Here is a 72,089-nt window from a genome sequence, read left to right as displayed (position 1 = left end):
ACGGTATTACGGGATATTTGATGAAAAAAAAGACGGGAAAACGACGGTATTTTAAAATCAGACGGTGACGGTATATTTTGGCCTTATTTTTTGTCATTATGCCGGTATTTGAACCTTACGGTGTGACGGTGTTATTATTTTTTTCAATTTTCGGGATTCCGGGATTTAGCAAAAATTTTGACGGGAAAACGGTAATTTCAAACCCTTCCCGCCCAAAGAAGTTAGGCGTCAGTTGAATAATGGGCGTAGTTAAGGCGGCCACCCTCATTAACCTCATGCCGAAGACATACGATCAAAATGGCGGATAGCAAGCGGAAGGAATTTGAAAATGGAAAAAGAGAAATCTGCAGAAAAATTGAAATAATTTTCTTTCAATTCAGGGCAATGTTTTGATTGATGATCCTATAGGTATTTTACTTTGATATATAACTTATAATATGTAACTTTTTAAAAATCCATCCATTTCTCCTATTTGGTCATAATTAATGACACTAACGACTAACGTAAAAGTTGGTCTAATAAAAATAAATGTCAACATCCCTCTCTACTAATTCCGATACCCTTCTTTAGAGATAGGAATAATAGGAAGGTTGGAATCGCTGATTGAAACTAATTTTCTTCGCTTAGTGATCAGAGAGGAAAAAATTTTTTTTTTTATCAGGGGCTTCGACAAAAGTTGGACCCCCCAAATGAATGGACCATCAAATGGATCCCCAAATGAACCTAAAATGGAACCCTTTGAAAAACGAAATTACGGCTGTTTCAGGCTGTAAAGATATAGATTATCTTGACAAAAAATTTTCTTTGTCAGAAATTTTTGCATGGTATAAGCATGGAGGTAATAAAGATATAGATGTGGAGAAAACGTCTCGGTAATGATCTAAATGGTCGTTGAAATCTTTTATAAATCTATTCAAAGCGGCTTTTCTTTGATGTACCATCATTGGAAGCAAAAAACATCAATTTATAACTTTATAAGAACAGAAAGAGACTGTTTGGTTGATTTTGAAAAACTTAATTTTGCCGAAAATCCTTGTTAAAATGCGATTCAAAATAGTTTCAACTGACAGTCAGGAACAGTCGCCTTATTAGGAGACGCCTCCTGATTAGGAGACGTCTCCTGATTAGGAGACATGTAGGTCTCTTGGGGTCTCTTGATTAGGAGACCCGTCTCCTAATTAGGAGACATAAAACTTTTATCTCAATTTTAAGGGCTTTAGGCTTTTCCGCGCATTTTGAAACTAGTTTTAATGGAAAGAGCAGCCTCGAATTGGTAAAGTTTTTAAAAAATTATCAAAATTTCTCGGTGCAATCGATCACAATCCTAATATAAAGCACTACAAGGAAGCCCTTCTTGATTTTTTTCATGTCTGCCATTTTTCTTTTTGCGACGCTTTTGTTCAGAAGACAGATTCTTACTTCTGATTGGTTCTTATGGATTATTAGAATTGTGATTGATTCCACCGGTGGATTTTTCTGAAAATCACCATATGGAATCAATTTTTTGTGCTCTTTCCATTGGGAGCAATCAAATCATGCGCAGTTTGCTCGTTCACGAGATAATTACACCCGTCTCCTGATTAGGAGACGTGAACCTCCTGATTAGGAGACAGGTCTCCTAATCAGGAGGCGTCTCCTAATAAGGCGACTGTTCCTGACTGACTGATGTAAGACTAAAAGGGTATATTAATTTGATAAGGACACATTTTTGGGCTGGCATTTTGTTAACATTGAGAGTTGCATCACATCATCATTGAAAGTTTCTTATCTTAAAATCTTCACGTATAAGTGGGCAGCTGCTTTCATACTCTGACAAAATGATCGATACAAGGTTCCTAATCGTAACACGTAATTCTTTTTAAATCTATCGATGGCTTTATGGGCAGACTTCTCCTAGAAGTTTGGAGTATTGTGCTTATTATGTGAAGTTTTTTTCAATTTTTCATGACAAGGCTATTATATTTCAATGTACTTGTTAAAAATGTAATGTCTTCATTCATCTTAAATATTCCCACGAGTATACCCAAAATTAATCATCTTATTCCCAAAGCAACCAAACAGCTGTTTGCTTCCGATGATAAATCAGAATAGAACAAAAGGCATTGACTCTCCATCTATATTTTTATTACCTCCATGGTATAAGTAGCTAAACTACCGTGAGAAAGGGTAACTTGCATCAGTGGAGGCTAACATGCATAGCCCTCAAATGAATGACCTGTCTGGTCATTAAAATACAACTATGCAGCTCCGCTGGAAGCTCTACTCTACCATTTTTGTTTTGATTTAACTTTGTATTTTAATGACCAGACAAGTCTTTCATTTGAGTGCTATGCATGTTAGCCTCCAATGATGCAAGTTACCCTATTTTAATGGTATATAAGTGAAAATTTGAGTAATTGATTTTTACAATTATATACAATTGTCATTCTTTTTAAGAAAACTGATTGGATAATTGGTGTCATGTAGCCGGTCAATATTTTTGTGAGACCCACCCAGTCCAGCGCCAGGGGAGGGGGTCATTTACGGTCCCATAGCGCCCTTCCGTCAACTTTTCAGGACTACAGACTTTTTTTCGGAATCTACACCCAAAAAACATGAAAAACAGTGAGGTTGGAACTTTGATTTTTGAGGATTACAATTTTACCAGTTCTTTAGCGATTTTTGCCTCGCTAACCCAAATCTCGCAACCTCTTTACCTTAAGGAAGATGGAAATTAGAGTTTTTCAGCGTTCCAAAAAAAATGCATAGCAGAAATTTTTTCATCTTCACAGGATTGATTCTCAACAACAAAATACATCTTTTGGTCTTTGGGTTTGTTTCTTACGTTTTCCTTCAAAGAATATCAATCACTTTCCTTTTCCCCTTGAGCGCGCGAGAAAACCCCCGGAAAAAAGTTTTTTTGACGACTTAGCTATTTTACAAATCTCGGAAAAGAACTCCCATAGGAATTCTGATACACAACCTGATTGGTTAATTTTGGAACGGCTTCAAGAAAGTCATAATGGCAGATAATTTCGAAAGTTCTGAGGAAATGCGTGTAATTTATCGATCTTGATGGCTTTACTCTAGGGGCTGAGTTAGGTCCTGTATGCGCATCGGCGTATAGTCATTTTTCATGAACCATGAAGAACCATGATCTGAAAATTTTGTTATCAAGGAGATACGAAGTATACTTTACGTTTTCTAAGTTTTGAAAAAGAAAGTACTTCATAGCTCGAGATAGCAACATTTTCAGACCATGGTTCTGACCTTTTTCTTAATCAGCATAAAATTTGTGATCGATTGGTATATAATATGTCATTGTTTAAAGTTTAAAAAATTTTTTTTTCAAGCAAGAGGACTAAAAAGGGTTGAAAATCTAAAATCCGCCATTATGGAAATTTGTGCCTGATCCAAATAACGCCACACACGTTTTCTGACTCTTCAAGGACTATACTTTCATGATCAAAAGCAAAAATGACTATACGCCCATGTGATACGAGACCTAACTCAGCCCCTAGAGTACCGTGAGTGGTCCTAAATCCGACAGCCCTGCCTAAATCCAACCCCCAAATAACTGCTATGAAAAAAATTCTATGTTTACAAACTCCAAGTTGAACAATAAACTATATTGCAAGAACTCCCGAAACAAAACATATAACAAGATGACTTAAATGTCAAGATGTCAATTAATGTGATAAAAAAGCCTAAGTTGTAAAAATAATTACCTCTCTATTATTCTGAATCCGTTGCTTGTGTTTAAAACAGGGGGGGTTCAGTGTACTAGAAGTGAAAATTGAAGTAAGTTACCTTGTTGTTGGTAACCATAAAACAATATCTCCAACAAAACAATAAACAATATTTCTCCAATAAAACAATTAACGATTATTAACTCCACAACACGAGTAACGTTTAACCATAAAACAATATAACACGACTTCAATATAAATAACTCCAACAATGAAACCATAAAACAAACAATGTACAATTTCACTTGTATAATTCCAAGCTCCTCCACAGCTATTATTTAGTTAGTTTATTGATAGTCTAAAGGTAAAAGTATCAATCTGCTTTCTTTTCTTCTTTTCTTTAATTGTCCTTGAACCGATAGTAATTCTTGAACCATGTCAATTACATTCACAACATATCAGGCCACAGTCTCACGGTTTGCTGTTTCCTGAAAGTGAATGTCTCTTCAATCTTGGATGGCTCTTCAATCTCGGATGGCTCTTCAATCTCAAATGTCTATCGTATCAAATGTCTAACACTTATAGCGTGATAACTTCTACCCGTTGTTTTTTTGTTGTTGTTGTTTTTTGTTTTTGTTTTAACACGAACAATGGTGATGTGGTTATTGTTCACCATTAATTACGACCGATGTCGAATCCCCTGATTCAAGCACTTCCATTAGGGAAAAGGGGGATGCGCCTTTCTTTGTCAGAACGTTGGCCAGTTGATGACTTCCGCCAATCCATTGCAGGATGATTTCGTCAGTATTGATCATTTGCCGTAGAGCATTTATCTCTACACGGAGTCGTCTGTCAGTCACAGCCTTTGTTGAACCGGCACATTCAAAGAGTGATCTGCTATCAGTTAGGCAGACAACTTCTGGTGTCTTGGACAAGAATTCTTTAATCATTTTTGCCAAGAAAAACGCTGCGTCTGCACCATCTACAGAAGCTAGTGTCTCGGCTGCAAGAGTTGATCGGACTACTCGACGAACCTTGTTTGAGCTCCAGGAAATCGGTGATGACTTTCCTAAGCCATCAGTTAAGAAGACAATGTAGCCACCTTGACTTTGACCACCTTCAATGTTGTTAAAGCTGGCGTCAGTGAATACCTTGATGCTCAAGCTATTCAAATTCAGTTTTGGCACTGTCATGTGACAGGTGTGAGATTTACGAACTTTATCGTCTTGTTAACAAGTTTGATATCAGATATTGTGGCTGTTCTTGTTCTTGATGACAAATCGCTTGACGTAAATCTGTGACGTAATCATTTTGACTGATGGTAATAGTTCCATCTTCGTGTTGGTTGAGATTAATGCCAATGTATTTGAAGTGTTGCACGTGTTCGCTGCTGGTCCTGAAGATGCCCTTTAGCTTTGATATAGTATTTGTGAAGGTAGTGCTTCCTGCCCAAATCACATCATCAACAAAGCACACTGATATTCCAATTAATGATGCATTAGATGACCAGATGAAAATCCCTTGATCTAAATCGATGGGCTTTCCACCAAGTTTGATAAGCTCACTTCTTAATTTTAAATACCAGCTACGGCTTGCGTCAGCAAGGCCGTATACGGTTTTGGAAAGTCTCCAAAGGTACTTGGTGTTGGCTTCCTTTGGTGGTTGAACAAACACTTCTCGATCAATTTCTTTCCCTTGAAGGAAGGCAGTTTTGACATCTAGGGAGTTGAGTGTCCAATTGTTTGATGCAATAATCGTCAATGCTAATCGTAATCCTTCCTTTGAACAGGTAGGACTATCTGTCTTGAAGTTCTGTATTTCTTCGAATCCACGGGCCACAAGCCTTGCCTTGACTGAAGGTTGTCCATCAATTAATTTTGGTGTTACCACCCATCTCAGGCTGATGGATTTCTGACCTTGATCGGGTGCTTCAGTGTATACTGAGTTGTCAATCCATGATTGCAGCTCCTTTGATTTTGCTCTGATTATTTCATCATTGTTGGCAATCAGAGTAACTTCTTCGGGACTTTCATTAATTTCAATGTCTTTGATCTTTGCAAAGTTTATTGATCTCTTCATCCCAGTTTCTGTCTCTACATTAAACCAGCCTTCATGCTTTCCCCCAACTTTTCCTACCCTTGAAAGGATTCGGGCCTTTTGCCACTCTCCATCGTTGTCTTTATACTTGAGACAAAGATTAGGTTTCAGTTTAAGTTGTTCCTTTTGAGGAGGATTGTGTGTCTCAACTGAAGTGGATTGAGTTTGTAATTGCTGGGTAGGTGTAGTTGGTGGATCATTATTGATGGGTGTTAGAGAATCTTCTACGTCTGATTCTGATTCTTCTGATGATTGATGGCTCACGTTTGGAATGTTTAATCTTGGGAGTCTTTCTTCAGTGGTACTGGTCGTCTCTCGTTTCCGTTTTCTCCTCTGAATGAATAGGTTTGTCGTTTTCATGTACCAATTTAGCGCGACAAGGATGAACACAAACATAGTAACTCCCATGTTTGACTAGAATTTGCTGACCGTCCTGACCAAGCACAGTTCCAGGACCCTTCCATTTGTTGCTATCATTTCTCTTGTAGTATACACGATCTCCTGTAAGGTACTTGATTTCTCCTGAAGTCCTAATGTTGTGGGCTAAGGCGCGACGTATTCTCTCTGAGTGTTCGCTTGCAATAAAGGCTTCTCTTGCTTTGTGAAGTACTTCAAGGTTTTCTTTCATCATTTGTGTGGCTGGTTTCCCTGATAAAGCTGGTGGTTTATCATCTATTAGTGAAGGCAACTGTGGATTCGTTCCAATGGATAATTGGTATGGGGTAAATCCATGTGCGTTATGCAGTGAATTCTTTGCATTTACACACCAATAAAGGGCAGTGTTAATGCTGCACTTTGTATCGTTTAGTACTTTATCAAGCATGTTGGAAAGTGTTTGATTATGTCTTTCTACAATGCCATTTGACCAGGGAGATTCAGCCGCAGTAGTCTTTATCGTGATTCCAAACTGTTCTGCTAGATTGATTAATTCCTCATTTGCAAACTCACCTCCATTATCCACGAGGAACTTCTCACATGAGCCATAGACGGATATCCACGTTTTTAGTATTGCCTCAATGACTGTGGTCGGATTTTTATCCTTTATAGTCGTTGCAGCTGACAAGCGAGTACACATATCGATAAGATGGAGAATTATTTTCTTATCGTAGAATTTCAAGTCCATGGCAACTGTTTCAAGAAATTTTGATGCCATGGGTAATCCAACAACAGGACGAGGTGGTGATCTTCTGTAGATTTGGCATGTTGTACATTCCTTGTCTACTCTTTTGATTTCTGATATCAACTCCTTGCTGTTACTCCATGGTGCCCCTGCTTTATTGATAAGAGACAAGATTTGGTTGAGAGATGGGTGAGCAAACTGCCGGTGAAGTTTTTCAGCAATCGAGGACATGTTTTTGTCCTCTTTCGAAATGAAAACAAAATTGCATTCAAAAGGCTTGTCTATTGAAGCAATTATTTGACGTGGTTTGGTCAGAGGAATGGTATAATGTCCACTTGAAGTTGTTGCTAGGTGAACAGTTTCCCCCAATGCATTTGCACTGTCATTCTGAAAATCCAGGATCATGTCAGCTCTTTTCATGAATGATTTTGATAGTAACAAGGGTAAGTCCTTTGGTATGACGTCTGTGTTTATCTTGACCTTTGTGTTGCCGATAATAGCAGGGATTGAGACTCTTCCACAAGCCTGGACTTGTTCTCCGTCTCCGAAGCGATATAGGCTTTTACTGTGATGATGCTTTACCTCTCTCTTTTCTTCATCAGATAAAGAGTTGACATATTGTTCAAGCCAAACATCTCCACAAACCGTCTTACTGGCACCACAATCGAGCAAGCCACAATTCCAAGTTTCTGATACTAGATGTTTAAGTTGACCTGGTTTGTTGCTTTCATTATGAAGGACGATTTCATGTACCATGTACGTATCATTTTGTTTCTCTGGGCAGTCTTGTTGCCAATGGTATACGCTTTCACATATCACACATCTAGAAACACGGCCATTCTTGTCAAGTGGATTTTTGCCAGGTTTTCTCGAATAATCTGCCTTAGTTCGAACAGCAGGTTTCTCCTGGCGCCAATTATTTCCTTTTTTATTGAATTTTGATGAGGAAAATCTTTGGTTGTAATTACGTTTAACATAATACACACCTTCTTCATCTGATGATGTTGGTTGGTAATCGTCTGGGTGGGCCTCATTTGTATAAAACGCAGGCTCTGACTTGATTTTTACAGAAGACATACTGCTTTCTAAATCTCCTTCGATAGACTCTTCTGCAAAAACTTTTATTAGCTTTTGTCTCACATCTTCGTAAACTAAATCCGTTATTGTTGCTTTTATGAGTCTTTCATGAGAATTGTCGAGATTGGCAGCTTTTAGAAGCCGATATGCTAGCAGATCATCTGGGTAGTTAATATAGTTCTTTATCTTATAATATCTTTTGTCAAATTCTGTTAGAAAATCTCGTATCTTCTTCTCTTTTGTTCGTCTATAAGTCTCAAATTTCTCAATGGCATCAAACTTTTCTGTCAACTTATCCTTTGCATAGATCTTATCAAGCCTATTGATGATGTTTTGAACTCCATTTTCAGAAGATATCTGCTCTCTCGAAAGTTCCAATGCAGCTTCTTGTGATTTCCCGTCAAGAGTGAGTACAAGGGACGGTCCTTGCTTCTTTTTGTCTAATGTTGTAAGCTCCGTCCAAATTCCAATTAATTTCTTCCAATCCTCATAGTTCTTACTTTGTGATAGCAGAGGAGGAGCTTTATTATATGATACTGATGTTGCCATTTTTCTCTGCTACCATGAAAATTGAAGTAAGTTACCTTGTTGTTGGTAACCATAAAACAATATCTCCAACAAAACAATAAACAATATTTCTCCAATAAAACAATTAACGATTATTAACTCAACACGAGTAACGTTTAACCATAAAACAATATAACACGACTTCAATATAAATAACTCCAACAATGAAACCATAAAACAAACAATGTACAATTTCACTTGTATAATTCCAAGCTCCTCCACAGCTATTATTTAGTTAGTTTATTGATAGTCTAAAGGTAAAAGTATCAAGAAGGAGGCATGTATGTGTACTACAAGGTATTTTTCAAAACTTGACACCCACCCACCCCTGAAGTACACCATACTACATTGAAAAATCCCAAAACCACCCCATACCCCCTATTTACTACCGGGTAGTACCTGGAAAAAAAAAAACACCCCATACCCCCCCCCATTTACTACCGGGCACTATATACCTAGAAAAATCCGGAAAATAAAGAAACTTTTTTCCGAAAATTGGAAAATTGGGTAAACATTTTTCCAAAAATTGGGAAATCAGGAAAACTTTTTCCAAAAATCGGAAAAACAGGAAAATTTTTCTCAAAAATCCAAAATGCATGAGAAATAAAACTTTTCAAAAATCACGCGAGACCATGTGGAAATGTATGAGTCTCACACCCAATGCGTGAGAGTTGGCACCAATGTTGAATGTTTGAATTCAAATGTTCGAATGTTTACATTGACTTGATAAACCTTCATTTCAGTGGGATCTAGTAGGATTTCAATTCATTTCAAAAAGTTTGGAATAAAGATCTTGGACAACTTAGCTTGATCAATTTATAATAGAACAACTTTACATTTCTATTTTAGCAGATAATTTCTGAACCTTTTTGTTTCCACACTTTTAACATCGATTTTGACCCAAACACCGCTATTTTAGTACACAGGTAGTAAAAATCAAATTCGATTTTGGACCCAACACCCCAATTATAGTACACAGGTAGTACATGACAAATTTTTTTCTCAAACACCCACCCACCCCAGGATACATGCCACCTTCTGGTACACTGACTCCCCCCCTGTTTAAAACGTTAACAATTTTGTAATAAAAAATTATGTTTTGTATATATAAGAAGCAATTAATGTTTTGGTTCAATTGGTTCAGTGTATCAAATCTCTCAGTTTAGATGACACTTTGGTATCTTCATTGCGTCACAGCAAAAGGTTGGTCTTTGAAAGACCCCATCGGATTTAGGCAGGGCTGTCGGATTTAGGACCACTCATGGTACTTGTTGATTCTTTAAAGAAAAAAGATAACAGGTATAGCTTTTTCTAATCCTGGAATATCGAGGTTCCAGCTACACTGAAAATGGACCCCCAAAATGGACCATCAAATGGACCCCAAAATGGAACCCTTCAAAAACGATTTTCAAAGTGTAGAACGTTGTGATTTAGTGTTCTAATTGTATAATAAATACAATATTGAAAATGTAAAAGAAAGAAGGCAAAAAGGGTATACTTTCGAAGCTTTACTCTCGAGCCCAGTAGTCCGTTGTGCTCTGCACGTGCGTGTTGATTTTTTGTTGCTGACATCTTTTTTTTTGAAAAATGATGCGATTTCATTGGTTTGGCCTGACGGGTTTGGCCCAGTGCAGTATACTGTAAGGCGTTGGATTCACGCACTAGGGATCCCAAGTTCAAATCGGATTAAGGTCACTTTTAAAATTTTCATCCAGGTTTTCATATTTCAGTGTAGTGTTCCTTGATATTCCAGGATTAGAAAAAGCTATACCTGTTATCTCTTTTCTTTAAAGAATCAACAAGCCATCAACATCGATAAATTACACACATTTCCTCAGAAACTTTTAAAATTATCTGCCATTATGACTTTCTTGAAGCTGTCCAAAATTAACCAATTGGGTTAGGTATCGGAATTCCTATGGGAGTTCTTTTCCGAGATTTGTAAAATAGCTAAGTCGACAAAAAAACTTTTCCCGGGGGTTTGAGGAATAAACAGAACTGTTATCATTTGTTTCTTTTTTAACCATATATTTAAATTTGCGCTCAAAAATACTTAAATAAATAAGTTAATAATATTCAATATACTATATGTATCTCTCAGAAAATGAACACTTTACTCATTTGGAATATGTTTGGACCATTCCATCGTGGGCGCAAAATAGGGCGGAAACTAAGTAGCACCCTTCATTGCAAGATTGCCGCCTCATCTTTATTAGGCGAGAACGCGAGCTAATCATTTTTTTCTCACGCGCTCAAGGGAAAAAGGAAAGTGATCGATATTCTTTGAAGGAAAAACGCAGAAACAAACCCAAAGACCAAAATATGTATTTTGTTGTTGAGAATCAATCCTGTGAAGATGAAAAAATTTCTGCTATGTGTTTTTTTCGGAATGCTGAAAAACTCTAATTTCGATCTTCCGTAAAGTAAAGAGGTTGTGAGATTTGGGTTAGCAAGGCAAAAATCGCTAAAAAGCTGGTAAAATCTTAATCCTCAAAAATCGAGGTCGGTACTAATCAACGTTTGATTGTGTTTGAAGTAATCAATACCGTAACTTGGTCTAATGTCGACACCCCTCCTCTAATTCTGACACCCTTTTTATGAGCTGAAATTTATAGAAAGGTTGAAACTGTTTTTTGGACCTACCTGGAGGTCCTATAAGTTAACCTGTGTTTGTTCGTTCGTCCGTTCGTCTGTTACCAACTTTTCTCAGGATTGAATCATAGGAATCTTTTGATTTTTGGTACAAAGGTGCAAAATGGTGGTGGCCAAAATGTGACGGAGCTCGATTTTCAAAAAAAAAAATTGGGGGGCAAATTTGGGTCAAAAAACAGCTAAAATACGGGTTTTTTGGACTTGATGAAAAATTGGATCATTAATTTTTTCTGATTTTTTGCATGAAAGTAGGGTACCATCATAGGTAAAAGATGGTTCAAGCTGATTTTTGCAAAAAAATTTTGTTGGCTCAAAAAATGCATGTTTGTCTATAAGAATCACTATTTTAATAAGCATACATCAATGTTCTTAGTCAAATTACTCAATTTTTTTTATGAGATAGATGTTATTTTTTGCTCATGAGGGCTTACGTTTGAAGAATATGTGTGTTTAGACAGGAAATTTGGTTGTTTGGCGTGTTTTTATAAAAAAACTGACCAAATTCAATATTTTTTATAAGCACATTATCAATTACTTAGGTATTAGCTTTTCTCGAGATTGGCTCTTTCATTCTTTATGATTTTTTGCACAAAGATGCATAACTATAAACCCTGGAATGTGACGGAGCCTGATTTTCGAAAGAAAATGTTTTTGGGCAAATTTGGGCCAAAAAACAGCTAAAAAAACGGGTTTTTTGGACTTTGTGAAAAATTGGATTATTAATTTTTTCTTATTTTTTGCATGAAAGTATGCTAACATCATCGGTAAAAGATGGCTCAAGCAGATTTTTGCAAAAAAATTTTGTTGGCTTAAAAAACGCATGTTTATCTATAAGAATCACTATTAATAAACATACATCAATGTTCTTAGTCAAATTACTCAAATTTTTTATGAGATAGATGTTTTTTTTTGCTCATGAGGGTTTACTTTTGAAGAATATGTGTGTTTAGACATGAAATTTTGGATGCTTGGCGTGTTTTGATAGAAAAACTGGCCAAATTTGATATTTTTCTATAAGCACATTAGCAATTACTTAGGTATTAGCTTTTCTCGAGTTCTTTATGATTTTTTGCACAAAGATGCACATAACTATAAACCCTTGAATGTGACGGAGCTCGATTTTTGGATAAAAAAGTTTTGGGTAAATTTCAGCTAAAAAACGGCTAAAAAAAGGGTTTTTTGGACTATGTGAAATATTGGATCATTGTATTTTTCTGATTTTTTGCATGAAAGTCGGTAAAAGATGGCTCAGGCAGATTTTTGTAAAAAAAAGAATTTTTCAACTGAAAGAATATTTCAACAGCATGAAATTTTGGTTTCTAAATGTTTTTTTATAAGAAACAAACGACTAATTTTAATAGATCATCACTATTTGTGTTCTGAATGATTGTTTACAGTCATGCTGACGTAGATATCAATTATATGTGTTAAATGCATAACCAGGTAGGTCCATAAAAGTATCACTTGTCTTTGCCTAAAAATAGTGGTCAAATAGGAATAATCCTCTTTCAATCAGTGATTTAAGCTTTCATATTATTCCTTTCTCTAAAGAAGGGTGTCAGAATTAGATGAGGGATGTCGATATTAGACCAACTTACAGTAATGATTGGTGATTGAAGACTCACTCGCGACTCCAAATCATGGCATTTTCTTTGACCATTTTTGATCATTTTGATTAGCTGTTCATTCAATTACTTTCGATCATATTGAATACCTTCGATTGTGTCAAATATGTTTTTCTGTAGCAACGCGTCAGAATTTGAAACCGAGTTTATCTCGTCCAACAAAAATATGCAATTCACGTGAAAAAACCACTTTCGTTTTCTCCAACCAATCAAAATGCGCAATATGAGTTACTTTTGGAGGAAACCCAGAGGGAACACACTCAAATTGGCAGGGTAATTACTGAAGGTGATTCTTATGGCTGGCACTTCTTTTTGTGCTTTGGTTTTAGGTCAATGTTTTTGGTTTTTCTTAAAGATATCTATATGTAATCAATCGGTCATCAAAGAAATCAATGGTTATCAAATTAATCAATACACCTTTCCCGTAATTCGCAAAACAGTTGCATGCGCATTATTTCGATGCTCTCCAATGTTTGGTCTCTGTAGGTAGACAAACCCCGTTTTTGCCTGTATTTCCTTAGGGGAAGTTGGTTTTTTGGGCTTTTCTTAAACCTTAAGTTCCGTCAATCAAAATCTCCTCAAATTTTAGTATGTTCTTTCTATACATGATATTATATACCACCCTGAAAATTTTTTGCCAAAAAAAGATCACTATCAACAGTTAGAAGCTGAAAACCCACTTTCCCTAACCCCTCGCAGGCAAAAACGCATTGGTTTACCTCCCAAACAATTTTATACACAACGGTGGAGCGCACATTTTTTCAGGGAAGTTTTAATTACGGGAAGGGTGTATTGGTTATCGAAGTTATCGAAAGTAATCAATAGCAATCAAAGTACTTAAAACGGTTATTGAGTCTTCGATAGGTTGTTAAGAAAGTAATTGAATACGAGATTTTGGTACTCAAAATTCAATTGTTTAATTGATAAGTGGCCGTTCGATTGCTTGGAGCATTATCAATTACTTTGATAATCGAATTTATTGATTACCGTCTGGTATAGCACTGTACCGTCAACTGCTCTAACTTGGGACGATTGGTCAAAACATGGGATTGTTGATATCTGGCCTGTATTTTCACTTACTATTAAATCCCTTTGACAAATTTGTTTCGATAACTCCACCAAGTATATCAATCATACTTTCCGTCATAACATGTCACGATCACTTTCACTGATAGCGCGCCCTTTTTAACTTTTTTGTTTTCATTCAAAATGCCGATTAGATAATTAGAAAACGCCCGCCGCCTAACCGCCTATTGCCTGATGGGATTAACAAATAATGAGTGTGTAACTTGGAACACGAGTGACGTCAAATGCTCCATCGTTTTGCCACTAATTTGGTCTTCTTCGTTCCAGCCATTCACGTGTGTTCCACTACAGATTTTTTTCATATTTCGATTAAAAAACCTACTTGGTGCGAAAGAAAAATCGTGTATTTTTTAAATATGCCGTTCATTAACTCAAATCAAATGACTTTGGAGGTTCAGTGAGGCCAAATTGCCATCCCATGTTTTGTCAGATAGTCCCAAGTTAGAGCAGTTGACGGTATTATACCGTAATATAAGAAACAGCAAAGTCCGAATATAAACATCTTTCTGATTTTTTAGTAAAAATTCAAGAAAGAAAATGGAATTATACCGTAAGTTGGTCTAATGTCAACATCCCTCTTCTAATTCGGACACCCTTCTATAGAGATAGGAATAATACCGTAAGTTGGTCTAATATCGACATCCCTCTTCTAATTCTGACACCCTTCTTTAGAGTTAGGATTAATGTGAAGGTCAGAATCGCTGATGGAAACTTTTTTCTTTGCTTAGCGATCAGAGAGGAAAAAATCTTTTGTCTACCAGTGATCCTGACCTTCCTATTATTCCCATCTCTAATAAGGGTGTCGAAATTAGAGGAGGGATGTCGGCATTAGACCAAGTTGGGATAGGAAGGTCAGGATCACTTGTTTATAGACAAAAGATGTTTTCCTCTCTAAGCGCTAAGCAAACAAAAATAGTTTCCATCAGCAATTCTGACTTTCCAGTTATTCCTGAGATGGCGTAACATCTTGGATCAACTCACAACTGTTTTTGTGTCTAAAAATATTGCGCACTTTGTATGATCTATCTAGGAGAGTTCACAGTGGTCTAGGAATGATTCTTTAAAATCTATTACTATTATAAAGATTTTAATTTATATAAATTTTGTTCGGCTTTGAGCTTTTCAAAAATTTCAAGTGGGATATTTGTACAAAATAAAATGAAATTCTTCAAACAAAATAATGATCATTAGATTTTATTAGCTCTGTAGCTAGCATTTCTTGCTATACTTTAACATAATAACAAGCTTTATTGCACAAAGTTAATGTGTCCACAGAAAAATTACAGTTCAGTGTGCATAACAACGTTTCTTAATTTAAGTTTTAGTTTTAAAATTAAAAATGAGTAAAAGAGAAGATATTGCTGCATTACAGTTTGAGTTGACAAAAATCAATGATGAACTTAACTCTATCAACGATCAAATGAAAAATCTATTAGTACGTCAAGAAGAATTGCGTCACAGAAAAAAGAAATTATCAAAGGAGTTACTTGATTCGGAGAAAACTCAGCAAAATGACATTCTCAAATTCCAATGGGATTCTGACAATTTTGAATGGAGCGAATCTATGAAAACTACAATGAAAGAGAAATTTAAGATAGAGAATTTTCGACCACTACAAAAACAGACAATGAATGTAACAATGTCAAATTATGACTGTATGTTGATTATGCCCACTGGTGGAGGAAAAAGTCTGTGTTTTCAACTACCTGCTGTAGTATCCAATGGCTTCACTTTGGTAAGTTGAAAACATTCTTTTTCCAGTGTTGCAACCTTTCCAACTGTAGATGGAGATCTGTCCAGTTGAGATACAAATATATAATTTCTGTCTTGCTTTTAAAAGTTTTTTTGATTGTCCATAGTCATAAAACCTAGTTGCAATCTATCTTTCCTTCTGTTTTTTTTTAAGGAAATAACCATTATTTTATGTTATGATGTATGATATTGTTTAACAGTGCCTGATTTTTAAAAACAGATTACATAAAAAAAAAAACACAAAAAGAAAGTATGCTCTATCTTTGATTTAGCTTTTGTTTTCTTACTAGTAATTTTGGAAAGTTAATCAAAAAATTTAGTTAATTTTATGTAGAAATTCTTCCTTTATCCTTTAAAGATTCTTAACCCTTAATAAAAAGCCTATATGCAGCTTTGCTCAATCTTTCTGAAATATTTTTTTCCAGGTCATCTCACCTCTCATTTCTTTGATGGAAGATCAATTGATGGCTTTGGATAGACTTGGCATCAATGCAGCTCTTCTCTCCTCCTCCATCCCTACTAAAGATGTTACCATCATCCAGAACTTGCTGGTTGACAAAGAATGCCCATACAAACTGGTGTATGTCACTCCTGAGAGAATAGCAAAAAGCAAAAGGTTCATGGCTAAATTGGAAAAAGCATATGCAGGTATGAAAAGAAATTTCAGTGGTTTGCTAATACTTTTTTCAAGCTTCTTCCTCTATCAAATACATAGTTAATAGTATTTGATAGTATAATAATAGTTTTGTGAAACTTTTGAAAAAAAATTGATTTAAAATGTGTGGTACTGTATGTGTGGTACACAATTCTCTTTAATTTGATGAAACTTTACTTCCCTTCTTTTGGTCTTTCTTCTGTGTTACCGGGTGACTCAGAAATAAGTTATATACCGGGTGGCCCAGAAAAAGTAATATACCGGGTTACCCAGAATGCAGAAAAAAGTATAAGGGTTTGATGAATAACACTTTGTCCGATATAATGTGAACCTTAAATGGATTCTTTCAACATTGTAAAGAGGAAAGGCAAACTTAAAATCTGGTATATGACTTTTAAAATTCGGTTCAGTGGTTCTACGCTTTTGAAGTCAAAATTTACTTTTAAAAAGTCCAAAAACACGTCAAAAAAGGGTCATTAGGGAGGTTAAGCAAGAAGCTATCTATTACGTACGGAATCTATTACGTGAGTTTTTAGACTGGATCCAAGGCGTTTTAGCCTGATTCCTAAAGCTTCACGGCATAGGAGGAGGTTAAGCAAAAAAGGCGATCTATTACGTATGACGTAATGTTTATTTTTCCGTATCTCACATTCGGCCCCAACTTCTAAAATTTTCTTCTTTTTTTCTTTTCCAGTTTTCTTGTTAGTGGCTTGGTCTATAAAATCCCCTTACTTTCAATTTTAATCTACTTAGTTTTTTCCCAAGACAAATGTTTTTCACAAAAATTAAATCCAGACAATTATATAGTCAGAGTATTCTATTACTTTTACTATTATTATCATTTCAATGATAATATAATATCATGACTTAACATTTCAAAAAAATATATTTCATAACTTAATTCCTAGTTTACATAGGTCCCAATCAAAAATCACTGCTTTATTTATAAACAAAAAAAATAATCTGTAAGAGCATAGTGTACAGCTATGTCTTCCTTGGGGGGGGGACCAATTCCTTATTTAGCTGAATTTCTATGAATGCTTCACCATTACCAATAAAAACACCCTTATAAAAAAGTGTTGTGTTTCATATCTGACAGGTGTTACTTCTTCTGCTTCTTTGCATTCCAAGGTACCGATATCACCTTTTTAGGAAGGAAGATGTCTCTTAGAATCAAACCAAACTTTCTTGAACGCTATAATGTAGAAAAAAAGTTGAAGAATGACCAGTTAGTTAAAATTTTTCAGCGAAGGATTGAGAACTCAAAGCAGTAGCAATAGTCCAGAAGCTTTATATAACTTTGGGGAACGGTTTGAAGTCCAGCGGTTGTGTGTGACATCAAGTTTTTAGCAGGCTGATTTGTATACGTACAATTTATAGTTGATGATGAAGAGCAGAAATTGGATCTCGTTGCTTACCAGCATTTGAAATTGGAAAAAAATAAACATTTCTTCTGTTATGCTTTGGCAGGTGGAGGGGTAAAATTTTTTGAGCTTGGCAGAGCAGTCTTTTTCTCGTGTTTGTTGCTTTGCTTTGACATATTATAACTTTGGCTTCTTCGCACTTGATGGTGGCACCACAGAAACACTGAAAAACATGAAAAGGAAATATGGTTACATGATGTTCATTGTAATGCTTACTCTGGATGTATTTGGACTTTCAGAGCATATAAAAAGCAAGATAAAAAAGAGAAGAAAAACAAAAGAACCAGAAAGACACTTCTGTTTGTTTTGGTTTGATAAAAAAGTTAGCAAAGATTATTTTGTTACACTTACATCTTGACCTTCTTTTGTGCAATAAATCTTTTCACTTTGTTTGTATGCATCATAGTTCCATAGATGAGATTCAAAAAATTTCTTCTGTTTTTAGTTTTCTCAGCTCAAACTTGTCAGAAATAAAAAAAAAATTACCAAAGTTTCTTTTCTGTTTACATTTTTTCGGGTGATTTTTGATCCTAAACGATTCAGCCCAATCTCCGTAAGGTAAATTTCCCGCGGATCACGTAATAGATTCCGTACGTAATAGATAGCTTCTTGCTTAACCTCGCTATTATCCTTTTTCTTTCCAATGAAAAAGATTCGATTCTTTGAAAAGTCATGAAACTTAAGAGATTTACTTATAAAGAGGGCAACTTCTTTCTGACATAACCTTTTTCTCAACTTCAGTTGAGCTAGAATCTGAAAATGTGTCTGTCTGTCTGTCTGTCCGAAAACTTTGGGGCAGGCTGGAGACTTCAAAAATGATCGGATTTGGCTGAAATTTGGCACACTTGTTCCTTGGGTGAATATCTGGGGGTGTTTTTTTCATTTTTTGAAAATTTTCATTTTTAAGGGCGTGGTCACGAGTTTTCGCCAAAACGAGGCTAAAACTTTGGGGCAGGCTGGAGACGTCAAAAATGGTCGGATTTGGCTGAAAATTAGCACACTTGTTCCTTGGGTGAATATCTGGGGGTGTTTTTTTTATTTTTTGAAAATTTTCATTTTTAAGGGCGTGGTCACGAGTTTTCGCCAAAACGAGGTTAAAACTTTTAGGCAGGCTAGAGACTTCAAGGGCGAATCCCTGTGGGTGGTTTTCATTATTTTAAAATTTCCATTTTAAGGGGGTGGTCATGAGTTTTTAGTTGAAATTGGTTACAATTTTACAATTGAGCCTACGAATGATTTAAAAACACTGAAGTTGAGCCCAGTGCGGTTAGCACTTTCGACAGTTTATTAAGTGACTCCCTTTCTTATCTACCCTCTTTATTACTACATGTAGCTTTAAACATGCTTCCTTTCAGTTGGTAACGTTAGTCGTATAGTTATTGATGAGGTGCACTGTGCAAGTCATTGGGGCCATGATTTTCGACCTGATTACAAAGTACTGGGTATATTAAAACGACAATTCCCGAAACTCCCCATCCTCGGGTTGACTGCCACCGCAACGAAGAAAGTTCTTGATGATGTTAAGGAGATGTTGAATTTAGATCGCACTTGTATGGTCTTTCGTGCTTCCTTCAATCGACCTAATCTTTTCTATGAGGTGAGTTACTGAATTGAAAATATAAACCACAAGGTTTTATACTGTTCAGATATCAGTTACTCAATTGGCAAAGACTTTTCTGCAGAATCTTAGTTTTGTCGACCTCTTTCTTAGGCAAATTTTCTTTTTATAAGAAATAACGCCGAAACGTGTTGTCTTATTTTATCGCCCATGAGAAGTCAGCTAAAAGCAGGGTAATAAAGTTTATTGTGTAAGCAGGAAGGCTGTGAGAGGTTCATCTGTAACCAGTAATTTCCCCGTCTTATTGATCCAGGTACACCAAACTTGTTTGGATTCAAAGGATCTTATCAAGGAAGTTTCAAATGTCATCAAAAGAAGGTTCAAAGCAATGTCAGGTATATTTGGCAGAATCACCATATTTATTGATTCGTAAATTGTATAGGAATCTTCAGTTTTCACTCTTAAGTCAATTCTCGGGACTAAAAAAATAATTGTAAACTGATAAAGATCAGATTATTATTTTCAATTATTTTTAAAAAAATGAAAATTAAATAAAGGATATTTTTCTTCAGTTTGATATCTACATTCCATTGTGTCAAATTTTTGAACTGTTCTTTGGTATATAAAAGGGGTGAATTATTTAGCTTTACTTTACTTGAATTGAAAATAATTTTCAACTTTGATATACGAGAAACATTTGCATGACTGATGTTTATGATACATACTATACGAAGTTTCCTGTGCTCAGAATATCTTAGCTTGATGAATGTTTTTGGTCTTGCTTCAATTCTTTATTGGATTAAATTGTTATTTGGTTATGGATTTTTCTAAACTTATTATGTTTCTCTTTGATCAGGAATCATTTACTGTTTCTCACGCAAAGACAGTGAAGAAGTAGCACATGGACTGAAAGAGCGTGGTATAACAGCTCATTGTTATCATGCAGATCTGGACCCTAAACTAAAGTCGTACATCCATCAACAGTGGACCAATGGGGAAATACAGGTAAAGTGCTCGAATTCCATCATCCCCATGGTTTTGTTGAATCTTATTTAAATATCAGAGATTGAGTTTCTCACTTTCACTCCTTGAATTCTTTGCCTTTTTCTAAACTTCAGTAAAGTCTGTTTGAGGGCATATATCAAATCTTTTGGCAGCCTTCAAAAGTGGTTGATTTAGGCTAGAATTCCGCACAATCGTTCTTTTGGGTATTTTTTTCGAGCCTGAAAAGGTGTTTTCACTGCTACTACAATTGGTCCCCGAAAAAGTTTTAAAAGATACTGCAGTTTCGCCCAGTGCGGTGGGTACGCTTAAAAGTAAAGTTTTAGCGCTAATTTAATCTAAGCTGGTAGGTGTATGGAACTAATTGAATCTCTGCTTCTCCCATCACTGACAGCCTGGTATGTCACAAAAATAATGTTGGAATAATAGAAATAAAGGTTCTCTAATGTACTTTAATTCCCTAGATTTAGGATTTAATTGTATTGATATTTTCCTCTTTTTACAGGTAGTTGTAGCCACCATTGCGTTCGGTATGGGCATCGATAAACCGAACGTTCGATTTGTCATTCATTTCTCCATCAGTAAATCAATTGAAAATTATTACCAAGAAAGTGGCCGCGCGGGCCGCGATGACCAGAAAGCTTGGTGTATACTATACTTTCGATTTCAAGACATCTTTCGACAGAGCTCTATGGTTTTCACTGGTAAGCTTTTATACCCCCCCCCCCCCCTCGCCTTTGTCCGTATATTCTTTTCATGATGCAAAGCTGTGTGATATTTGGCTATATTTTTGTGTTGCGAACAAATGGAGATTTGATCAGAAAAATGCAAAACCAGTTTATTTCGGGACGAACAAAGGAGAGTTTAGTTTTGAGAACCTCCAAATTTACATAGTTTCGTAGGATTTGAGATTCCTTACTGGTGATTCACGTTAAATGTTTTGCCCCTCATCATTTTACAGAGAAAATGGGACTTCATAACTTGTACTTGATGATCAACTACTGTCTGAACAAGACCACCTGTCGTCGCAAACAAATTGGTCTTTTTTTCTCTGAAAACTGGGAAGCGAATCAGTGCAAAGAAACTTGTGATGTTTGTTTTGAAAAAGCTGGTAAGTCTCTTGAATCACCAACTCAAGAATAAAATGTAGATTAATTGATCTTCTTCTTTTGCAACTCAGATCTTTTATAAATGATAAACGCAATTTTCAGATTCAAAAGGTCTAATCAATACAATATGCACAGGAATTACATTTTATAGTACCTAGTAGATATTTGTGTACAGTCAAAATTTGAATAATTTGTACTTTAATCTTTCTTCTCGTTTCAGAAACGAAAGACTTGATACTGAACAAGGATGCGCTCAATTTATTGGATATCTTAGAAAATGCGAAATACAAACAAGAAAGGCTAACTCCACTAAAGGTAACACTTTATTAAATTACCAGCAACTGAATATCCCTTCAAATACGCTACTTGTATTCTATACTTTACCTTGGAATATGGGCTATTCTAGAAATAGTCTGTAACCTCTATATTGAGGCGGTCTGACGTCCTAGATAAAAAAACAGGGGGTCCCACTTTTCGGATGTGATAATCCAGGGTGGTCACTAAAATAAGGTCGAAAATCTAGGGTGGTTGAAAAATGAGGACAAAAATCCTAGGGGTCCTGAAAAATTGAAAAAAGAGTCCCGAAAAAGACCTCCCCAACATAGGTGGTACAAGTTTTTTTCTGGGTTACCCAAATAGTCGTAAGTTTTAGAAAAAAATTTTGTGGTCATTTCATTGTTAATCATTGCATTATTTTCAGTTAGTAGAACTTTGGCTTGGAAAAGGTAAAGTTTCACTACGCAAAAAGCAGGCGAGCTACCCAAAAGAAATTTGCGAGTTGATCGTGGCGAAGTTGATAGCGGAACAGATCCTGACGGAAGATTTCCATTTCACACCGTACAATACCATCACTTACATTTTGCCGGGTCCGAGAAAACATTTGGTCACCACGTTGAAAAAGCGGGGAGGAGATATTATCTTTCCGATACCGTGTAACAGTCAAATGGTGAGTATAAAAAGTACTTCGGTTCTCCCTTTGTTGTTGGAAATTATCAGGGTTATTATTATTTTTTTTAATTATCAATTTTCGCTTAATAGCAGATTCGAATTTGAAGCACAGTAAAAAATCAGCCAAATTTAGGAAATAACTTTTAAGAGTGAAATTATCGAATTTTTCAAATTTTGTTAACTCACTTTCTTTACTCACTTACAACGCATTTTTGGAAGGCTGAAAAACTTATCCTTGAGGGCGCGGTCCGTACGGCTGGTTTTCTTCGGGCATGGGATGGAATAAAATCACCGTTGTTACTTTAGTTTTCATGTTAACACTGGCGGATTTAAGACAATAGAGCAATTACGTCAGAAACATGTGAAGGAAATTACAATTACAAATCTATTCATCTAATATGTTCGTCTGGGTCTATGGTTTTAAGTTTTTCTTTATTGCGCTACGTACAACGACAAAATACCGTAAATTTGTTTTAATATCTCACAGGGAAAAGACGGATGCAAGAAAGAAGATGATGAATCAACCAATCAGAGCACTAGAAAGCGTGTTTTAAGTGAAAGTGATGACGAAAACGTGAAAGTTAAAATGGAAGAGGAATTTAAGGACTTAACATCACCAGTCACTTCTTCACTGAAGAAACAGAAAACGAACGCCATTATTATCGATTCGGACGATAATGATGAGGATGATTTTGTTTTATAAACTTATAAACTGTATTTATCCTTATAATGGAGTCAACGTAAGCATTAGTCTATTCATGCGAAGGGATCTTGTACCAATAGGTTGGAACAGAATGGTTTTGTTTTTTTGTATTCACAGATTATTTAAAGGTACTATTTTTTAATCTTTTGTACATTTTGTAAATAGAGATATTATATTGAGGCTCGGAAAACACGAGTTAAAAAACACGAGTTAAAAAACACGAGTTACGTTAAATGTGACGTCATCAATGGGAAATTATGACGTCACAAGTAGATCATTTAACTCGTCAATTTATGGTGCGCCTTAAACTGACGAGTTAATTAACTCGTCAATTTATGGTGCACCATAATCTTACGAGTTAATTAACTCGTCAATTTATGGTGCACCTTAAACTGACGAGTTAATTAACTCGTCAATTAATGGTGCACCTTAAATCATAGAGGTATAAAGAAAACAGGAGTTGAATGTGTCGGTAATTGGTCGTTAAAGTCTTTTGATTTCTTTTATAAAATGTATCAAAAGAAATTCTAAGCTCGCCCGATGAAATAAGACTTTTTAGTAGAACTCAAGTTTGCTCTGAACATTCTAATAATCAGTATTGAAGATTCTAGCCTTTTAATATACGAAAATTAGATAAAACTTCGTCCACGAAACAAATTTATGTTCCATTTCGCTATCCGTTCAATTTTGTTTTGAAAAGATATTTTCTCAAGCCAGAAAATGAAAAGTTCTTTATAAGCACACACGATTTCAGACTCAATTTGTAGACATAAAGTCGCTGGAGAATTTTGGAGGAAAGTATCAAGCAATAGAGTTCACCTGAAAGAAAACATTGATCGAAAAATCTTATCATTTGATGAAGGATTGCCAAGTTTACAGGCCTTTTTTTAGTCCAAATATTTTCTTACACTGATGTCAGAAACAATGAATCTCGTCTCATCTAATTTCTAAAGCTTAAATGAGCCAATAAGATTTAACCTATGGATAAAAGAGCTCATTAAAAATGCACGATATATGAGATTATGAGCATGCATACATCGTAACTTTTTTAATCGTAGGGCGAGCTTGGTTACAATAGCATACTTCTCCTGTCTTTCTTTATACCTCCATGCTTAAATTCACGAGTTAAATTTTCATGAAACCAAGTTGGTCAAAAATTCTAAAATTCAAATGATGATGCTTTTCTCTTCCATGCTTTTTCATTTCCAAAATAGTACCCAGGACCCTAATTTTACATTTTAAAGATTTTTCTTCGAAGCCTGGAATCTAAAGCCATGTGTCCACTCCGGATAATTTTCAACGGATCGGTACGGTTCGGAACGGTTTCTATTGTTCTGGGGATTATCTTCAACCCATTTGCTTCATATTTGTTTCACGTGAACGGTTCGAATGTTCACGTGTTTTTGGTCCAAACGGATCGAAAAAAAGTTGGATTTTTTCAACTTTTTTTGCGATCCGTGCCGGATCGAAACGGTTCTATTGATTTCAAACAATAGAACATCTGTAGAAGATTAAACTAATTAGATTTTCATTGTATAAATATTGTAAACAGAAAGAATCTGGTTCAGAAAATTTGAAGTGGATATTGCAAAACTGTCCGGATCGGTTTTCCAAAATATTCCGATCCAAACCGATCCGTTGAAAATTATCCGGAGTGGACACAAGGCTTAAGTCCTAGAATATCTTTCAATCAGGTAAAAATATATCTCTTTTATCACCAAGAAAATCAAATGGTATATTATTCATATTGTTTCCATTTGGTAGTTGATAAATAACACTTTCGTTTCAAATCCCGGAAACATATTTTGCAAACTGTTTTTTGTTTGATGAAAAATGTTGAAAATTCTCGATTGCGTAATGGAAATCGAAAAATAGAACTTTAACAAAGAGGTTACGATTCCTGAAAATAATTCTATTCATTGTCACTTTTAATAAATCTTTTTTTTTCATTTACTAACCGTTTTATGTCGTCATTTAAAAATATTCTTTTTTAGCAAAACATTTTAAAACTTTTTCGAACAATTATTTTCAAATTGTACTCGTAATGAACTTATTTTGCCTACTAATAATTTTCAATTCAATAATATATTGAATGTATGCCTATTTTAATCTGAATTTTAGAATTTTTGACCAACTTGGTTTCATGAAAATTTAACTCGTCAATTTAAGGTGCACCATAAATTGACGAGTTAATTAACTCGTAAGATTATGGTGCACCATAAATTAACGAGTTAAATGATCTACTTGTGATGTCATAATTTCCCATTGATGACGTCACATTTAACGTAACTCGTGTTTTTTGTAACTCGTGTTTTCCGAGCCTCTATTATATTGACCAAAAGTTGTGTTTTTTTATTCAGCGAAGAGAAAAACGAAAATTTTCCAACACAAATTTAAAAACGCTAGAAACTACATGTTTATACCGGAAAGTTGGAGCTTATTTGAGGTAATTAAGGAGCACCATAACTTGGTTTCTGCCCCCACCCCCTTAAAAAAAGGGGTGAGTGAAAAAATTGCCTTTTGAAAAAGGGGTGATTTTTGTAATTTTTTTAAAATAAGGGGGAGTTTTTATCAAGGGAACTAAAATTTGAAAATTGTTGATTGACTTGCAAATGTTGTCTTTGGTTTTATTGATAATTTTCTTTATCTAATATCTTCGCTTTTTTATTTTAAAGGGGGGGGGGGCGTTCTAACAAGGGGTACTGGTAATTTGTGTTCGATTTAAGGGGGGAGTTTTCTTTAATTGCAAAATTGCATTTTAAGGGGGGACTGAAAAAGTAGGCAGAAACCATGCATAAATTAAATATCCAATAGTTTTAGCTCCTTCTATCAGCGTGAATCAAAGATTTGATCCCTTCTTTACTTTCAAAGAATTTTTTGTTCATTTTGTTTATGTTTTTGTATCTATGTTTTTTAGCTCTAAAAAATAACGAAAAATCAAGAAAGTTGAATATTGGCGTTATTGGGTTATCAAGTGCTGTTTTCCCTTGGCGTTGGACAATACATCTCACTATTGTAAGTCTCTTGTTATTTTAACTACGTAAACTTACTAGAAGTATTCGGTTGAAGCTAAGTTATATTATTTTAGCCTTAAAATATGGTTAGGTCTACGCGCTTAGAATTCAACTATTGTTTTGCCTTGATTTTGATGAGAATTTATACTGAATCAAAACACACAGGCTACAAATAGAATTTTTGTGTACTTGTTCAGAAAAACGTCTTTGGAGCTGGTTTTTTGGGTCTGGATTCGCTTTCAATAAAAAACTATAGAAATTTAGTCTCTTTCTTCAATTTCATAATACATTTGCATAATTATATACAATCTTTCGTAATATACTCCTAATATAAGTTCGATTACGAATAAACAATTTTATGTACATAAAGAGTGAGGATGGTAGAGAATATTTTGGACCGTAGATGAAATCTCAAATAGAAAGTGGTCGAAACAAGTCGAAGCAAAGTTTCAAAAATATGAGCAAAACTTTAAATTGACGGGGTTGATACAAGAATCAATGAAAAGTCAATGAAACCCTAAAAACAAAAATAGAAACATTATTTCCCTTTTTTCATTTTTGAAACTTTTTTGACTGTTCTCCTAACGCAACTAGAACTTGATTTAAAATTTAAACGTGTCTGAATCGTGTCTCAATGGTGTATTTTAGATAGTACTTTCACATTGAGTCACTACCAAGTGTGTTTCTTTATTCTCCTCGGATTTACTTTCATCAAACTCGAATTGATATTTGGATGATTTGGACATGATACGTTCATAGAATCGTGTGAAATTATTGACGATGATGGGTATAGGAAGTGCTACGATGACCACTCCAGTGATTGCCAAAATTGAGGTGATAAATTGACCCTCTGAAAAATAAACAAATTGTAATGTTATGAGTAGCTTCTCAAACAGCTATATTTACAGTGTGTTCCAAAAAAAGCGGACAATTTTAAATAGTAAAATCATTAAAACTCATATCTAAACTTGGCTTAGAATAATTGAAATAAGATTATTCTGTTCAATCAATAGATATTCAATTCCCAAGATGATTGAAAAGGTTTTTGACATTGAAATATTGAGTATACGAGTCATAAAATTTGGCATAAATTACGAGGATTTTACTTTACATAAAAATTTGTCCGCTTTTTTTGGGACACACTGTATATCAATGTAATGTGTTCTGAATGTTGCTTTGTTATTTTGGTGAAACGTTTTGATTATTTTCTTTATTAATGTTTTTAAAACCTGTTTCTATTCTTAAAGATTCTATTTGTTTGATAGTGGAAGTACGTTCATACTATAGATTTATAAAGCTCGAAGGGCTAGATGTGCTTTAAGCCATCGCAGGCAAAAAAAAGTGAATATCGGAAAAAATATTGTTGCTATTTGTTTTCGAAAACCCGCGAAGCTTCAAATTGGTCAAGCGCTGAAACTCTATTGTAACGTCACGTGACTTAGGTAGGATTTCTTACCTAACCTCGGCACACTTTTCAGCAAAAGTACGCTATCTAGCCCTTCGGGCTTTATAAATCTATGGTTCATAACCTAGTCGAAGATCATCATTAGGTTTGTCTTACCTGGTGTGTACGGTACCATATCTCCATACCCGACCGTTGTTATGGTAACAATAACAATCCAAAAAGTGTGAGGTATGCTTTTAAATTTATTTTTCTCATCCAGATCATCATGTTCAAATTGATAAATAGCTGCTGCGAATAAAACCATTAAAATGATGATAAACATTAGAAGCAGCATTAGTTCACGTACACTGGTGCTTATCGTTAAAATGATAAGATAAATTGCTTTGGAGTAGCGTGACAGTTTAAAGACACGAAACACCCGTGCAACACGTAACACACGCAACATGGCCAACCCTACAACGTTCGAATCCTTATTCTCAGGCATCAGTATAGTTATATAGAACGGTACAATGGATACTAAATCAACCCAGTTCATTAGACTTTTCACGAATTTGAGTTTTTCAGGGCAAAGTATAAATCTGGCTGAAAGTTCTATTGTAAACCAAACTACACAGAATGCTTCGACATAGGAAAGATTATCAACAGCGTTTGGATGCATTGACGGTAAACTTTCGATACAGTATACTATAATTGAGATGAAGATAATAAAACTGGTTAACCCGGCAAAAATTTGTGCGGTCAAGTTGATATCTGGATACTCCAGCATGTTATAAAGAAAAAGGCGAAATCCGATTTCTTCACGTGTTCCTTGATTTGCGCATGATGTATCCGGTATGATAGCTTCACGCCGGTAAATATGATACGCTTTGTCTCCGAACCCGAAAAACTGTAGATCTTCAATGAACGCTTTGAAATCTACTTTTTCCGGTTGCTGTAAGAGTCCACATTGTAAATAAACTAAGATCGCTTCGAATGTGTGGGGATCTTTGTCGAAAAAGAATTCTTTATTTTCCTCATCATAATATTTCATAATACTGCTATATCCGAAAATCGAACCTTCTTTAGAGACTAATGTTCTTTGGTAACTTTCGAAAATCCGACCGGAGACGTTAATCCGAATCCGTTTACCACGTTCCCGAAACGGTTTTTGTTGATCTGCTGCTTTTAGTTCGTCTAGATCGTAACCGTCTGATTCAGACATTTCATCCTGAGGCTTAGGCGCCATGTTTTGGAGCTCTGTATCACCATAATGGTTTATAGATAGAGTGCTTCTTGTATATTGGAATTCGTTCACTAAGTACGCAACGTTTGACGTGGTCGCGTGCAGAGACGTTGACGTTAACATTATGCAGGTTATCACAACACCTTGCAAGTACTTTTAATTTTTGTTTTTACTTCATTCTCTATAAATAAAATACGTATAAGGAAAAATCCGTCAAATTTTACTATTAGAAAGTAGTCATGCTTTATCCAGTTCAGTAGGTAGGAGTAATTGAAGATGAAACTCTTGGGCAGGCAATGAAGTCGTCCTGAAACAAGTGACTTTACACAAACGCTGGATTGAAAGTAAAATCTAATGAAATATAATGCTGCGTGAAAACAAAGAAATTGCTAGATGCAATTCATCATTCCAAAAACACTAATTTTTCTTGCTATAGAAAGATTCAAGGGCTTAAAACTCAATGGGTACACTATGGTCATTCCAGTAGCGTAGTCAAGAGGGACGCAAAATTGGTGTACTCATGGTATTAAAAGATCATTATAATGGCATAAAAATCTGCTCTCCTTCATAAATTTTGCGTCCCTCTTGGCTACGCTACTGCATTCTACATTGCTTAGGTATCCAGATTCAAAGTGTCATATTTACAAACGAACAAGCTATATTCAACTGGTCATGTTTACGTCTCAAACCAAACAAGCTTAGCAAATACTTCCTACCTTTAAACTATTTTAAACGTTTTTAAAACACTTGATATATAACACAATCGATCCTTTACATTTTTATAGTCTGTTAAAAAGTTATAACAGATAAACGCTACAAATCTTCAAAAAATTGGATTAGTTAAAAAAATTCTCCACTCCTACTATCTCGCTCCCTTTTTTACTACTAAATGTTTATATACTTTCATTATGGAGTCATTCCTATAAATCCGAACTCACTCCATGTGAGGATAATTGTAAATTATATTTACCAAAACATGTAACATCTATGTTATATCCTCCAGTCTTGCTACCACTGTTCTTTCCCAAACCTATACTGTATTTCTAAGCATTTAACGAACTAAAGCCCAGCGATGTCTTTATGCATAACTTCCTTCACCCCGCCTTTCTTACTTAAAAATGCTTGTAAAAAAGGTAAAAAGTTTGAAATCCTTTATAAGGCTTCGCTGTGATTCTACATATTGCACAGTTCTTGCATTGCCTTCAAAGATTCAAATGTCAGTGTCAGATTATTCGTCTGTGTGTAAAAATCACCTGCTATGATAAGGGTCAGCCCCCTTCTTTTAGATCAAGTTCTAAAGCATGTTGTTAAGGCAATGATAGTTGATGCTATTTTCTAAAAAGCAATCCAATACCTACTATTGTATCCAGCTCATAACTGACGCAAAGTAAGGGCCTGGGTGCGAGTTTGTTCGTCTTCTTCCCTAGTTAAACAGTAAATCATTAATCGCATTTTGTCATATCAAATTTTGAAAGCGTTATGCTCACAAATGCTACAAATACAATCTACGTTTTATACATTATGGTCATTGTTCCATGTTTGAACCATGATCGGGCAGGGTGTTTGATCCCCAAGTGTTAAAAGTTATCTTACCAATTACGTTGATTTAAAGTTTCAAAGCCAGAGGCTAAGGATAGCAACTATACAGTAATATCACTATAATGAATACTAGCTGTTGATGTGTATTTTGAAAACTTTCACCTTAACTTTCAAAATCGATAAATTTAATACAGTACTACATCTCTATACAGTGTCTCACTATGAAAATTCAAACCAGAACTTGATTATTGCAAATTTCACTTACACAAATAATTCTATCGCATTTAAACTTTAGAATAAGGTATAAACTTGTGAATATCACCTCAAATGAAAGTGAGAAATAAAAGGTATCATCAAAATATGTGTTTTCAAAAATAGAAATCCTGCTATCTATCTAATGATGTCTTTGATTATATCTCAAAATTAAATTTTCAAACTCATGATTACTTCTTCGATTAATATGATCTTTCGTCTACACGTTTTTTATAAGAACATCCAAAGTTTTTGAAGTCTTCGGATGCTCTTAAATTTTTGAGCTTTAAGCCTAAAAATGTTCTGAACATGTTCTTATTTTGACCATTTTGTGAGTATTTTTGACCATTTTCCTAAGAAAAAGGATGTTTTAGAGTCCGCAAAGCCTTAAAATGTTCGTTACTTGTTCTTAATATTTTGGCCATCGAAGCCTTATGTTCTTATATAGTTTGTTCTTATAAAAAAACGTGTGGTTCCCTTTCCAGATAAAACGGAGTTTGAGGACATAAACGATTCTAATTTTTTGCAATCCGAATTTTAGTCCATAGGGTGTTTTCAAAGTATTATTTATTTCAATGTTGTTTTTTTAGTCATCAAGATATGGTTGCTAAAGTAAACAAATAGAGGTATTGCACGTCTGATAAAGCTCGAGGTATTTTCGATAACATAATTGCGTAGAGTTTATAGTTTACTGACGTCAACATATTGTTGATTTAAAAACTCATTTAATGATAATATATATATTCCATATATGTAACTTTAATTATCTTTAATCTGCTGCAATATCTTTTCAGCTGTGAATTAGATTCTTCTTACTCACCCCTATTGCCATACATAAGACTCAACAGAAATAGTATTTGAGGAATTTTTGGGAACGCCACTAGATTTTTTCTTTTTTAATAATAAGCTAGATAATTCAAAACGCCAATCCATTGCAAGATGGAGGGTTTTCCACAAAGATTTCTAAAGCCCAAATCAGAAGCTTTGCGGATTTTCGAAACAATAGCAGCGATATTTTTTAAGATATTCACTTTTTGTTACTTGGAAAAGCTTAAAGCTCTCCACCTAGCCCTTTGGGCTTTGCAGAGATCTGTGGTTTTCCATCACCACTGATATCTTGTTGTTACCCTCCAATAGACGATATCGCGTTTAGATAAATGCAATGCATTCTGGTTTCTCGGGGACCCTCAAGGGAATTATAATCTATTCCAGATCATTATATAATCGACATTATAATTCCTTTGAGAGTCCCCGAGAAACCAGAATGCATTGCATTTATCTAAACGCGATATCGTCTATTACCAAAGGAAATTTCCACGAAGCCCCTAAGACTGGAGTGCTGTAAACAAAGGAATTCGAACCCAACTTTTTGCGTTCTGTTTGGTTCATTCATTATTTTCCTCGATTACTATAAAAATGTTCATCAGTTTATTGAAACTGGAGATGCAACCTCGTCCCCGTTTATTCCAGGCTTTATTTACGTTACTGATAGACGCCAGAGAATACCCTGGTGTTGGCTGATGCGAGTTCCCCCTCTCAGAGGGGGAACTTCTCAAAACAATACGTCATAAAAAATTCTGACTTTACAAAGTTACACTACAATGCAATGGTTTCAAATCCAGGAACAAATGAAATCTGACGTTTTGCTTTTGAATTACGTAATCTTAAGGCCGGTATCCGCTTTTGCGCGAAATGGGCGACACCTTTTTTGACTATAGAAAAGATTACGTCATAAAAAAGTTTTGCGTGAACAAAACAAGTTGAAGGAAGGTGTGATTTCCGATATATTTTGAAAAAATAATCCGGAAATCGAATATCTTATACGGTTCCGGACGAAAGTACCGGCATGCGAATTCTTGAGCATGCGCTATAAAAGGGAGAGATTAGTAGACGTGTCATCTCATTGCAACGCAAAGGTCGTGTACTAGAAGACGTTTACAGGAGTAGGCAGCAAAACTCAGAAAAACTGAGAAAGCACTGGATAATGTCAAGATACAAAAAGAGACTTCAAAGGAAATCAAAAATAGTTTGTTAGATCATATGAGAAACTTTGATTTATGAACGAGACTGAAAAGGGTACAAAAAGAAAAAGGATGAAAGGAACAAAGAAAGCTTTGCAATATGGTAAGAAATCCTTCTTTTTAAGAACGTATCAAACATTTGTATCTAATGACTTAGTATCGAGAATCAAGAGCAAGGTGTGCATTGAAAGCTTCATGTGTGTTCGAAAAATTCATATAAAGGTTAAGTTTTCAAAAGTATTTGCAAAATCGGGATAGCATTGTAGTGATCTCAAAAATTCATACTGCTATACTACACTTCTCTTATAAACATAACACGAGGAAAGATGGAACGATACGTTGTTTTTTAAACAGCTAAAAATTTTAGAAACTTTGCATTTTGATTTTTTATCCGTCCTCAAGGGAGCAACTGATAAGTCTTAAGAGTCGAAGAGAAAAGGAGCTGGAAATCCAAAGAGAATTTGATAGAACTTAGTTGAAGTTATTTGATTGAAAAGTATGCGTGATAATCTTTTAATTTTTGTGTAACGACAACGTGACAATTTGTCATACTTTCTATGAGTCTCCAGGGACCTAAAAGTTAGACTTCTATTCTTTCCCTTAACTGTAATTTTATTGCTCATACTACAAAAATGCATTCGCATCGCAAATGGAAAAATGAAAACTGACAGATTCTTGTCAGATTAAAAATTTTAACACTGCAAAGCTTTTGTTATCGTCTGAACGCAGAAAATTTTCGGACATTCTTTTTCTTCTTGGCATTCGCAATTAAATGAGTTTTCAAAGGTTTTGAGAAATTTTGCATAATTTGTTGAGTTTTATGTTTAAGGATTTCCGATTGGTTCGTGAAACAGACCTTATTTACACCAGCTTTTGAGAATTATCTGATTTGAAAATATATTTTGAAAAATATTTCCTCGTATTACTTATCAAGTTTACAATAACTAATGATTCATAAGAGACAACGCTTCTTAATTTAGGATATTTCTATCTTTGCCAAAACTGTATAAACAGGACGTTTTAAAACTGTAAACGAGGAAAGTAGAGATGTTGACGGAATTGTGGATAGGCTAGCGGAACATGCGTTATTTACGCAAGCTATTGAGCTAAATGATTTCGAAAATATTTCTTCGTATTATTTACAGATTTATTTATCGATCTTTGAATTATCTGTTAATGTCGAATTAACAGTAACGTCAGAATTAAATTAACGAGCGTTAGAGCGAATAAAGCAGAAAGCGTAAATGAACCAGATAGTATTTACACCAGGTTTCGAGAATCAATTATTATTTTGGAGACATTATTTTCGATTTTGCAATAAGTTTTTGAAAAATGAAAACAACCATTCAAAAATTGAATTCACGGGCGTTAGAGCGAATAAAGCGGATAGCGTAGATGAACCAGATGGTATTTACACCAGGTTTCGAGAATCAATTATATTTTGGAGACATTATTTTCGATTTTGCAATAAGTTTTTGAAAAATGAAAACAACCATTCAAAAAATGAATTTACGGGCGTTAGAGCGAATAAAGCGGATAGCGTAGATGAACCAGATGGTATTTACACCAGGTTTCGAGAATCAATTATATTTTGGAGACATTATTTTCGATTTTGCAATAAGTTTTTGAAAAATTAAAACAACCATTCAAAAAATGAATTTACGGGCGTTAGAACGAATAAAGCGGATAGCGTAGATGAACCAGATGGTATTTACACCAGGTTTCGAGAATCGATTATTATTTTGGAGACATTATTTTCGATTTTGCGGTAAGTTTTTGAAAAATGAAAACAACCATTCAAAAATTGAATTCACGGGCGTTAGAACGAATAAAGCGGAAAGCGAATATGAACCAGATAGTATTTACACCAGGTTTTGAGAATCAATTATTATTTTGGAGACATTATTTTCGATTTTGCAATAAGTTTTTGAAAAATGAAAACAACCATTCAAAAAATGAATTTACGGGCGTTAGAGCGAATAAAGCGGATAGCGTAGATGAACCAGATGGTATTTACACCAGGTTTCGAGAATCAATTATATTTTTGGAGACATTATTTTCGATTTTGCAATAAGTTTTTGAAAAATTAAAACAACCATTCAAAAAATGAATTTACGGGCGTTAGAACGAATAAAGCGGATAGCGTAGATGAACCAGATGGTATTTACACCAGGTTTCGAGAATCAATTATTATTTTGGAGACATTATTTTCGATTTTGCGGTAAGTTTTTGAAAAATGAAAACAACCATTCAAAAATTGAATTCACGGGCGTTAGAACGAATAAAGCGGAAAGCGAATATGAACCAGATAGTATTTACACCAGGTTTTGAGAATCAATTATTATTATTTTGGAGACATTATTTTCGATTTTGCAATAAGTTTTTGAAAAATGAAAACAACCATTCAAAAAATGAATTTACGGGCGTTAGAGCGAATAAAGCGGATAGCGTAGATGAACCAGATGGTATTTACACCAGGTTTCGAGAATCAATTATATTTTGGAGACATTATTTTCGATTTTGCAATAAGTTTTTGAAAAATTAAAACAACCATTCAAAAATTGAATTTACGGGCGTTAGAACAAGTAAAGCGGAAAGGTAGATGAACACATGGTATTTACGCCAGGTTTTCGAGAATTAATTAACAGACTTGACATTTGTCGATTTTGCAATGGGTTTCGAAAATAAATGAAAAGGAAAGCGTATATGAACTGGATGGGATTTACGCAAGGTTTCCAGAATTAATTATTTAAAAAAAAAAAAAAAAAAAACTAAGTTTATGGGCGTTAGAGCGAAGTTGATCGGCCGGTGGACCGGATTTTATTTATTTGTACCCATCGCTAGAGCGGTACAGGCATTTGCCAGCCCGTTGGTGTCAGATGAGCACAGCGCGGCATTAGAATTCATGATTATTGAAGTCAGCGGAGGAAAGACGGCGTTTAATAGTTTCGTGTCAGACATTTTTAAATAGATCGGTTCCTTTTCCAATTATTCAAGTACATTATAAATTTTGAATAGTTTCAAAAGTGAATAAATAAACAATTGTCCATTGGCTTCATGTCGATTTTAGGATGATGTTAAGATTTTCAACGGCCTAACGAGGGACTAAGGCATTAAGGCGAACATGCTTGCAAAACAATCGTTAATTTCCCATTTTGAGTCAGAGTATTGCGTCTCTTCTATTTCTTCTTTTTCATGCTCAAAACGAACTGGTGACGTGACGTTAGAACAGGTGAAGGAGATATTAATGAATTGACAAAATTATTGATCGGTCAGTGGACTGGATCGTATTATGTTTACCAGTCGATTGATTGGTAGAGGCATTTTCCAGCCTGTGGGTGTCAGAAGAGGCATTAGAATTTAATGATTATTGATGAATTCGTTTGAACTTCGACGGACAACAGGTATGAGAGACTTACTTATTTAACTTCGTCCCCTAATTCCCAAATCACTTATCAATTTGCGCTTTTATCGGTTAACCAAGATTGAAGAAAAGGAAAGAAGAGATGATATTATAAAAAAAAGGCAGAAAAATGCAAAACAGCTACGAGGAGAGAAAGCAATATTTAATATCTCTAGTGGGGAATTGTTTCTGACAAAACATGCTTTGGTTACAACCGACTTTACGAACTGCTATTATCTCCCATATACACTTTAATAATTCTTTATTTCAAGTGCATGCGAATATCTATGAGATTAGACGTGTCATCTTTTCGCTTTTGATTCATTTCGTCTTACCATGTAAAAGACGGACGACAGCTGACCGACTGAGAAGACACAGAAGCAGAACCGAGAAAATCGATACGGGTACGAGGAAGAGATTCACCGAGAGATTTATTTATTTATTTAACGACCCAAGGTTTTGTCCTGCCAAAAGCTGGATTGCGAACGAACGTTTTTCGTGCTCGACATAATTTTGGGAACGGCACCAAAAACAAGATTGGAATTAGAGCTTAGCATATTTGAAGAGAAGTTTGTTCGGATTTTTCAATCATTCGTTTAACTTTATTCATTAATTGCGAAGGTCTCCAAGAGAGAGTAGTCATGTTTAATGTTTGGATATTGTGTACTGATAAGGAGGAAAAGTTAAGATTTCAACTGTTTTCAATCGTTACGTCAATTTTGACCAATGAAATTGCTTCATTTTTCAGCCGACCAATAACCTTACAAAAACGTTAAAACTTTATAGCTCATTTCGCGTGAAAGTGGAGTGGAGACCGGCCTTTACGCGTTCAAAAACCAGCCAATGTAGACAGGGTATTATCTAGCGCTATCGCGCAGCGCTAGCTGATTACCGTGAAAAGCACAGCTCAAAATCATATATTTACGCTGTGCCGACGAATCGAAGATTCTATTTATCGCACAATCAGCGAAGACAAAAGTAACCATTCCAAGCTTGGATGAGAATTTTTCGTGGGAGTGTGATAGGAACATAAAGCTTATCGCCGGAGGCGGTTTCTTTCTACGCAATCTCGCCTTGGCTCATTACTTGTCTACCATTTACTTCGGTTTTTTAGACTGAATGTTTTATTCGGTGAATATCGGACTAGACATTTTAGTCTGTTTTCAATGAATAATCTAGAATGTACTGGAGATGACATGTAGGCGTTAATAACGTGCGCGCGCTTTTTCGCGTGATGCGTGATGGAAGGCGGTCGTTTCAGTGTGGTTTAGATCCACACTGTGACCTAGTTAATTTCGCTTAGCGAAAGTATTACGATAGCCTTTCTGCGGCGGCGGTGTCATCGGAAAAAAAATTAGAAAACGAAAGTGCTTGATACGGTGGACGAACTCACTAAATTTAATTTACAAATACACGCTTATAACCACGGACGTTTTCGCGGGTTTTCTGGTGTCTTAGCTTTTTGATTCGCATATACTTTATATCTTGTTCTTTTACAAAGTAAACAAGGTACGTTTTTTTTTTTCTATAAGCATATATTTTAAGAATCAAATCTTAACTCTTGATAGACGGTATATACCTTCGTAATTAGTTCTTACAAAGTAAACAAAGGATGGAGACAATATGCCATATTTTTTTCAGCATATACTTTAAGAATCCAATCAACTCTTTATAGACGGTATATATTTCAGTAATTAGTTCTTACAAAGTAAACAAGATGGGGCACAATATGACATATTTATTTTTTTATAAGCATTTACTTTTTATAAGAATCAAATCAATAACCTTTATCCAACCTTTCGGTAATTTCTTACAAAGTAAAACAAGGGACGGCGCCACAATATGAGTTATTATTTTTCTTATAGCATTACAATATAAGAATCAAATCAATAACTCTTGATAGACGGTGATATACCTTTCGGTAATTAGCTCTTACAAAGTAATCAAGGGACGGCGCACATTATGAGCATATTTATTATTCTTATAAGCATTTACTTTATAAGAATCAAATCAATAACTCTTGATAGACGGTAATATACCTTTTGGTAATTAGCTCTTACAAAGTAAACAAGAGATGGCGCACAATATGAGCATATTCATTTTTCTTATATAAGCATTTGTTTTATAAGAATCAAATAAATAACTTTTGATAGACGGTGATATTACCTTTGTTTATTAGTTCTTAAAAATTAAAGAACAGTTGTTCTTAAATTGGTCTCTTTTTTTAGCGATTTTAAGCTTCGTTGTTCTTGTAAAATTGTTTCATCAAGGCTCGATGTAAAGTAGATTTCAAATTGGCTTCAATCTCTACTTCTTGTTTTTTCCTATGTAGTTTAAATTCTAGGCGAAATTTTCGACTTTAAGTCGTCTTGTTTGGTTTCAATTAAAGTGACATTTCCATAATTAAAAGTTTAGTAATTACTGTTATACATTTGGGGATCATGTAAAAGATTTCTTTCGAAATGAACTCATTTCAACTACACTTGGAGGTTTCTGAGGAATTCGTAAATAGTAAACTGCATACTGATACAGTCTGCTAGACATTAATATGGTAATATTTGCTCTTCATCTTTGATTTTTTCTACAGTGATTAGATTGACACATGCGCGATAAAATTTATATTATTTGTCTTCAGAGGTTTCTAATTTCTTTGAAAACTTAACCTCTGATACTCAGGGTACTAGCTGATAATACGCAGGGAACGAGGTTGCTGGAGATGGTGATCTCAGATGATTTGACAATGTAGCAACGAAAAAAGGGACTCGAGTCGAATGATCCTTAATTTATTAGATAGCAAATTTTCTCAGGCCTGTCTCAGGCCCACTGCAGAATTTGGTAAAAATTATGTCTCCGCACTCCGGTGGGAAAGCTGCCCTAGAGTTTTAGCCCCGCTGGGAAATTGGCTCTTGTTTCATCCCCATCCGAAATTCAATTAGGGGGTGTGTGCTGATTCAATGTTTAAAAATTGCACTCCAAAACCATCACTACTGGATTTTAACTTTGGAGCAATTGAATTTTTACCCCCGTTGAGATTCTAATACAAATTTCTATCTCCACTGTGGGAAGAGGTGGTTTCACCTGTCAGACAGGGGTGCACTGGGGTAGAGAAGCTGCGGTTTGAATGCTTTCTTCAGCCCACACAGGCCCGGCGGAAGTGGAGAGACTTCAGCCTCCCCACTTTTGAGAAAATTAGATTTTTTTCTCAAATTACTAGTGAATTTTATCCTAATTGGGCCTTCAGCCTCCCCCATTTAGGGTTATTCCGCCTGGTATGCCATCTGAACTGATCTATCCTTTTGAAACGAAATACCAACCTAGACTTCTCACTCAAGCTCTATTATGATGAATCTTGAACTAAAAACACTCATCTCTCTCTTGAAAATTCTTGAAGAAAAATACACCTTGCAAGGTCAATATAAAGGTCATCCATAAACGTATACTCCTTTTCTTCCTCCTTTTAAATCCTTCCATGACGACATGTCTGTTTGTATATCTTAGCCTTTATTACCCTCTATAATCTTTTAAATCTTGTGAAACATTGTTTGAACTTTGAGAGCAATTCACAGCACTGTGACAGCGATATTAACAGTTATATGTTCAAGTGTTTTACCAAGTAGAAGATAATGTCACCATAATTCATTCATTTGAAAAACATTGAAACTTTTAATCTGAATTTTGACAAAGTTAGTGAGACAGGAAACATGTGCTTATACTGTATCTAGAAAACCAAGATGGTGTGAAATAGAATCCAATCTCGTCCCGTGTATTCCAGGCTTTACGTTATCCCCTTTCAGTGTGGAAATTTCCCAAAAACAATACGTCATATAAAAACCTGACTTTACAAAGCTACACTACAGTGCAACAAATGAAATCTGACGATTTATTTTTCAATTCCCATTCGAAAGCCAGACAATGCCAGGGTTTTATCTAGCGAGCACCTCACCAAAAACCAGGATTTTTCATTACAAAATTTTTAATTAAAATACGTTACTGCGTAGATAAAAAGCCGTGACATCTAGTATAGACTGTAATAGACTAGGGTATTATTTGGCGCTATCAGTAAGCATCAAGATAAGCTTAAAATACTCAAGGAACGATGTTGGATACAATCGTATTTTATCCCCAGTGATTAAGACCATGTTCAGACGTTACGGTTCCGAAACAAACGTGAACGTCAAAATTCGAAACGCCAAAAAAGAAGACGTTACAAAGCAAAAAAAGTCTCCCGTCAAAACATTATCCATCATTAGCTTAAGTCCAATCCACATAATAGTTCGATTTCTAATAAAGTCTTTGAGGCGATAGAATGTCATGTCTAAAAATCAGATCAGAATGATAATGTATAACGATAACTAACCAGCTGGTCGATATTAAGGGTTTTCATTTCACGTCGGAGAGTGTTGCTTTGTTTCATTGTCCTTATATGGTAATAATCACTCTCCGCCACAATATATCATACCCTCTAAAACTTGTTTAGTTGATAAATAGCCAAAAATTTAAGGGGGAGTTTTAACCGATGTGACTTTCTCTCTCGCTCTGTATGTTTTGATTAAGCTATCAATGAACATTGTTATTTCTTAATCCCTTTAGTTGCGTTTGTTTTTAATTATATGTTTATCTTTTACTAAGCAGGGATCCATCTAATCAATGGATGGGGAGGAGCAATCTCATTATTTTAGAGATGGGGTCAAGATCATAAATCGCATCAACAGAAATTCATACTCATCCCTATAATTGATTTACCAGTGCTGGTAGAAAACTCTCATGAACCAACAACTTTACTTCCTTTATAAAGGAAGGAGAACCTGTCCAAAGAACCTTTCTATTTTTTACGCGTATTAAGAACAAACTATATAAGAACATAAGACTTCGATGGCCAAAAAGTTAAGAACACGTTAAGAACATTTTAAGGCTTTGCGGACTCTAGAACACCAAATTTCATAGGAAAACTGACACAAATGCTCAAAAGATAGCGAAAATACGAACATGTTAAAGAACATTTTTAGGCTTAAAACTGTAAAATTAAGAACATCCCAAGGCTTCAAAATTTTTGGATGTTGTTATAAAAAAGACGTGTATGTGTGGGAGGTTAAGCTATTTGTGATTGTTTCAGCCCACTCATAATATACTAGTGTTTTAATTCAAACAAATTTTCAACCCAAAAGAAAAACCTAGATCAGGGGTGTTTTTGAAATAAGCTTTGATTACTCGATATAATAAAAGTTTGTCTATTTTTTACCAAGACAAAGACATTAATGACCATTCATGGCAGAAAAAGGGATCAAAATTGTGTGCCTGTCCAGTCAGTTGGTAAATGGCTAGGAAGGCGTTCGTTGCTTAAATCGGAAGTTGCACTTAATCCCCTCTAAACGGATGTTTCTACATAAAACCAATGATCTCTTTGGTCGACGAAACAAATTTCATCAACATGGCAGCGTGATACCGGAAGCAACAATGTTAGCGCAGTATGCCCTGTTTTCTTTAGCACTTATATGCGTAATTATTTAAACAACCTACATTGAATATGTTGAATGTCAGATTGTCAGGTTCTAATGCTTCTTTTCATTGAGTTTAAAGCCCAAAAGGGCTTGAGTAGAATCTCTAACCTTTCCCAGGCAAGAAAAGTGAAGCCACTTATTTCCCATCCAGAACGTGTCTAGAACGCGCTGCAATCACGACAACGGATTGTATCTAGCGGTTTCTTTGTTTTTGAGGACAACATTTTTAAAAATCTAGCGATAGATTTTACTATCAGTCCGGCGTTCGTGTAAAAACCACGCGCGGGCGTTCTGGATGGGAAATAAGTGGTTTCATTTTCCATCCAGGAGTCTCGAGTCTAGTCCTTCGGGTTTGGAAGTCAATGCTTCTTTTCCCCGACGAAACCAGAACTTAGCAACAATTCTTTTTTAATATACGTACCTCAGCTATCAGACCATCAAAAAACAACCATTTTTAACACAACCTGCACACTACAGTGTTTTGCTATAAGCAAAACTTTGCTTTGATTATTGTACATTTTTTAAACAGGTATTTCTTTTCTTAATTATGAATGAATTTTCGATAATTTCAATCACAATCATAACTCCTTTGATAATTTGATACAATTACGACCCAATTATAATTATTGTACATTTAATCAATAACTGTCAGGTTGGGTCACCAGCGAGAAATATATAGTTTTTTGGAATTTGTCTTATTCATTGATGAGCTGATGTATAGCCAAGGACTTGTTTTGGAACAATGTATACCTAACTTTATAAATGCTTTGATACACGTTTTTGTATAAAAACATTCGAAATTTTTGAAGCCTTCGAATGTTCTTAATTTTTTGAGTTTTAAGCCTAAAAATGTTCTTGACATGTTCATATTTTGACCATTTTGTGAATATCTTTGATCGTTTTCCTAAGAAATAGGGTGTTTTTAAGTCCACAAAGCCTTAAAATGTTCTTGACTTGTTCTTAAGATTTTAGCCATCGAGGCCTTGTGTTCTTATATAGTTTGTTCTTATAAAAAAATGTGTATATTCCTAATTTTATAAATGCTTTAATAAGGCAAATAAGAATATAAGGAGTCAATATTTTGTTGGTCCCGAAGCAAGGAGACTTTCAAAATCAAGTTGCCCAGACCCTTAAATACAAGATATTCTGTTACAATGAATCTGGAAAATTAAATTTCCCTGAGTTTCCCTGGGATTAAAAAAGCTAGGTTTTTCAGATCCATGCAAGGATGGTCAACATGTTCAAAGATTTGATATATCTGAAAGAGAGGTTGATGATTTAAGCCCTAAGTTATGGGAAATAATTAAGGTTTAGGTTTGCTCAGGGAAAATATATTCAGTCATTGAATTAATTGCATTCAAAAAATGTACGTTTTTTATAAGGGACCTTAGCTTTGCTTCGAGCCTGGAGTTTCTTATTTTTCAAGAGAATTTCAGCCTTAAAGTTGCTTTGTCGATTGGCTGCTAAGATTGGATTTGCTAAGTATTTATAACCAATATATACCAACAATGGACTACAGTACAGAAAAAGACGTTTATTGAATGTTGTTTCGTCAATATTTTTCCATCTTTTTGTTTAGACCTGTTTAGGCTTTTGAAAATGTAAGTAAGTTCAAGTTTAACTCTCTGCTCCTTAATTTTTTTTCTCAGCCTGAGCAGTTCCTCATTTTTCGGACCATTTTCAGCCTCGAGTTCCTTAATAAAAAACAAAAACGTGTATGTATCATCCGACAGATAGGAGATAGTAGATAGTGATAGTGCCTCTAACTTTGCATGTAATAAGATTAGAACTCTACATTAGCAATAGTCAGTTCTTAATGATATGATATGACAATGCTAATCTAATAAAAATTGAAACCGATTGCTATTTAATGAGAGCCCTTAATGACACTTTGATATGAAAGTTTGATATAGCGCACTCGTGTCATTAGCAGCAGGTCAGAAAAACTTTTTGTTTTTCGCACTTTGTCGCCTTATTTTTGGCCTTAGGTTTCCGGGTAAAACTACACTTTAATAAGAAAAAATATTCAAACGTAAAATTATTGGGTGTAGTAGGGGGGAATTTGTTCGTTTTTTTAGGTCACTCGATGTTTTTTAATCAAAGCACTTGTTAGTTATTATACATTTTCGGAAAGCTAAGGGGTAGGGGAATCAAAATAACTTGGGTGCTAATTTTTTGACCCTATGATTTTTGCCTGAGACCGTCAAACTTGTCCGAAAATCACACCAAAGTATCCGAAAAAAAATTGGCACCCAAATTTTTTTGATTCCCCTACCCCTTAGCTTTCCAAAAATGTATAACAAGTGCTTTTATTAAAAATATCGAGCGGTTTTACAAATTTCCCCCTACTATGCAAGCTTTCAGTCTTTTGAAAGGACTTTTCAATCAAAAACCGACTTGGTTTTTATATGCGAATAAGTATATCAAAATTTTGGCTTCGAGGGCGTTGAAAGAGCAACTATAGGGAAGGTTTGGTACATAACAACATTGTAAGAATATTGTCAACAAACCTAAATCGTGAAGGAGGGTTACCAAAAATCAAAGTAATCGATTAGTTTTATATTCATTTATTCACTCATGTTTTTACAATAGGAAATCATTCGATTAAAAATATTTACAGTTGAAGAACATCACACAGAATAAATTATAATATGTATAAAATATGATATGTTCTTCTATAGGGTTTATTATGAGAAGCATTCGATATTATACAAAGTAACATGAAATATAGGCGAGAAAAGTAAGAAATAAGTTACAGTTAAATGCTCAAAGTTTAAATATCTCGCTCACAAAACCTGTGTAATCCGAAAATTTCTGAATATCAATAATTTCAGTCAATGATGTTCAATCAATGTCGCTCTCCCTCGTGATTCTCCAATTTTTCAGGCAGCGGGTTCACCACGATCGTTTCGATACTTTCAAAGACGGCTTGTCGGTCTTGGTCTCCGTTAACGTGTTGTGCTGTGGTGAAATATTCCATGATATCCTTAATGTTGACTTGGTAATCAGTGTATCGTTTCAAGACTTCACTTTCTTCGTCTGTCGGATGCTATGAAAGAGTAAAAAATTCCCTGATAGACCTTTTCATAAATTAGGCCACGAGCAACTCTTACCTATGTAGTTTCCAAAATATTGCTATGGTGATTGATTCCCAGAGGAATTCATAAGAAGTTTATGCTATCTATACAAGTAACACCTGAACACTCGAGGGATTTAATAACCTAAAGGCAGTCGTCGCACTCAAAATAATTTATGAAAAGGCCTATTGAGGGGGGGGGGGTTAGAGTGGAATAGGCCATTTTTCCTGTGTAATTTCATACACAATTGAGGATAAAGCCATAAGCAAAAAGCTCGTACCCATGTCTATTTTTAGCTGTTAAAGCATAATAATTTGAGTTGAGTTCTTTTTCAGGACATGAAACTTGGATATTCAAAATCTACTCAAAATTCCGCTTCCACTGATATATAACATGATAGGGTTATTTTGAAGTTAATATTCCGGTTTTTTTGGATTTCGGCCTAAAAATGACCTATTTTTGGCCAAAAAAGTGATGAAACGCTAAAAATCATAAATGAGAAATATGTAATTATTTTCCTGAATTTGTAAGAAATATTATAATTTTAATGTAAAGTTGTCAGAAATACATACTAGAATGAGAAAAACAAACTTAGAAAGTTAAAACATGAGCTAAATCCTAAAAAAAAAACTGGTTTTTCCAAAATTAGTCTACGAAACATTTTGATCAAAAATGAGAAAATCCACCTTGCAGGACCTCTAGTTCATTGTAATTCTGCATTTTTGACTCTATTTTTTGCATATTCTGATATACTCTACCTATTTGAAGAATTTTCAAGCAAAGAAATCTCAATTCAAGTACAATTGACGAAAAGATAGGGGAATTTTGACATAGGCCCAAATTTTCCGTCACGGCGTGACAAAAACTAAAAAGGGCTACAGAAAATCTTGTGGGTTGATTTTTGAATTTCTATTTTAGGTTTCTGATTAACACTATATGGTTGATGTTTCATGGAGAAAATTAAGGCCTGATTCCACTCTCATAGATTTTTACAGGCTATTGAAAATTTTCCGTCACGGCGTGACTAGTCAGTGAAAAAATGGATTTGAAAGCCTCAAATCATAGATTAACCAGTCCAAGTCCTATAGAAAGTTGACTCAGCTTGCAAAAGAGGCCTTTTGGTAAGTTTTTTGAATCTATACCTGAAAAAAAAAACCCTGTAATAAGGACATCATTCCAAAGCAGTTTTTTCAGTACCGTAGCAGCAGGCTCAGATTTAGCCTATGTTGATTTTTCAGGAACATATGCATGTTATATATCAAATTGTCGGAAATTTTATGTAAATTTCAAAAATGGTTAAAAGTAGGGGTTAAAAATGAAGTCAATGAGAAGAAAATGCAAAACTTGATGATTTTTTCTCCTATTTTGGCCTGCTATTTTACAAAAACCTAAAAAATGCGATAAAAAATTTCTAAAGCGAGGTTAAGCTCTATTTTTTTTAGCTTTTTGCTACAAAATACCATAGCTTCCCATGAAAATAGGTTTTAGAGAGATTTGAAGACCTTCATTTTTTGACATTTTTAAAATTTTTGGGTACGAGCTTTTTGCTTATAGCTATAATTACTTTGACGAAAGAAGTCTCATTCTAAAAAAGAATTTAGTTTCAAAGTCCTATACCTATCTCTCCGATAGTAGGGGCGCTTAAACGAAAAAAGTTATCAATGAGGGTTACAACAATATACAACAAAAAAATGACATTATTTTCTCACCATTGCAAGTCTTTCTTTGACCTCTGTTGATTGAGGTGGGTTGTACAATAAGTGATACCTAAAATATTAAGATGTTCAAGAAATTTCAGTAAGTAGGCCCAAAATCTTTTTCATAAAGACAAAAACAGAATATTGCAGTAAATTCAAAAGAATATTTAAGTAAATCCATTTTCAGAACCATCCAAACAAAATAGCGCGATTTAGCCTCCAAATGTATAGGAGTTATAATAGTTTATCCTCAACAAATATAGTTTTCGACACTAAGCACTACTGTTACTGAGAGATGAGCACGAGCATGAGCTTTATATAAGAAACTTCACGAGTTGGTCATTTCAAGTAAGAGATAACGCGTTCATTGTTTATGACAGGTTCGCGAGTAAACAAATCACATAAAAGCTTGTAAAAACGCCAACTTGTCCCTTTACTGAACTCTACCTTACCTGTAACCCGTCTCTGGGTCCACTGATCTCAAACTTATCCTTTCGACAGCAGTATCACTCGGTATGTTTAACACCACTACACGATTCGGTTCGTAACCTTGTTCTATTAGTGAATCTAATTGCATCCTCGTTTTGGGGAATCCATGTAATACCCAGCCTCGTTTTACAGCATCGAGTTGGGAGAGTCTCATTGTTAACGCTTTAGTAACAAGCTCGTCTGGAACTGTAAAAAAAAAAAGTTTGTTTATGTTGAAATGTTCAATTACATGGATCTTTAAGTGAGAAGGGTTTTAATAGTTTGTTGTTCAATTTGTCGTTCATGGTCGCTAAATTCTTTTGATTTCATGAGCCAATAAAATTTTCACCATTGGACAAAAGAGTTCATTATAATTTCATGGTAAGGTTATAAGCATGCGAACCTCGTAACCTTTTAGATCATAAACTTTATAAATGCGGGGCAAACTAAAGGCTTCAATTTTTCTTGCTTGAGAAAGGTTGAAGGTTCTTCTCTAGCCCTTCGGGGTTTCAACCCATAGGTGTAGCGAGATACCCTGCAAAATTTATGAGGGAGTGCAGACGTTTATGACATATTCATGATCTTTTGATAAAACAAAGACAATATTACAGTGTCGTAAAAACCGCTCTTATCCATAAATTTGGCAGGGTATCTCGCTACGCCTATGCAAACTCAATGATAAATACATTGATAGAAATGTTAAGAATTGTTTTTGGTGATAATGAATAATGAAAACATATTCCTTACTCCTTACACCACGTTCCTCGTAAGGTTTCATAGATTGTCCAAGTTCAGATTCATTGACCAACATTTGTTTGATCAGGTCATCGCAACATACTGTGAAAAAGAATTAAATAGAATTGCTCCAGGCCAGTGTCGAAAGACCAACCATTTTTTTGTAGCAAAAATCGACTTTTGAAAATGGGCCGAAAATTTAGAAAGTTGACCGACCGGGCTTTTGATGGTTCATACTTCTTTAAGAGTTGGATATTACAGTGTATAAATGTAGACATAAACCTACCCGTTTTTTTTATAAGAACAATTTAAGAACATTTTAAGGCTTTGTGGACTCGAAAACACCCTATTTCTTTGTAAAATGGTAAAAAATATTCACAAAATGGTCAAAAAAAGAACAGGCTAAGAAGGTTTTTAGGCTTAAAACTCAATAAGATATGAATATTGATATTGAATGTTCTTATAAAAAAAAGATTTTTCTAATATAAGAATAAGCGAGATTAAAAGAATGTTTAGAAGGGAAAAACCTAATCAATAAATCGAATGGCCCTACCATGTACTAGATGATATTTGCTGCACAACAATGAGGCTTGTTCTCGTTTCCCTGCACCAGTTGGACCCAACAATACAACACGTGGTGTATGTGGAGCATTGTTTCTTTCCTTCGATTGCAAATATGCTAAAGCTATGGAAAGGAATGGGGAAATTTTAAAATGATTGCTAAAAAAGCCCCCCCCCCCTTCCAGTTACCTTTCACGCAATCACATAAAAAAATTTCCAGATCACGTTATAACGAGTCAAATTTCTTTTCTATCACGATCACGTTGATCATGTTGGTTCCTCCGATCACGCAATCGCGCACTTTTAAATCTTAAATCACGAAATCATGAACATGAAAATCGCGCCATCACGAAAACTGCTTAGGGGGGGGGGGGGCTCTAAAAACGATAGACGTAAATACTAACTAATATTTGACAAACACACAAAAAACTTTCTACTTGCAGTCGTGTTCTGACTTTGGGCTTTTGACATGACATCCTGAAGATTTACTATACATTACGCAAAAAAATCACCCCTACTGGAAGAAGTTCCACAAGAGCTAACAGAAAGGGGTGTAAAATGCCAGAGTAAGAGGTTCAGCAGCTTTTTTCAACTGCAAACAAAAAATAAAGAGCATTTCACAAGCACTTTTATATGTAAACAAGCTGGAACGTTGATTGGATCTACCTGATGATTAAAGTTAGAGTGAGTAGGGAAGTGTTATATAGTCGATATAGAACGCCAAGAAGATAACCAGTAATCCTTTGAGTTACAGAAATTCGAGTTAAAGAGAGGCAGAATAGCCTAAGAATCTCCTCAAGAGACCGGAAAATCGTCAAGGTAGGTTTAATAAAAATCAAACATGTATCAGCGAAAATGATGGTTGAGAGTGTTTACTTTGAGATAAGACATCTTCTCTTGGTTGATCAGCATTGATCATCTTGAATGTGTTCGAGTAACATCGTAATATACCACCGATGTGTCTAAGAATTTTGAAAAGCAGATTTTCTTTAATACACCCCCTTCTATCAAACCCAATGGGACTCCTTCACACTGGAAGAAATAGCCAAAATATCGCCCCCGGTGGAAAATTATCCTCAAATTTTTCTCCCCAATGAAAATAATCAAATAAACCAATTCTCACTTGTAAACAAAATAATTGAAATCCCCAACCATAAAAAATATTGGAATATTAATCCGCATTGAGTTTCAGTCCGTTGTTTTTATCCCCACTACCAGGTCTGTGAAAAGGGGGTGTTTTGATAGATTTAAAGGATAGAGACAAAGGCTCACATATGGAAAAGAGGACACAAATGTTGAAGGACTGAATCAAAATTTTGTAGGTAGTATCTAGGAAATTACAATGGAAATTCAATTTTGAATCTCAGTACCACCCCAGCAACGCAATTAAGAGATTTTGAAAGTTCAAATTTATTTTAATAAAGTACTCTCTGAACTTTTCAAAACTATATTTCAATATACCGATGGTGTTTAGCGAGGCGCTCATTCATTTCATCTTCTTTACAACTAGTTGGGTCTGGTTTCACACGGTGTATTGCGTCACTTGGTGGTGGGTGGAATGTCACGTGGTACACATCTAAAGAATGGGATGATTAGAGTATTGAAGATTGTTAATTTATGGTCAAAACCCGGGGAGGGGGGAGTAATTAGGCAAATAAAGGGTATGGGTATGTGTCGCCCTTAAGAATACGTTTTTTGGACTTCCAAAGTCCAACTAAGGATTGCCAAAATCAGAAAACCAAACTTCAGTTCCACTAAGTGTTGAAAAAATAGGAAAATTTCAACCTTTTCCCTGGAATGATCAAATTTGGTCAAATTTGTCCGAATAAGGATCGTAAAAATCTATTTTTTTTCCTCCTTTCTAGTCCCGCTAAGGGTCTGAGGGTCGAAAGTCGGGCGGCACACCCCCGTCAGCTCGCAGCCCTAATCCGGGTCAAAACTAAAAATATTGCAGTCAGAGCACCTATATAAGTTGATTTTTGGAAAAAACAATAAATGTATAAAATGAAGTAATAAAAAAGGCATAAACAAAACAAAGAAGCAACATGCTGAATGGACCTACCTAATGATTAACATCAGATGAAAATAAGAAAAAAGTGACAATAATTGTACAAAAATTCAGAATGGAAAAATAAAGCTTGTGTGTTGAATAATGTAAAATGGTAAAAAGAAATTTCCCCAAATACGAAAATCACTTAAACCATTCAGGCCCAAAAAACCTTTTAAGCTGTTTTTGGCCCAAATTTGCCCAAAAATCTGGCTCCGTCACAATTTGGGCATTGCCATTTTGCATCATTGTGCAAAAATCAGAAAAAGATTATGAGTCAACATTGAGAATAGCTATATTTTCTTATTTGGTTAAAGGGAATTTCCCCAAAATACGAAAATCCGTCTTTTAAGGCGAATAAGAATTTTCCAGGAAAAACCACTTCAGCCATTCTTTAGAGAATCTTGCCCTACATCTTTGTACAAAAAATCAGAAAAAGTAATGACTGGATTTTGCACAAAGTCCAAAAAACCATATTTTTAGGCAGTTTTTGGCCCAAATTTGCCCAAATATATTTTTTTTCGAAAATCGGGCTCCATCACATTTTAGGCATTGCCATTTTGCATCATTGTGCAAAAAATCAGAAAAAAATACTGAGTCAACTTTGAGAAAAGCTATATTTTCTTATTTGGTTAAAGGGAATTTCCCCAAAATACGAAAATCCGTTTTTTAAGGCGAATAAGAATTTTCCGGGAAAAACTATTTCAGCCATTCTTTAGAGAATCTTGCCCTCCATCTTTGTACAAAAAATCAGAAAAAAGTAATGACAGGATTTTGCACAAAGTCCGAAAAACCCTATTTTTAGGTAGTTTTTGGCCAAAATTTGCCCAAATAAATTTTTTCTCAAAAATCGGGCTCCGTCACGTTCTGGGCATTGCCATTTTGCATCATTGTGCAAAAAATCAGAAAAAACTAATAAGCCAATCCGGAGAAAAGCTAGTAACAGACGGACGGACGGACGAACGGACATGGGTTAATTTATAGAACCTCCACCGGGGTACCCGGAGGTAGGTCCAAAAATAAGAAACGAGCCCATTATAGGCAGATAATAAAGAACAAACTAAAGAAACGAATGAAATGCACCACGAGCGACTGATATAACAAAAACGATAAAAAAGAGAAGTAACAAATTTTACAAACCTCCAGTCATAGGATCAATTCGTTTCCCGATCACTCGTTCACTGAGCACTGAATCAGGTGCATCAAGAAGAACTAAAAGAAACATTCGGAAAGAAATGCAAACGAAGCACATGAACACTAGCCAGTTTGTGTATATGTGATTTTTCTGCGTCGGAGACGGTAAGCTTCTATTTGTTTACAAGAGAACAAGGACGACGGTAAATCAGCATTTTTACAGTCCTCGTTTTTTTGGGTCAGAACTGATTATTCCAAATCACTTCAGTCACCCCGCCGTCCTCAAAAGTGCAAAAACATAAACTCGCTACTCTGTAAAGGAACCCCGTTAAAGTTCGCAGGTAAATTGTCCTTCCCTTGAAATCGAGAAGTCAAAGGGTTCTTCAAATTGGTCAAAATTAGTTTTCACCAAAATTAGTTTCCTAAGGTTTCATTTTTTTAGGGAGAAATTGAAAGTGTGTGATAAGAAATTATTAAAAAAGTGTGTGTCTTAGTCTTACCAACATGTTTAGGGTAAATTCCTTCGAGTTGAAGTTGCAGAGCCTAAAATTTATTGAACAAACTTATTATGAGAAATATTATTTCTTTTAAAAAAGGATAAAAATTTGTAGAGATCTTGTTGCAAAATTTTAATCAATACCTGCGCTCGATTCTCTGGAAATCCTTCAATTAGGTAACCCTATAAAATAAATGCGAAAAAAAATTCAGAGGCTTTACTACATACATAAGTAGCTCTGACCTTTCATCGAACACTTTTGGGAAGAATTAGAAGAAGTAGAATTGTGTAATCTTTAAATTCAGTGTATTAAACTGAGTTGATTTATTATGAACATTGTAATAATTAATTTAAACGAATAATAGACTGATTTGGCAAAATCCAGTTAGGCACTATCTTCAACCAAATATCAAGCAAGTTGCCTGTTCCTAACTGACTAATCTTTACCCACAAACAGGAAACTATGCGCAGGTCAAACAGGAACGCTTAAAGCCTTGGAGCTAATCAAGGTGTTACTAAATCATCCTGTACATATTATCTTTGCCATTTCTTAGAAAATCAGCTGATCGTGGGTGAAAATGACGTCACACGGAATCGGTCTATAGCCAATGGAATTTACAAACTTTTAAATACTTTTTTCATTCATTTGAAATGATGTCTGATACAAAGAGAATCTAATAGTAGAGGCCATTTTGTAATAGCGCTCGATTTTTTTGTCAAAGCACATATTCGTTTAAAAATCGAAATTAAATGAATGAAAAAGTACGTACTTACCAGGGGGTATAGCCATTTGCGTACGCTTGCGTACAGGGGGGAGGGAGTACTCGATTTTCGACATTTTAGTGCGTACGTACTATGTGGACGGCCCCTAAGTTGAAACTTGACACTCATATTAAGATCACAAAATTACATCATTTTGCAACATTTAATTTCAATACATCAAACGGTGTGTATTCTGCAGACCAAAACCGAAATCTACATTTTGTTCTGTAAAATAGCCATTCTTGGTCAAATTGTTTGTAATTTCAGTTTCGAAAGTAATCGATACAATTCTAAGAATTTGAAAAAACGACCCTATTTTCGTTAGCTACTTTTGCAAACTTTATAAAAAAATATTACAAAGGTTTGTACTGAAAATTCCCCTGGTTTTACTAAGTGTGACTTAATCTAAGTAATCTCATAAGGATCTTCTTTACAGGCAATTTAGCGATCAAGAATTGTTGATTTTTATATTAAGATAAACAAAAAGAATGTTCGCAATATATGAATTTAAATATACATTAATTTTATTGAGCTACGATGCAAATATATTATTAAAAGCCATTTAAAATTTATGTTACAACCCTTTCTCGTCGTTTAAAACTAATTACAATTTCTTATTATCCTCGTCAGCATTTCGGTGTTACATGCTATGTACAATACTACTTACATGCTATTTATCAAGATATATGATATTTTCCTCTCCTCTAAGGAATGAATTTTTACACCAAGGAAATAAGGCCCTCTTATTATTGCAAATTTACATGTTCCCTCAAAAGGTATAAAGAAAAACAGTTGAATTTGTCGGTAATTGGTCGTTAGAGTCTTTTGATCTCTTTTGTGAAATATATCAAAAGAAAATACTAGGCTCACCCGACAAAATACGACTCTTTAGTAGAACTCAAGATTGCTCTGAACATTCTTACTATCAGTATTGAAGATTTCTAGCGTTCTAATATACGAAAATTAAATAAAACTTCGTCCACGAAACAAGTTTATGTTCAATTTCGTTATCCGTTAAATTTGTTTTGAAAAGATAGTTAATCTCAAGCCAGAAAATGAAAAGCTCTTTATAAGCACACACGATTTCAGACTCAATTTGTAGACGCTACAGAATTTTAGAGGAAAGTATCAAGCAATAGAAATCACATTAAAGAAAACATTGATCGAAAAATCTTATCATTTGATGAAGGATTACCAGGTTTACAGGCCTTTTTTGGTCGAAATATTTTCTTACGCTGATTTCAGAATACCCCTGGTAAAAGCAGGGTCAAAATTCATACACATCAGTACTTCTACTTGATAAGTTTTCTTTCAAGGCAGCAGTCTCTTCACTTGACCAAAGTAAATGAGTTTGCCGCAGGAGAGTAGTTTGCGACCATGAGTTTCCTTTTTCTTAAGTCTTTACTCGAAGGTAAGGGAGGCTCCTCTTTTCTCTGGGTTTCCAACTTTGACCCTTCTCTATAGTTGCTAAGCATCAATCAAAGAGGCATCTATTACCATTTTGAAGTCTTTGGTATGTTCCGACTTATGTGTCGTTCCCAATCACCTTACGCATCGTAGCCGGATGATCTACCTTCACGCTACGGTTGCACGATTTATATGTAACAAAGTGGTGAAAGTTCGACGGTAAACTGGATCTCTCAAAACATAAATGATAGGGTTTAACACAGAGGATAAACACACGATAGCGTGCGTAACTCTTGCTTCAAAGTAAATCATTTTATTCTTGGAGATCAAAGCATACATAACAAGGCATATCGCTGGAAGATTACACATCAAATAACAAGTGGTCAAAAGAAGTAAATTCTTCAGAACTTTGGTGTTACGATGACGGCGCTTGCAGGCTGGAGTAACTTGCCGATTAGCCAGCATAATTTTGTAGAGGAGACCATAGAGGGTTGGTATTGAGAGTGTGGTTAGGGCAACCAGTATGGCGGTCACCAACAACATTGAATTCACATTCACTACCGCTATTAAGGAGATAAACAACGACGTCGAAAATGCAGCCACGTTCATGATCATATTACGTCTGTCTGACATAATCCGATCATATGTTACATACTTGGCAACTTTCAAGTACCGATTGAAAGTTATCATTATAATAAGACAAGATGAATAAAGCCCATTCCAATTGTTGAAGACAGCCTGTACTTTAAGAACAGTGCAGTCCGAATGTAGTTTCCAGTAATGGTATCCAGCACAAAAGACGGGCACCACAAATATGCAATTAATAAAATCACATACGCTCAAACTTGCCATTAAGCGAACAGAATTATCGAATTCACGGGTTCGACGTGTTTTCCATTGACAATATAATGAAAGTACATTTAAGATGGTACCCACAACAGCGATGGTCAAATATAAGCTAACGATAATTTTGCGCTGATCTTCTGCAAGGAGTGGTACACAATCCATGGGAGATTCCATGCCTAGATAGGCTCGAGTATTAGTTTAAAGGGTTTTTTTATTTCATACACTCATGAACTGTCTTGCATATTTTCCATTAACTTAACATTTAAATCTATTCCACATTTTGAAGACATACTGAAAAATTTCATCTTCAAGCTTTGATTCGAATATGAAAAAGATATCGAAAATCTTTTTTTTTTTATACAAAAACTCATTTTTTCCATAATTTAAAACAGAGGGATTCTTCCCAATGAAAACAAAGACACTAGATAGTACATTATTATATGTTTTATTCTATAAGAATGATGCTCTATTTTGGCAGAAACCTAAGAACAGATTAAGAGCAACCCTGGAAAGGTCTAAAAAAATGGTGCTTTAGAGTCAATAAATGAGTAAAGTAAGCATATTCAAAGTGTAGAATTTTTTGAAACATTTTGAGGCTGAAAATCGCGCGAAAAGATACGAACAGCTTAAATTTTACTGGTTCTTGTAAAAAAAGGTAAGCAATCGAAAAAACGTCAATAAAAGTCCATATGTTTCGTTAAATGAAGTTTGGTATTCTCACTTTATGGACTGTATGTTTTGCAATACAAAGTTGCAGGTGTATTTAAATGGTAAAAAAATAAAGGTTATGTATGTTATTCCTGTTCGAAGTTTGCACCATAAAATCGAATTTTTCTGAGATAAATTTTAGATTAAAGATTGAATTTTTAAATTGACAAGTGATACTTTTATGGACCTACCTGGTTATGCATTTAACACATATATAATTGATATCTACGTGAGCGTGACCATTAAACAATCATTCAGAACACAATAGTCGTTTGTTTCTTATAAAAAAAACGTTTAAAAACCAAAATTTCATGCTCATGAAATATTCTGTCATATTCAAGACTTCGTGATCAAAAGAACATCTTTCTCATCAAAAAATTGAGTAATTTGGCTAAGAACATTGATGTATGCTTATTAATAGTGATTCTTATAGATAAACCAGGGATATGTTATAGCGGAGCTGGATAACGCACATTTAAAAAAGCCTTGTTCTATCTCTGTCCCTGATATTAAAATTTGATATGAAATTTAACTTTTTTAATTACAAACTCGTGAAATTGATTTCCTCTTAGCCAATGATTCTGCTGCTGCATTTATCGTTCACGATTAAAAACTTTTAATTATCAAGAGGGTCTGTAAAACATTGGTGAATGACAATTTAAAAAAATGAGAAACATTGTTTTCATTGTAAAGTTATAAGAAGTTTCTTCTCTAAGATTATAAATAGTACTTTTTCATTTGAAATACCGCGCTACACCGCGGGGTGCCTCACTTTCTAACTGATATTTTCAGATAGCAAGTCGGTATTTCTGATTATGGAAAAAATTTCAAGTCAATTGAAACAATATTTGTTAAAATATTTACATCCGAAATTTTCAAAGAGAAATCATGAAAGCTTCTCAAATTCATAACACACGCTGATAAAAATAGATTTCATTTACAAGGAAGCTTTTGAGGTATCTTCTACAAATATTATTTTGATGAAAAGCGGGAACATCATAGCAAAATATGTGCAAACGTACTACATGAATACTTTGTCTGCTTCATTTTTCTTATAAAAACAGAACACTCAAGGGGACAGAGATGGATTTCTATTATCAACAGTTTACAATAGAAAAGACAAAGAAGCAATCCGTTAAGGAATTCTCGTCCTTCATCCAGCTCCGCTATAACATATCCCTGGATAAACATGCGTCTTTTGAGCCAACAAATTTTTTTTTGAAAAAATCTGCTTGAGCCATCTTTTACCTATGATGGTACCCTACTTTCATGCAAAAATATCAGAAAAAGTTAATGATCCAATTTTTCACAAAGTCCAAAAAACCCGTTTTTTAGCCGTTTTTAGGCCCAAATTTGCCCAAAATTTTTTTTTTCGAAAATCGGGCTCCGTCACATTCGAGGGTTTATAGTTATGCATCTTTGTGCAAAAAATCATAAAGAATCAAAGAGCCAATCTCGAGAAAAGCTAATACCTAAGTAATTGATAATGTGCTTATAAATAAATATAGAATTTGGCCAGTTTTTCTATAAAAACACGCCAAGCAACCAAAATTTCATTTCTAAACACACATATTCTTTAAAATTAAGCCCTCATGAGCAAAAAAAACATCTATCTCATAAAGAAATTGAGTAATTTAACCAAGAACATTGATGTATGCTTATTAATAGTGATTCTTATAGATAAACATGCGTTTTTTGATCCAACAAATTTTTTGAAAAAATCTGCTTGAGCCATCTTTTACCTATGATGGTACCCTACTTTCATGCAAAAAATCAGAAAAAGTTAATGATCCAATTTTTCACAAAGTCCAAAAAACCCGTTTTTTAGCCGTTTTTGGCCCAAATTTGCCCCAAATTTTTTTTTTTCGAAAATCGGGCTCCGTCACATTCGAAGGTATATAGTTACACATATTTGTGCAAAAAATCAGAAGAAACTAATGAGCCAATCATGAGGAAAGCTAATAACGAACGAACGAACGGACAAAGGTTAATTTATAGGACCTTCGCCCCACCGGGGTAGGTCCAAAAATGAATATAGTACCCATACTCTTAGGTTCCAAATAAACAGGGGGTTCGAATAAACGGAGATGTTGGACAATATCCAAAATTTTGATAAACAGGGGGAGGGTTGGAAATTGTAATTACGAAAACCCCAAAATAAGGTAAATATAGGATAAAATCAGGCTATTTAGAGCAGAATAAGGGACCTTCTCTTTGAAAGCTGAAAAAATTCTTAAAAATTAATACACGGTGGGGGTCCTAATAAGGTCCGGGGGGTTGGAAAATTTTCGAAAAATTAACAAGCGGGGGAGGGGGCGTTTATTTCGAACTTAAGTATAATCATCAGAATGTGTGCAAATTCATCCCGTAACTCAATTGGTGATTTCTAGATAAAGCCTTGTTTTTTAATTTACAGACTGACATATGACTCTAGATCAAGTGAAAGGATTTTTTCGAATGTTAAGGTCGGTCTCCACTTTCACGCGAAATAAGCGAAAACCTTTTAACAATTTTGTAAGGTGATTGGTTAGTTGAAAAATGAAGCAATTCCATTTAACGTAACGGTTGAAAAAATTTGAACTTCCTTCAATTCAACTTTTTTTTTGTTCGCGCGAAACTTTTTTATTACGTAATCTTTTCTTAAAGCAAAAAAGGTTCAGAAAAAAATTGTCGCGAGATAGTGGATACCGGCCTTCAATTTCTCAAAATTTGAAACTGCATAAAAATTGATTAATGACAGGTTTCGGGTTTGGCCTGTAAAATACCCAACGTTTGACCCCCGTTTGACATATTGAAATGAAATTTTGCAAAACGATGTAATTTTGTGCACTAAATATTAGTGCCAAGTTCTAATGCTCGAGCATCAAGGACAGGTGAGTCATTGATATTTAAGATTTTTATACAGTTTCAAATCTGCTCGAAGAAAAATTGGAAACATTAAAAATTTGATTCCTTAAAGTTCTAAATTTCCATAAAACTTCAACATGTAAAATCTAGCGCATTTCTATTGGTTAAGATAAGTTTCCCTGTGACAAGAGACATGGGAAGTCCCAGGTGAATATTGCCATAAAAGAGGGCGAAAATTATAATTTTAGGTAGTTTGCTTACCTTTTCGATGGCATCATATTGTGTGATTCTGTCTTTGAGTGTCTTCACAATTTCCTTGTTATGATAAAGAAAATTACATTGAAAAGGAAAAGATCATATTTACTGTTCTAGTCTTCTTCTAATTTGGAGACGAATTTATTTAAAATCAGGGTTAATCGATGCAATAAAAAAGTAATTTTTCTGTACATTCTAATCCGTCTTTTACAGCTTTTTTACATTTTTTAAATCTCCCCCAGCTTCTTTTCAGAAAGAAACATTTTGATGTTTTAATTTTAAGGCAATACTCTCGGGTGCCTAATAAACGTACATACCAAAATAAACGTACAGGGGAGAGAATAAAATTGGAATTAATAAACGTACGGGCTGAAATAAACGTACAGGCGAGAAATCAGAGCTAAAATAAATAAACGTACAGGCTAAAATAAACGTACAGGGAATAATCTACCAATTTTTCAAAAGTAGAACATCCAGGTCGAAACGACTGACTTGAGTACAGGTATATCTCTTATAGATCAATGACAAGTACTAAATAAGCAAAACGTTCGAATTTACTCGTGTAACACGCGAAATCTCCCACAATACTTTCAAATATAATTAACGGCCTTTCAACATATCTTACTTGAACAAAAAATAACAAATTTTTGTAGTATGAATTGGGCGATATTGGGTGAAAATAAATAAATGTACAGGAGGGAATAAACGTACAGGCGGGAAAATTCTTCAAAATAAATAAACGTACAGTTCCTAATAAGGTGCGTACAGGCGGGAAATTTGACACGAAAAAAATAAACGTACATGTACGTTTATTAGGCACCCGAGAGTAATTTATACAGCATTGCACTAACCATGTGGAAAGATTTAACATACTTACTAGATCATTCTGGCATTTTACAAGGTCTTCCTTTGCTATGAGGATACAACCCAATCTATCAGCAACTAATCGACTCTTAAATATAATACAATCAAAAAGATATATCACATTGGTGTCAAATAATCAAAGTGTTCTAACTAAAGTCCAACGGTTCCTGGTTCTTGCCCTCCCCCTCGATAAAGTTCAAAGATATAACTGACGATTGACCATAGTTCATGTGACTAAAAAAAAATCTTATACACAGAGCTATATAAAAGATGAAGAATACTCACAATACTTCGTTTTCCAGAACCTGGGGGTCCTACAACAACAATCTCTGGTACTAAAAATTGAGATATGATTATTACAACAAATACACCAATTACAACAGCTTAATATGAGTAATAGCAGAGTTGAATTTTGGTAGCCTTGGATATAATTTAGGAAGCTTGCAAACCCTGCTACTTGTCCATATAACTCAAAACAAAATATTTATTATTCTCAAATATTGATCCCCTTGTCTCAATTACTCTCGAGTACCTAATAGCGGTCCCCCCCACCCCCGCTAATAAATTTTTTGAAAATTTTCCACCCTGGACATTCTTGTTCCAACCCCCGCTTATTAATTTTTGGGAAAATGTTTTTGAAAGTTCCCTCTTTTTGTCCTAATTCAGCTGTATTAGCCTCCTTTTCAAAAACTTTGCACCCAGGACATTTTTTACCGAGAGTAGGTAACTAATTTTGGCAAGCAGAAAAAAAATCCTACAAAATACGTTTTTGTAAAGAATTTATTTTGGCGAGACAGCAAATTTTCGCATTTTGGCAAGGTAAAATGGTTCTTTTTTTCACAAGTCGAAATACTTAATTTTGACAGGGAACTTATTTTAGCAAAGCAGCAATTTTTAAATTTTTGTGAGAAGTAATTTTTGCAAATGGTTTGTTCTTGTTTACATTGCCAAAAGTAGGCGTTTCGGTAAAAATGTTTTTCTAGTTTTATCATTAATCTATACGTTCCGCAAGTTTGCACAGTCAAAGATACCTAATTTTTCATTGAAAGTCTTCTGAAGTCATCTGATCTTGTATGTACAGAGATATAGTAGTATAGAGATATACTATAGTAAGCAAGTTATATCGATTTATTGAAACTATGAAATAAAAAACATACCACATTCTGGTTCCTTCAACCAGTCCATAATAGCTTGCAATGGTTCATCTGGCTGGTGAATAAGCAACTTCTTTAAAAGCCTCTAAAGTTAAAAAAAATACACAATACACTAGAGTTCTCACTATTTTAATATAACAAAAGTCGACAAAAAGTCAATATTTTTCCTATAAGGGCTGGGGTTTTCACCTTTTCAAAGGTTCTCAATAATAGAAAAATTCAGAAAAAAGACAAGAAAATTCTTGTACGGTTTATTACATTCTAAGTTTAAGATTTCACTTTCAAAAAGCAACAAGTTGAAATGTTGATTGGACCTAAAATTTCTTCCAAAAACAGTGGCAATTGTCTGTGCTTTTTCAAGAACAACACTATAAAATTCGATACATTTGTTTTATAAGCAAGTGCTATTTTTCTCAAAAAATAGAGCCATTGTTTAAATGCCAAGAACCGGGTCTGTGTATGCTCATAAACATTATTCTTATAAAATAGAAATATGTACCTTGAATTCAACCTCAGTTCAAAAGGGGCCTAAATCCAAAGGGGTATGAACACCCTAAAAGGTTTATTTCATCCCCCTAAATCCCCTTCTGTAATGAAATCTTGTCCCCCCCTTTTTTTAGAGAAAATCTGTTAAAAAAAACGTACTTTATGTGCTACCAAAAATAGCCAACAATTTCACAATATAACAATACATAATTTTATCAACATGATACACTTTAATGTTTTGATGGTACATATTTTTACTTTAAAACAGACTTTGACCATTTTTATATGATTAAGTTGACTAAAACTTTTAACCCCCCCTTTCATATTTGTTTCAATCCTTGATCCTAAGACTTAGGTTTTTTCTCATCTTCAATTTACTGAAGAAAGAAGAAAGATTGTCAACAAAGTGCAATAAAAAATCTTTGAATAAAAGAAGAACTTAAAATCTTTAAAAATCTAAAAATGGTTTTGAAGAATTGGTGCAAAAAAGTGAAACATGGAAAAGTATTTGGAAAATTTTCTATTTTGTTTTTTGCGCAAACGCCTGTAACTATGGGCAAGCAACCCTTTGCTAAGATGTTGGCTTGAAATCGAAAATGAAACCACTGAAAACGAAAGCAAAATCGGCCCGTACACGAAATTCCATAATCTTGATATACAAGTTTAAGTCTAGACTGCTAATGTTTTTAACTTATTTTATTGTATTTTATCCTTTATGTTCAAAATCACGAAAAGCTACATATGTATTATGTGATAATTCAATAGAACTAAAACTAGAAATGGTTTTGAAAATTTTTTGCTTGTATATATACGGAGAAATACACGAATTACTTTAGGCCTACAAACTTTCAAAAGTAGAAACTTTCGCAATTTTCACAAATTTTGGCTCTTTTTGCGAAAGTAAATGTCTTTAAAAATTCTAGGAAGGGCCATTCGGCAAGTTTATGCTTGCGAAAAATTCTTGACAAAATAAAAAATCTGTAAAACTCCGAACTTTGAATAAAATGTAACTTTTATGGCACTTTCTAGCCTGTTAAAAAAGACTAATAAGTCAAAGGACAAATGTTTCAAGCCAATCCAAGAAGTATTTGTACCTCTAAGCCATTTTTTCATGTGAAAAATGAAAATTTTCAATTTCCTGTCTTGATTCAGCTTGATTCGCGAAAGTTTATGCTTGTGAAAAATATTTTTCTGTTAAATTCGCAAAAGTAAATGTCGTGAATTTTGCAAATTTTTGTCCTCACAAAAGTTTCTGCTTGCAAAAGTTTGTACGCCTAAAGTAAGTTAGTGTATTTTTACATAGTATAAAATATAGGAATCAAAATACACAAACATGTTGGCATAGTTCTCCATATAAGTTTTTGGCGTAATTTTCCATATACTTTAATGGGATAGACTTTCGCAAGGATTAAATTTCGCGGTTGGGCCTATCTGCAAAAATTCAAAAATTTTGTGGGGACTTAATTTCGCAGGTGACACTATTGGGTAGCAATATTTTCACAATTTTGTGAATTTTACTGTCAAATCATGCATGTTGGTTGTTGAAATACACATTATTTGCACCTCTTTGATGCAAGTAACCATTCAAATAGTATTTATTTGACATATTTTGAGTTTCGTTTAGAAATATTCTGCGGATCAGGCCCTCCCAAATTTCCATTGGGACTTAATTTTGCGGATTTTCGCGGATGACACCAAAATCCCCGAAATCTGCAAAATTTAATCCCCACGAATGTTTATCCCATTAAAGTATATAACATCGATGTAGTTAGCGTATTATGTTATTATAGCTGCCTTCCAAAACTGGCCTTACATCAAGGGGCTGTCAACAATCGACAATCGGGAGGGGGTCAACCTTTATGCTACCAAAAATAGCTAAAGAAGAAGGAAAATCCCAAAGTCTTAAAAAATACTAAGAAACAATACAATTCATCACTTTCCTCCGCCATACTTTTCAATCGTATTGAGATCGTAATCGTATTGAGAAATATACTTTGTCACGTGACCCAATTCGGCAATTCCCACCCCCGCCCTCATGGTAAGAATTGCTATTCCTATCCTGCCCTGACTCGCCTCAGGTGAAATTATAAGGTCCCCGCTCAAAACCACATGTTTTCCAGTGGAAATAAAGAAGCATTTCAATGTTAGCAACAAAAAAGTATGTGAAAGAACATGTACTAGGCCAGACGTAATTAATCCAACCAATCGAATGGTATTTTTAATTGAACTTTGTCGAACTTAATCAAACTTTGTTGGCCGATTAATGTTCGACCAGGTTCGACTAAGTTTGGTTGTCGAACTTTAATTGAATACTCACAAATTTCTCAAAATACAAAGTTCGATTAAGTTCGATTACTGAAATCAAACTTAATCGAACAGTTTGATTAGTTCGATTACATTAATCGAACTTAATCGAACTAATCGAACTTAATTGAACTTTGTCAAGTTTAATCGAGCAAAAATTTGTGAAAACCCGAGCAACTGAAGGCCGCTCCGCTTGCGCGTAATTCGATTGCACTTTTTGCCGGCCTTTGACGACACTTTGAGGAACTTTGAAGCACCCCCACTGGTGCAGAGTGTACCCTAACATTCCCCCTGACCAGTGGGCACCAATCAAACTCCCCTGAACCCCGGTCGGGACCCCCAGGGGCCGTCCACGGTGGTACCCAAATGAGGACATTTTTCCCAATTTTCGCCGATTTTCAAGCCTTTCCAAGCCTTTTAAAGGCTTCGGAGCACTGATGGAGGGTACTGGCTTTGAGGGAGAGCAAGGCAGAGGGTATCCGAAGGGGTCCCAAGAGCTATGGGGGCTGTGGAGGGCTGTAGAGGCCTCAATTGGTTTCACCGGCGATTTCTCCTGGCGAGAAAGGGGTGTAGCAGCCTCAATTGAGGAGGTCATTTTATGCAATTTTTGCCGGCTTTTGAGGGCCCTTTGAGGAACTTTGAAGGACCCCCAACGGTGCAGGCGTGTACTCTCACATCCCCCTGACCAGTGAGCACCGAACAGACCCCCCGGCACACCGGCTGGGACCCCCAGAGCCGTCCGCGGTGGTACCCAAAGGAAGTCATTTTTTTCCCAATTTTGACCAATTTTCAAGCCTTTCCGCCTTTCCAAGCCTTTTAAAGGCTTCGGACGACTGATGGAGGGTGCTGGCTTTGAGGGAAAGCAAGGCAGAGGGTATCCAAAGGGGTCTGAAGGGCTGTGGTAGGCTGTAGAGGCCTTGATTGGTCCCACCCGGGCTGGTACCCAAAGGAGGTCATTTTTCGCAATTTTTACCGGCTTTTGACAACACTTTGAGGAACTTTGAAGGACCCCCAACGGTGCAGACGTGTACCCTAACATCCCCCTGACCAGTGGGCACCAATCGGACCCCCGGGAACTTGGCCGGGACTCCCAGGGGGCCGTCCACGGTAGTACCCAAACTGCCAAAGCAGGTCATATTTTTTTTTTTAACTTTTTCGAACAGAGTTTTTTGTTGAATTTGTCGAACCTTTCTTGTTGTCGAACTTTATCAAATTGAGTTTTTTGTCGAATTTGTCGAACATTTCTCGTTGTCGAACTTTGTCGAACTTGATATGTTTTGTCGAACTTAATCGAATACTCACAATTTTAGCGACTTTTGAAAAGTTCGATTAAAGAATTTAATCAAACTTTTGTCGTTTGATTAAGTTTGACAAAGTTCGATTAGTTCGGTAATCGAACTGTTCGATTAATTACGTCTGGACTAAGGGGAAAGAAGGTAATTTCAGACCTTTAAAAGTTTATTTTTTTCAATAAAATTTTAACTGTTAAGAGGAAGGGGGAGGGGGTCAGAGTCTTAACGGCTTGAGGTCTTTAAAAAAAAAGGATTTTCTTTTGTCGATGAGTGTTGATTATGACCCCCAGTTTTTTTGATGGTTTGGAAGAAGAAATATTGGGTTGGGATTGAGTTTTAAGGCACTATTTTTTGTTTTGACAAAGAAGGTATAATTCTTCCACTAAGATTCTATCCAAATGTTGCAGTAAAACAAATCGTATCGCAAAACGTATCAAAAAAAAGTTATGAAAAAAGTACCATTTTTGGAACTGAAAAAAAGTTCTATTTTCGGAATTCGCCTAGACTGTCTTATAAAAATTCCAGATCTTTAATATGTAGAAAATAAATCTTGGAAACAGAATGTTACTTTACCTCATAAATCTGATAGATACCATGTTTTTCAGCGTATGTAGAAAACTCTGGAGGTATCAAAAGTGGTTTTTTCGTGGCATCCATTTTTGATTTCAGCTTGCGTCTTGTGTTTCGTCTCGACTGCCTGATTACCCTCCCGGAGTTTGGGTCGGATTTGAGAAAAACAACGCCTGAATAAGCGAGATGAAAATAAACAACTTGGTGTACTAAGCTGAAGAGTTTACTGACTAGTTTTTGACTCAGAAACAATACATCCAGTTTTTTTTAGAAATACTTTTGTAGCAAATTTATTATTTTTCATGTACTATTAAATAGTATCATTTCTTATAAACTATTTTACAGACAAAATTTTGTCTATTTTCTAATAAAAATATGAGTCCTGAAATTAGTTTAGCCCGTTGCCATGGAGAAATTTAAAAGGACATTCGATTTGACATAAATAACAACAAAAGGTGCGAAAATGGCGACCGAAAATTTTAGTGAAAATTGGCCGGCTGCCAGAAGTTCTAGTTTTTTAGTTCAAGTTGTGCTTATATCAAAGACTTTGAAAGACTTTATGTATAGTCTAAGAAGGTTTTTGCTCGTATACGACCAGTTGATGAGCTATTTTGGAAAGATACCAGGAGTAGATTTTTGACCTGAGGGGGGGGGGGCAGCTGGGCTGGGCAAAATTTTGATGACAAATAATAAACAGTCAGTCAGAAAGTTAGTTACTGTAGAAGGTCTCATATCATATTTTCTATTCTCATTACATTTCTATCAGTCAATTGAATATTTAAAGTTGAGGACACGACCCTGACTGCTGCTATCCTGTGCTCAAAGTTTGAAATTTTAACACTATGATGATGACGGATAGCGGGATAGGTGCATTTTACTTGGGTGCTAATAAAACAAAAACTCCAAACTCTCCATGCAAAATTTACGGGAAACACATAGTTGGGCTTTGTACCTAATGCTGCACTTAAGCTAAAGTCCGGTGGAGGTAGGACAGAAATCAGTTTTTGAAGTTCGCAAAAATATGGCGGGCTGAAGCAAAGCAATGCACAAAGAGGAAATAAATACTATCTTTTAAAACAACACTGTCTTTGTTAAAACGACACACTAATTAAAAAAAAAAAAAGATATTATCTTTGTTAAACCGATACAATTTTTTTCAAAGCGATACTGTCTTTGTTATGTTAAAATGATGCAATATTATCTTTGTTAAAATGGTACTATCTTTTACCGGTACTGTATTTTTTGTGCAAATGAGTACTTTATTTTACTTTCTTTTGCTTATATCAAAGACTTTGAAAGACTTTATGTATAGTCTGTTTTGCTCGTATACGACCAGTTGATGAGCTATTTTGGAAAGATACCAGGAGTAGATTTTTGACCCGAGGGGGGGGGCAGCTGGGCTGGGCAAAATTTTGATGACAAATAATAAACAGTCAGTCAGAAAGTTAGTTACTGTAGAAGGTCTCATATCATATTTTCTATTCTCATTACATTTCTATCAGTCAATTGAATATTTAAAGTTGAGGACACGACCCTGACTGCTGCTATCCTGTGCTCAAAGTTTGAAATTTTAACACTATGATGATGACGGATAGCGGGATAGGTGCATTTTACTTGGGTGCTAATAAAACAAAAACTCCAAACTCTCCATGCAAAATTTACGGGAAACACATAGTTGGGCTTTGTACCTAATGCTGCACTTAAGCTAAAGTCCGGTGGAGGTAGGACAGAAATCAGTTTTTGAAGTTCGCAAAAATATGGCGGGCTGAAGCAAAGCAATGCACAAAGAGGAAATAAATACTATCTTTTAAAACAACACTGTCTTTGTTAAAACGACACACTAATTAAAAAAAAAAAAAGATATTATCTTTGTTAAACCGATACAATTTTTTTCAAAGCGATACTGTCTTTGTTATGTTAAAATGATGCAATATTATCTTTGTTAAAATGGTACTATCTTTTACCGGTACTGTATTTTTTGTGCAAATGAGTACTTTATTTTTCTCCTTATTAGTTTTGCTAAATTATAAAAGTGTCTGTAGTAAGCAAAACGGAAAAGTACAAACACATTTATTAGGCCATTTGATAGGTATTCACAGACTTGCAACCTAATAATCATTTTGCATGTGTACTTTTGGTGCTGAGTCATTGCGTAATGTTTTTACTGATATTCCATTATAAAGTCTCAAAATTATATCCTGTTTAACAAAAGATCTATGGGTAGGTTGCATTTTAATGAGGGGGGGGAGGTGAATCCTCTCATTACAACCCTGCCCATATGAAGGGCGCTCATATAGGGTGTAAAACTGCCAAAGCCTGTAGTAGGGCACACCTAAATATCAGTTGTAAGGAGTCCGTTATAAGACAGTTAGTCTGCATCACCTTGGGTATGATAACAAGAATTGATGAAAATAGCGTCAATGGGATTATATTTTATAAATGTTTCAATATTTTTATCCCCTGCTTTGTATTTTTGATAAAATAACATCACTATTTTCATATCTCTAAAACAGCTCTCTTGGAGTATTTATTGTTTTTAAAACCTGTCAATATATATCCACTTGCAGCGTCAGCATCCTATTATGCATGAAAAATATTTTGATGTTAATTGGTGGACAAAACCTTATAATTTGAGATACGGTCATTATTTACATAATTTAAAGTGTCATTTGTTGTCAATATTTGGGGTTGGTGATTTGTCGTTTAAGTCTTCTATATAACATATTTTGATATTATATCTGATTATATTTCCATTACCGTAAGGGAAATTATTTTGGCGGGAACTAATTTTGGCGAGCAGCGAAAATACTAAAAAAATTAATTTAGGCGGGAACTAATTTTGGCGAATTGTGAATTTTTTAAATTTTGGCGGGAACTAATTTTGGCAAATGACAGCGTAAACCTGTACTATTTTGCCTTATTTTGAGCAATTTTGATGAATTTCAGGAGTTATTTAGGCAAGGAAGCAAAAAAAATTAATTTTGGCGGGAACTTATTTTAGCGAGCGAGCAAAATATTTAATTTTGGCGAGTGAGCAAAATATTTAATTTTGGGGGGAGCTAAATTTATATGTACCTTAAGGGAACTTATTTTGGCGGGAACTAATTTTGGCGAATTTGTCTAAATTTGCCAAATTTGCCAAAATTAGTTCCCGCCAAAATAAGTTCCCTTAAGGTACATATAATATTTTTAGGAACTTATGTTATGAGTTGTATGTTACGAGTGCATTACAGTTTTTCGGTAATTTGACAATTAATTTGTTGGCCTGTGACCTGTGTTTTACACTAACCGGTTGTAAGACGTGATGTCATGTTAAATATAGTTAAAACCTCCAGCGTTATAACAATAACACACACAAAATCATATAGTAACCATATTTTCTTTTCATTGTTTTGCTTGATGCTGGAGTCATGATGATACAACCAATGGTATAAATGCTAATGTTATTTTGTTATGATTTTAAAGAAGATCCAGAACTGTAAGATTAAGAAAGTTTAGAGTCGCATATATTGGGAAAAATGGTTCAAACCAGTCAAAATTAACTATGAGGCCTACAATGCCCTGTTTTAACTCTTAAAATAAGGGTATTAAAAATTATCTGATGCTCACAGAAAAAAAATTCTGACACTGCTTATTTGTCTTTGTAATCAGGATAAAGAAAAAAATTATAATATGATTTCGAAGTAATTTTAAAATTGTAAGCTCAGTCTAGCAGATAAATGAAGTCTAAAAGTGGAAATCAGAATGGCGAGTAGTAAAATTCAAGATACAGGTATATGTACCACAAAACCCACAGGTACCTCAAAACCAACAATTTTATTTCAGGAGTTCTAGAACAATCTAAAATGTTTTTATCAGCATAACTGTTTAAGATTATGTTGGCATAATAGTTTCTTTATTATTTAAAACAAAATTGAGCATTTATTGATTGGGTATAAGCTTTTTATCAAGATTTAACGCTAGAAATCTAACTTCAAAATTTTTGATTTTTTTCAAAAAATTGTCAGATAAGTCACTTGCTATTGACTAACCTATCAATCTTTCGTTTTCTATTACCTCTAGGCATAACACAAATATAGGAAAAAAGTCCTAAGTGCTGTAAGCAATGTGTTTATTTTAATTGCTCTCAAAAAACTCACTTTTTAATTGTGGGTTTTGAGGTACATATGAGAAAAATTGCGAGTTTTAGAATTTTTTGATGTTGAACACAAAAATATTTATCTATTTCTCAAACATACATCTGGAATACAATTTTGTGAAACATTTTTGTCAAGAAAAACTATGCAAAAATACAACAATAATGTTTAGCATACATAACTCAAAAGCTTAAAAAAGTATGGATATTACATCATATTTACTAAAACTAGACGGTCTAGTCCTGATACTTTGTTAAACATATTTTCAATTAAATCATAATCTGGAATGTTCATTTTTTTCCTCGAATGGGAATGACCTTTAATGACCTTTAATGGCCCAGCTATGATGTCATGAACTGGGTGTTTTCAAGAACAGTGCCACTCCTAACTTTAGGCTTTAGACAGTGTAACTGAATTGAGTCAACAGCGCTATCTTCATCTTTTAAGAATCTCTTCAACAAACGACCAATATACAACCTTTTTGTTTTCTTGGTGGTGTAGATGGCAGCATACCATCTACCAGTCTCTTTTGTTGGCGGTGCCAGGTCTTTCCAGCAATTCTTGAGTTTTTGGATGTCGCTTTCATCATGAGTTTCATCTTCGGACATTTCGCTTCCTTCAGATTCAAATTCCTCACCTTCCTCATCTGATGACGAATCCTCCTCAAACAATCGTTTAGAGATTGAATGTTGTTTGGTTGGTAATATCATCAGTGGTTTGATTCCATTAACTTTATAGCTTGCTTTGCTGCAAACTGAACGAAGAACATAGACATACTGGGAACTGCCAAGCATTTTTGTTGTAAACAGATACATTAAGTTTTTGCATTTGATGAATGTTTCTCTGATCTCCTCTCTCTTCTTCTTTGCTTCTTCTTTTTCAGTTTCCTTCTTCAGTTTCTCATCCCTGATTTCTTTGACCTTGGTTGCTACATCTTTAGCCCTCATTGAGCCGTGTACCTGAGTCACCCTTGTAGTTGTGGTTGCTGTCTTTTCTTCATTTGGCTTAACCTTTTTTATTGTCAGAAGGCCAGGAAATTCCTCCAGTTGGATGCTTCTTTCTGCCATCTCCCTTATCAGGGACTGAGTCTGGTCAAATTTAGCCTTCCAATAATCACGAGAACCTTTTCTTTTGTCAGAAGGAGACATGATGAGTGATGAGTCTGGAGTCGATGTAGATGTTGATGGAGGGATTTCTTCTTGTATACATGCTACTGCTCTGTCAAACTTATCTTGCTGCATGAAGTTTACGCTCAATCCACTTGATGTTATTCCAATCCGCTTGGTACGTGAAACTAATGTATCTTTATCTGCCCATTTAGGCCATATCTCTCCCAAGATAGTCATAAAAGCCTCATTTATATTTTGCATGGGATTAAAAAGCTTTTCGATATTCATGGTGGAGATTTAACTGTAATTGCACTGTAATTTCAACAACCTCAAATGCTTTGCAAAGTCTTCTTTTCATAGTAAATAATTGTTTCATTTGCTTCAATTAATTAATGCCTAAATCAGTTTGATTCACTATCCAGACAATGCAAAAAAGTTTCTATCATTTGCAATAAATTATAATGTACGGATGTTTTGTAACTTTCATGAGTGCTAACAATAGTCAATGCAGTTTCCAAAATCATTTCAACACAATTAGGAAAACATATAGCCTTAATTTTTACATACAAAATACCTATATGAAATACAAAATCAATTGTCAAAAAGTTTTGGGTAGAAATATAACGAGGGGAGAAATAATTTGCAAAACTCCCTTGTGGGTTTTGAGGTACATATATTGTGGGTTCTGTGGTGTAATAGGTAATTCTATTGAGACTAACTTATCAACATATGAATAGTTCTACAACAAACTTACCTAGATGTACAGGTGCAAATTTTTACCTTGATTGACCCAGTGGACTTAAAGATATTGTCAATAATATAAATGTGGGTTTTGAGGTACGTATTCAAAAAAAGTGAAAATTTTAAAAAGCAATGATATAAAAACAATCTAACATATAACATTGAAAAATATCAGGAAGAACTCTTTTCATGGGACTCCTCGCACCATCAAACAATTTTCTTGATAAAGGCAGCCCAAAAAATAATTATTTAGGTCAGAAATTTAGTGTGGGTTTTGCGGTACATATACCTGTACAAGTAAGTGATATTTATTAGCTAGTAAAATGTCATGTATGTTTTAGTATCCCTAGTATGAATGTTTTTCACAATTATTTTTACAGGGTAGATCTGATATTCGAAATTAGATTTTCATTTTCAGATTGATAGTAAATAGAATTATTGGAGAAAAAAATATGCCTTGGATTTTGTAATTTTTCACCCCCTTTTCACAGACCCACTGGAAAAATGGCCAAAATATCGTCTCCAGTGGAAAATTATAGTTCAATTTTGTTCCCCCAGATAAACAAATCCTCACTGCGCTATTTTTTCCATCCCCACTGAATTTTTTAGCTCGAGATAAATGGAATTCAAATCCCCAGCCATTAGAAAACATGGGAGTTTTTATCCGTTATTTTTACCCCCACTGGCTGAAAAAATCCTACTGGTTGCTGTGAGAAGGGGTGTTATTATAGCTGATGCTACAAATATTCATATAGAATTTTGGTGTATACTTTGATCTACATAAATCTTTTAACTTTCTTTTTTCGATAACATAATAATTTTGTTGTTCTTTCAGGGTTTAGATTTAAGATATTGAAGGTAAAAACAATAAAAACGTCAAAATATTTTAAAAAACTAGATAAAAAATATTAGAATTTAGTGATGACAACCCAAATTATCCCTGGAGCTCTGAGGGAGACGAATAATCCGTTACTTCTTAAGGTAAAATTGTTTTCA

The 72,089-nt window shown here is 34.7% G+C and overlaps 5 protein-coding genes across 5 annotated transcripts in view; 2 read left to right on the top strand and 3 right to left on the bottom strand.

Annotated features, from left to right (window-relative positions):
* Positions 1-4,886: 4,886 nt before the first annotated feature.
* LOC136800492 (uncharacterized) lies at positions 4,887-8,511 on the bottom strand. Its single transcript, XM_067057149.1, has 2 exons — positions 6,259-8,511; positions 4,887-6,098 (listed from the first exon to the last, which is right to left on the bottom strand). Exons 1-2 carry the CDS (start codon positions 8,509-8,511, stop codon positions 4,887-4,889), a joined length of 3,465 nt encoding a protein of 1,154 aa, XP_066913250.1.
* A 6,695-nt stretch (positions 8,512-15,206) lies between these two features.
* On the top strand, positions 15,207-23,519 carry LOC136800462 (ATP-dependent DNA helicase Q1-like). The gene is made up of 10 exons (XM_067057118.1): positions 15,207-15,627; positions 16,070-16,292; positions 19,079-19,320; positions 19,595-19,676; positions 20,138-20,286; positions 20,789-20,987; positions 21,245-21,394; positions 21,613-21,707; positions 22,093-22,338; positions 22,828-23,519. The coding sequence occupies exons 1-10, from the start codon at positions 15,232-15,234 to the stop codon at positions 23,041-23,043; spliced, it is 1,998 nt and encodes a 665-aa protein (XP_066913219.1). The 5' UTR covers positions 15,207-15,231; the 3' UTR covers positions 23,044-23,519.
* A 2,785-nt stretch (positions 23,520-26,304) lies between these two features.
* LOC136800467 (potassium voltage-gated channel protein Shaker-like) lies at positions 26,305-28,867 on the bottom strand. The gene is made up of 2 exons (XM_067057126.1): positions 27,619-28,867; positions 26,305-26,907 (listed from the first exon to the last, which is right to left on the bottom strand). The coding sequence occupies exons 1-2, from the start codon at positions 28,805-28,807 to the stop codon at positions 26,702-26,704; spliced, it is 1,395 nt and encodes a 464-aa protein (XP_066913227.1). The 5' UTR covers positions 28,808-28,867; the 3' UTR covers positions 26,305-26,701.
* A 15,081-nt stretch (positions 28,868-43,948) lies between these two features.
* On the bottom strand, positions 43,949-65,277 carry LOC136800466 (adenylate kinase 8-like). Its single transcript, XM_067057125.1, has 15 exons — positions 65,111-65,277; positions 60,459-60,540; positions 59,587-59,636; positions 59,315-59,389; positions 58,444-58,497; positions 51,757-51,795; positions 51,617-51,659; positions 51,123-51,194; positions 49,397-49,511; positions 48,812-48,897; positions 47,928-48,059; positions 47,387-47,476; positions 46,624-46,846; positions 46,184-46,241; positions 43,949-44,446 (listed from the first exon to the last, which is right to left on the bottom strand). Exons 1-15 carry the CDS (start codon positions 65,192-65,194, stop codon positions 44,246-44,248), a joined length of 1,404 nt encoding a protein of 467 aa, XP_066913226.1. The 5' UTR covers positions 65,195-65,277; the 3' UTR covers positions 43,949-44,245.
* A 6,638-nt stretch (positions 65,278-71,915) lies between these two features.
* The window catches only part of LOC136800470 (cilia- and flagella-associated protein 77-like), a 3,574-nt gene continuing 3,400 nt past the window's right edge, over positions 71,916-72,089 (top strand). The window contains exon 1 of the mRNA XM_067057129.1: positions 71,916-72,074. Within this exon, the coding sequence (XP_066913230.1) occupies positions 72,015-72,074 (60 nt within the window). The 5' untranslated portion in view covers positions 71,916-72,014. The remainder of the gene's footprint in view (positions 72,075-72,089) is intronic.

This window comes from Clytia hemisphaerica, unplaced genomic scaffold, assembly GCF_902728285.1.
Source record: "Clytia hemisphaerica strain Z4C2 unplaced genomic scaffold, Clytia hemisphaerica genome assembly, whole genome shotgun sequence".
In the NCBI taxonomy this organism is placed as follows: domain Eukaryota; kingdom Metazoa; phylum Cnidaria; class Hydrozoa; order Leptothecata; family Clytiidae; genus Clytia; species Clytia hemisphaerica.
Note: the sequence above shows the minus strand (reverse complement) of the source record. Positions and strands in the feature narration are given on the sequence as shown.

What these genes read in the sequence shown, in the direction of transcription:
- LOC136800462 (XM_067057118.1), top strand. Translation starts at nt 15,232, where the DNA reads ATGAGTAAAAGAGAAGATATTGCTGCATTACAGTTTGAGTTGACAAAA. An exon ending in GGACCAATGGGGAAATACAG is followed by an intron (nt 20,287 to 20,788) that starts GTAAAGTGCTCG and finishes CTCTTTTTACAG; the next exon opens with GTAGTTGTAGCCACCATTGC. An exon ending in TGTTTGTTTTGAAAAAGCTG is followed by an intron (nt 21,395 to 21,612) that starts GTAAGTCTCTTG and finishes TTCTCGTTTCAG; the next exon opens with AAACGAAAGACTTGATACTG.
- LOC136800466 (XM_067057125.1), bottom strand. Translation starts at nt 65,194, where the DNA reads ATGGATGCCACGAAAAAACCACTTTTGATACCTCCAGAGTTTTCTACA. An exon ending in AATATGATGCCATCGAAAAG is followed by an intron (nt 51,796 to 58,443) that starts GTAAGCAAACTA and finishes TTTATTTTATAG; the next exon opens with GGTTACCTAATTGAAGGATT. An exon ending in TTCCAGAGAATCGAGCGCAG is followed by an intron (nt 51,660 to 51,756) that starts GTATTGATTAAA and finishes AATAAATTTTAG; the next exon opens with GCTCTGCAACTTCAACTCGA.
- LOC136800492 (XM_067057149.1), bottom strand. Translation starts at nt 8,511, where the DNA reads ATGGCAACATCAGTATCATATAATAAAGCTCCTCCTCTGCTATCACAA. An exon ending in AGTACCTTACAGGAGATCGT is followed by an intron (nt 6,099 to 6,258) that starts GTATACTACAAG and finishes CTATTCATTCAG; the next exon opens with AGGAGAAAACGGAAACGAGA.
- LOC136800467 (XM_067057126.1), bottom strand. Translation starts at nt 28,807, where the DNA reads ATGTTAACGTCAACGTCTCTGCACGCGACCACGTCAAACGTTGCGTAC. An exon ending in TATGGTACCGTACACACCAG is followed by an intron (nt 26,908 to 27,618) that starts GTAAGACAAACC and finishes TTTATTTTTCAG; the next exon opens with AGGGTCAATTTATCACCTCA.